The 72,089-nt window shown below is 36.7% G+C and overlaps 1 protein-coding gene and 3 pseudogenes across 4 annotated transcripts; 3 read left to right on the forward strand and 1 right to left on the reverse strand.

Annotated features, from left to right (window-relative positions):
• Positions 1-5,662: 5,662 nt before the first annotated feature.
• Positions 5,663-57,589, reverse strand: THEMIS (thymocyte selection associated; the record flags this gene model as incomplete). The annotated part of the gene is made up of 2 exons (XM_080929428.1): positions 5,663-6,121; positions 57,442-57,589. Coding segments are annotated over 2 exons (607 nt in total), but the record flags the coding sequence as incomplete, so codon positions are not given.
• On the forward strand, positions 41,773-42,730 carry LOC308430105 (aldo-keto reductase family 1 member B1-like; annotated as a pseudogene). The gene has a single exon. The product of its transcript is annotated as an aldo-keto reductase family 1 member B1-like (transcript).
• LOC308430106 (ribulose-phosphate 3-epimerase-like) lies at positions 47,737-48,425 on the forward strand (annotated as a pseudogene). The gene is made up of 2 exons: positions 47,737-48,108; positions 48,214-48,425. The product of its transcript is annotated as a ribulose-phosphate 3-epimerase-like (transcript).
• Positions 57,590-58,585: 996 nt separating the features above from the next.
• LOC308430139 (high mobility group protein B1-like) lies at positions 58,586-59,216 on the forward strand (annotated as a pseudogene). The gene has a single exon. The product of its transcript is annotated as a high mobility group protein B1-like (transcript).
• The last annotated feature ends 12,873 nt before the right edge of the window (positions 59,217-72,089 follow it).

The raw sequence follows: 72,089 nt of genomic DNA on the forward strand, positions 1-72,089 counted from the left end.
GCCAGAGTAATTGAACAGAAAAAGGAAATCAAAGGGATACGTACTGGAAAGGAAGAAGGAAAAACATTACTGTTTGCAGATGAGATGATATTGTATGTAAGTGACCCCAAAAATTTCTCCAGAGAACTTCTACAGCTTATAAACAAGTTCAGAAAAATGGCTGGATATAAAATATCTCAAACAAATCAGTAGCCTTCCTATATTAAAAGGACAAACATGTGGAGAAAGAAATTAGGGAAAAGATACCCTTCACAATAGTCACCAACAATCTGAAATACCTTGTTCTAACTCTAACTAAGCAAGTGAAGGAACTGTATGACAAGAACTTCAAACCTCTAATGAAGAAAATCATTGTATTCTGAGATCTTCCTTGATTCTCTTCTTTAGAGGTTTGAATTCTTGTCATACAGGTCCTGCAAGTGAAGGAACTGAATGACATGAAATTCAAGTCTCTGAAGAAGGAAATTGAAGAAGATATCAGAAGATGGAAAGATCTCTCATGCTCATAGATTGGAAGGATCAACATTGTAAAAATGGTCATATTACCAAAAGCAATCTACAGATTCAATGCAATTCTCATCAAAATTCCAACTCAATTCTTCACAGAGTTGGAAAGAGCAATTTGAAAATTCATCGGGAACAAAAAAACTAAAATATCAAAATCGATCCTCAACAACAAGAAAACATCTTCGGGAATCACTATCCCTGACCTAAACCTATATTACAAGGCAATTGTGCTAAAAACTGCATGGTACCGGTACAGAGAGAGGTACGTGGATCAATGAAATAGAATAGAAGATCCAGAAATGAGCCCTCACATTTATGGTCACTTAATTTTTGACAAAGGAGTTGTAAACATACAATGGAGAAAGGCCAGTGTATTCAACAAATGATGTTGGTCCAACTGGCTCTCAGCCTGCCAAAGAATGAAATTAGACCCTTTCTTATCTCCTTGTACAAGTTCTAGTGCAAGTGGATCAAGGATCTCCACATTAAACCAGGTACACTGAAACTATTAGATGAGAAAGTAGGGAAAACCTTAGAACACATAGGCACAGGAGAAAATTTCCTAAACAGAACACCAATAGCTCGTGCTCTAAGGTCAAAGATTGATAAATGGGACTTAATGAGATTGCAAAGTTTCTGTAAGGCTAAGGACACTGTCAGCAAAACAAAATGGCAGGCCACAAAGTGGGAAGAGATCTTTACCATCCCCACATTAGATAGAGGCCTAATATCCAAGGTATACAATGAATCAAGAAGCTAGACACCGGAGAATCAAACAACGCTTTTAAAAAATGGGGTAGAGAGCTAAACAAAATATTCTCAATTGAGGAATATCGAATGGCTGAGAAGCATCTAAGGAAGTGTTCAACATTCTTAGCCATCAGGGAAATGCAAATCAAAACAACCCTGAGATTCCACCTTACAACAGTCAGATTGGCCAAGTTCCAAAACTCAGATGACAGCAGATGCTGGTGAGGTTGCGGAGAAAGAGGAACACTTCTCCACTGTTGGTGGGGTTGTAAACTGATACAACCACTCTGGAAATCAGTCTGATGGTTCTTCAGAAAATTGGACATAGTACTACCTGAATATCCAGCTATTCTACTTCTAGGACTATACCCCAGAGAAGCTCCAACTTACAACAAAGGAACATGCACCACAATGTTCATAGCAGCCCTATTTATAATAGCCAGAAGCTGGAAAGAACCCAGATGTCCTTCTGTAGTTTAATGGACACAAAAATTATGGTATGTTTACACAATGGAATACTACTCAGCTATCAGAAATAATGACATTATGAAATTCTTAATAAAATGGGTGCATCTAGAGAGTATTAACCTGAGTGAGGTAATTCAGTCACAAAAGAACAGACATAATATGCAGTCACTGGTAACTGGATACTAACCCTCGAAAGCTTTAAACACCCCAGAAACAACTCACAGACTATATGAAGTTCAAGAAAAACAAAGACCCCCAAAAAAGAAAAATCATTATGCTTAATCTTTATACACTAAGAAAACTTTGACCATTTCCAGGTTACATCTTGTTTTACATGTACTTTATGCTCATTGTAACTAGTATGATTTTAATGCATATTATTAAACCTTTTTAAAAAATCAAGTACTGACAAAAATGCATTTATATACTTTTATGCAAAAAATGCTTAAAATCTGTACATTTATATTTGTTTTTTAACATGGAGTTGTTCAATTAAAAAATTAATGACAGAAACAAGAGGAGACAGTGTGGTGAAGCCTAAGGCATTAAGAAACTACAAAAAAGTATCTTTCTTCTATTCATTTATTATCTAATATATGATATCCAAAACTGTTTTTCCCGGTCTCCTTTTTGCTCTGTGGTTGGAGCTTATGACATGAATTCATATTTTTATATAACTTCATGAAGCCTGGACCACCATGCTTTGGGCAGCATTAAGCATACTTCCAAAAGACAAAAGAACCTATCTGATGGTGAATTTTTTTTAGTTAAGAAGGATCTAATTATTAATCTATGTATCAAGACATAAGATTTACAAAATCAATATGCAAGACCTCTATTTTTTATAAAGGAAACTTAAAGGACTCAAGTTTTCATTTACAAATACTGAAACTCACATATGCCTTATCACATGAATTTTGTATTTTTTAATAAGCAAAAAACCATTTTCAAATTACTTGTATGTGACCAGTAATTACAAATTTTAGATAGTCACCTCTCCTGTAAATGAGGTAACTCTTTGACCAATGTTTTAGTGTGTCTGATAGGAAGACATTAAGCCAATAAAAGAGTTTTGACTGGAATCCAGAAATATGTGTTTCCCTTTAATATGGTGTTAATCAACATTCCTAGTGCTGTGACCCTTTAATCCAGCTCCTCATATTATGGTAACACCCAACTATAAAATTATCTTTATTACAACTTCATAAATGTAATTTTGCTACTGTTATGACTTGCAATGTAAACACTTGTGTTTTCTGATGGTTTAGGTGACCCCTGTAAAAGGGTTGTTTGACATCCAAAGGGGTCATGACATATATGCAAAGTGCTGTAATTTATTTCTGCTGCTTTTCCTTTTTCTGGGTTACAAATTGTCATATTAATAACAAATTAAAAACCAGTTGTAAAAATAAAATGTTTGTATTTCCTCTTCTTCATTACTTACCATAATTTACCTTTCAGAAATCAATATTTCTTAGCTATTTATATAATTTTCCATTTTCCATTAAGGTTACTGTAAAACACCCTGCCTTTCCTAGGCCCATTCTGTTTCCTGTCACTTTGTGGGGAAAAAGAATCAAGCTTAAGGGTTTTACGCTCTACCTGATACCCAGGCACAGACAAAGCAACTGTGCTAGGTCTCTTAAATTTAATGAGCATATGATCTCAATCTAAAGAAATAATGCAGAAGAAGACCACAATTGAGTCAAAACACCATTACCTTGTCATACATAGGTATGACATAGAAAAAAATCTGTAATTTAAAATTTTTTAAAATGTGTCACTTTTAAAGGATGTGTTTTTGTCTTTGTTTTCATAAAATATTTTGCAGTTTGTATATATGCAAGCTCATCTCAGACAGCTATCAATAGAGATAATAAGTAATATTCAAAATGTCCTAAAGAAACCTTACCAAAAATAATGAACATGAAAATTTTATTTTAATACATAGTAGAAACCTTGTTAGCATTTTATGAAGGGTGTTTAACCCAAGGTTGTTTTTGGTTAAATAGCAGGAAGATCTGTTTAAGTCTACCTGAACAATTCTAATAAATGCTGTTCCTCTTCTGTTTATATCTAATAAATGCATATTCATTCAACCAGTAGACAAAATAAAAGGCTGAAATTAAGGTTGACCAGTTGAGTAAGTTGGCTTCCAAAATACTTTTAGATCTTGCAAATAGTACATCTTGGATATACTAAGTACACCTATGTTTTCTGTCTTTCCTATTGCTATGTCCACTGAAGAGGACTCTAGGTAAATTTTTTGCTATAGTTACTATGCTCACATACTCTACATCTTCCAGCTTAACAGTCTTTTTTGATTAAGACAAATTTCAAGTTTATCTCTTTGGATAGTGTTTATGACCTTCTGTGAATGGTCACCTCCCCTCTCCAACAAACATATATGCCCTGTGTATTTTCATGTTTATCTCTGTCTGCTCTTTTTCATACAGTTGTAATTTCCACTCACTTGCTCACCCATTTTGCAACAGTTGCCTTTGAGGTCAGTCTTTAATGTCCTTTAATTTTACAAGGTTTGACTATATCTAATTCATGTATCAACACTTGATTCATAATCCAAATTCATTAAAAGTTCTAATGTCTCTCTCCATATGTTTAACCTCTGGGTTTGTTCTCATTTGTAAGTATATGACAGGTAAAAGATAATAATTATAGAAAATCAGATGATTAGAAAACAATAAAATACTATTATTTATGAACAGTAAGAAAAATTATCCATCTTGGTTGCATGCTTTGTGGCAGCTAATCAAACACTGCTATAAGTCCTAAAGTTTGCTGCAGTGTCAATATTTTATAAAATTAAACCATGAAAACACTTTCTATACCTTTAGTTCAAAGTGAATTGATCAAATTTTAATTAAACTTTTTAGCATGGTAGAATTTAACACAAAATTCGAAAACCTACCAAAAGATTCATATGCTTTCTTTATAAGTATGTAAGGGTAATGAGAGCAGAGAAAATTTTTGACATATTTAAGGAGGTAGGTTTTGACAATATATTATGGTTCTGCTTGATGATCTTTAGTTATTTAGTACTATCTTAATTCACATTCAAAACAACCTCAAGAAGGGAAAACACAGCTCATCTAAAGCTTTCATTTAGAACATTATTGAACCTTGAACCTCACCTGTGTTAAGCAACTGTCCTACTCCTTAGCTGTATTCTCTGCTCCTTTTTATTTTTTATTTTGAGACAGAGTCTTGCTAAGTTGACCAGACTAACCTTGTTACTCTCTGTATCACCCAGGCAGACCTGAAATTGCCATCCTCCTGCCTCAACCTCCATAGGAGCTCGGGTACTTGACATGCTATCATGCTTGGCTGGAACTAGGTTCAGAATTCTATACGCAACTGATTTCCCATTAATTCTGTAAGTTTAAAATATTTGAAGTAATTTTATAAGTTTAAAGCAGGTATTTTAAAATATAAGAAAATATCAACAAAGACTGAAATACACTAATGTGAAAATTACATTAACATATCATTTTTGTTAAGTCAGAGAATATATGTTAACAGAAATTGTGGCCATTCATAATTGGATAAGATTTTGAAAAAAAAAAGTTGTCATGAGTAAGAATAAGAGACCCTGTAAAGAAAACTTTTTCTGATCCTTGTTCTAAAAATTAACTCTTAATAACCAGTAATACAAACAATGAGCATTTTAGTCTACCTGTATCTGATAGTTTAGTATCTTATACTTGGATAGAGTGCTAAATTGTTGATAACATATCTACATACTCATTTCACAGTTTTCTCTTTAAGGCAGTGATTAAATATACAGATGGAGAGCCTAAGTCTAAGAGATCTAATGAATGATAGGGACAGAGTTTCATTCTTCAGGTTCTAAAAGCTTCTCTAGCCCAAATTCCACAATGCATACTCACACAGGATATCATACTTGGTGGATACTTACATTTCAGCACACCTTGGATTTCATAAACAGGCTTGAGAATCAATGTACCACAAAAGTCTTCCGGGAATAGACTAGTTGAATCCCACTTATTTGAGAAATCTGTAAGTTTCACTGTTCGTGTTCTGTTTTTGGGAATCTTCCATTCAACAATTTCTTTTAGGGTATAGATATGTTCATCCTCACATTCATAAAATTCTCCTTCTTGTGACAATGGCAAAGTAAAAGAGTGACTCTGATGATTCCTTGCCACACCACAATTCACCAACATTTCTCCATTAATCTCTTCAACTGAGTTGAACCGGATTGGCTCACCCTGCTTAATAGTGAGATTCTCTAGCTTTATATCTTTCAGGTGATAAAAGCAAGGATGACCTAGTCTACTGGGTCCGATATTAATCGTTCTTGTGATTTCTTCCATTGTCAGGTATGGAGTTTTATCAGCCATGACCTTAAAAAGACCTAAGAACAGAATTGTGTACATTAGCATAATTACAGTGAAAATTCTCATAAGGCAATCAAAATTAAAAATCCATATCATAAGTATAACATAAATTTTTAAATATTAAGTATTCATTTTATGTACATGTATATAAATATGAGTGTGCAAACATGAGTGTGCATAAACATGTGTATGGAAGCCAGAGGACTGTCTCTGTTATCTTCAGCAACCCTGCCCTTTGTCCTCCATAGCAATGTCTCTTTGTGGCCTAGTGCTTACAACTTAGGTGAGATTGGCTCTCCAGTGAGTAAGAAAGATTTCCCTGTCTCTGCTCTCACAGGAGCTGGAATTGAATGTGTACACCATCATGCCCAACTCTCTTACCTAGATTATTGGGGTAAACTCATGGTTGCTATGCAACCATTTTACTGCCTGTGCTATATCCTCATTCTAAGCTGCATATTTGAACCTGAAACTCTTCCATGAACAATGTCAGAATATACTTATAAATTACTAAATTATCTGGACAAGAAAAAAATGGAAACAAGAGGAAACTTCTTGAAAAAACAAATATCCTGTCCTTATAAATAGGAAATCTAGTGACAATGTGTGCCATCCGGACTATCAATGTGATTTTTGAGAAAGGAATTTATACTCAACATTTTTCCAATTTTTATAAAAAGAAAACTTGCTTAACTTTTCCACGAATGTATTTTATTCTCCTGGAACACACTGAATTAAAGAATGAAATACATTTCCCAGAAGTAAATGGATTTGGTCAGATTTTGATAGAAAAAGTTGTTCAGCTGCAACTAGAGGATGAATGTATTAAATGTAGCTGAACCATATGCTTTAAGATATATTTCATGTTGTGGATACTTTACAATAATGAACAATAATTGTAATGTTCTAATTAGTGTCAGAGTTCTTAACTATATTTGAAGCCCTATGACTTTCCAAATGGGAGTTTGACATGTATAATTTCCCATTTTCCTTTTCTTGTAGATTCCTTGGAGGAAAACACATATGAATAAATCCTAACATAATGTTTCCTAGTAGATCAGTGCTCCTTACAAAGCTTTATGGAACTGTAGCTGCTTAAATTATTGATTGGACTGATTTTTGTGCAGGTATAAGCATATGAGTTGTGTGTGTGTGTGTGTGTGTGTGCATATGTGTAATTATAAATATAATCTTCTCAATAAGTTTAGCATTGATAAATTGGAACATAATATCATCACTGACCAGTCGACAATGGATAACCAATTAAAGGGCATATCCCTGAGGATGACTATTTATCCTTCTCTCTATATCCCTTGGTTGCCTATAGACATCTATCTAGGGTTTGAGCCTCTTGATATTTCCCCCTTCCACCTTAGCAATGTCTATTGATATTAATGCTTCTCCATGTCTCTTTAGAAATATATTGATAAGGAATTACTGGTGAGGCTGCTCTGTCATTTCTAGAAGACACAGGTAACAACAGATGCTGGTGAGGAGGTGGAGAAAATGGAACACTCCTCCATTGTTAGTGGAATTACAAGCTTGTACAGCCACTGTGGAAATAAGACTGGCAGTTTCTCAGAAAACTGGACATAATACTACTTGAGGACCCAGCTATACCACTCCTGAGCATATACCTAAAAGATGCCCCAACATATAACAAGAACACATGTTCCACTATGTGCATAGCAGTCTTATTTATAATAGCCAGAAGCTGGAAAGAGCCCAGATGTCCTTCAACAGAGGAATGGATACAGAAAATGTGGTTCATTTCCACAATGGAGTACTACTCAGCTATTAAAAACAATGGCTTCATGAAATTCTTAGGCAAATGAATGAAATTAGAAAATATCATTCTGTGTTTGGTAACACAGTCACAAAAGAATACACATGGTATGCACTAACTGATAACTGGATAGTTCCCCAAAAGCTCAAAATACCTGATACAATACACACAGACCATATTAAGCTCAAGAAAAAGAAAGACCAAAGTGTGGATGCTTCAGTCCTTCTTAGAAGGGGGAACAAAATACTCATGGGAGAAAATATGAAGACAAAGTGCAGCAGTGACTGAAGGAAAGACCATCCAGAGACTCCCCTATCTGGAGATCCATCCTATATACACAGCAAACCCAGACACTATTGCAGATGCTAAGAAGTGCTTGCTGACCAGAGCCTTGATATAGCTATTTCCTAAGAGGCTCTGCCAGAGCCTGATAAATACAGAGGCAGATGCTTGCAACTAACCATAGGATAAGAACAGTGTCCCCAATGGAGGAGTTAGAGTAAGGCCTAAAGGAGGAGCTTAAGGGGTTTGCAACACCATAGAAAGAACAACAATATCAACCAACCAGACCCCCCAGAGTTCCCAGAGACTAAACCACCAACAAAAGACTACATATGGAGGAACCTATGGCTCTAGCTGCATATGTCGTAGAGGATGGCCTTATTGGGCACCAGTGGGAGGAGAGGCCCTTGGTCCTGTGAAGGCTAGATGTCCCAGTGTAGGTGAGGTGGGATTGGTTTGGTGGGGGAGCACCCTCATAGAAGCAAAGAAAGGGAGAATGGGATAGAGGTTTTCCACAGGGGAAGCCAGGAATGGGGATAACATTTGAAATATAACATATCCATAAAATAGCAAAAGAAACCATATAAAGGCAGACCTACTAAAATTACATCAAATTTCTCAACAAACTTTAAAAGACAGAAACACCTGGGCAGATGTCTCAGAGTCTCTTAAGAGATCACAGATGCCAGCACAGAATATTATATCCAGCAAAACTCTCAATCATAATAGATGAGGAAACCAAGATATTCCATAACAAAACCAAAGTTAAACAATACCATTCCACTAATCTAGACCTAGAGAGGATACTAGGAGGAAAACTCCAAGGAAGGTAACTACACCCAATAAATTCAAGAAATACTTACACACCAGCATAAAAAGAAACAGATACACACATACACACACACACACACACACACACACACACACACAGGTATACACACTACCACCTCAAGAAAAGAAAGGAAAAAAAAGAAAAACAAAAATGAGCATTTTTAGTTGGAGAAATTTGTTCTGTCTTGTTTTGATTTTAGGGAATTATGTCAAACAAATTTTAATACATTATATTCCTTAATTTATTATACTATTTGAATCTGTGTGAGGGCATGTATGTACCTACATGTATTTAATCACATTTTTTAGTATAGTAATAATTTAGTAATTTCATTTTTAGTATAAGAAGTTACTACTAAGAGTCTACAATCATTATCAATAAATAAAAAGTTTCAGTAGTTTTATGGAACATGATTTTTTAATAAAAATCTTGAAGTTCATTAAAATAGTCTTATTTCTGTTTTATCAATCAGATGACATGAGCCACTGAAGAATTATTTAGATTCATCATTTTTGAAGAGTAGAGTTTGCCTTAGGAACTAGCAAACAGAATATATTAAGAATTAGAAACAACCTGACCCCAATGGACTACTGTTATTTTAGGTAAATCACAGTACTCATGCCAAGTTATTGCATATCCTATTGCAAGACTAAGCTGTATCTATCAATTTATGTGTTATTTCTTAGAACATGACATAGCACACAGGTTAACATACTAAGTGTCTGGATACAGGGAAACAATTTGATTGATATATCTCTTCAACTACTATTGCAACCAATCTAAAAGGGCGCTCCTACTAAGTAGTCATTGGTGCCATGTAGATGAGACAGGTATGATGTCAGGTTAGAAATTTAACTTACAGAGAAAGAAGCTAAACAGAAATTATCTAGAGAAGTGTGGTCACCTTTAAACTTCATTTCTGTGGTAAAGTAGAGAAAATTGAACATTTCTCTCTAGTGGTCTCTTTGATACCCTATCACAATATTTAGGGATATGATTGTGATATATCCACAATAGAGGCTTTTTATAGACATGCTTTTTTTTCTAATAACATGTTTCATTTATTCTTCAAATTTATTTATTTACTGTATGTTCATACTTGTGTGGCACACATGTCATGAGAAATATGAAAGTTAGCAGATAACCACAGCAGATAGATTTCAAACTTTTTACCAAGTAGACCCCAGACACTCAGGTTATCATGTTTGATGACAAGTGAAATTTCCTGCTAAGCCATCTTCTTGGTTGTTATTATAGTCATAAATTAAGATTTATTTATTTTTGATCTGGCACCAGGAACAGCAGAAATCCAGGGACACAGGCCTGGTGAGACTGCGCTGCGAGTAGCCAGGGCACAGAGAGTTCCCTGCCGAGTGCGGGGAAAGAGTGCCCCCATTGGTTCAGGGAAGCAGGAACTCTATCTTAGGGACTCAGTTTCCACCCAGAGGGCCCTTGTGTGCAGAACAAATGCTCAGGCCATCTGCCACCGAAAATAGCAGAGATCCAGAGACACAAGCCTGGTGAAACTGCACTGAAAGTACCTGGGGAACAGAGAGGTCTGGACCCAGCACATGGAAAGCGTGCCCCTCACAATTGTCCAATTGGTTCAGGGGAGCAAGAACTCTGCCATAGGGACTCTGTTGCCACCCGGAAAGCCAGTGCATGCAGAATTAACGCTCAGGCCATCTGCCACCAGCAACAGCAGAGATCCAGAAACACAGGCCTGGTGAGATTGCTCTGCAAGTACCTCTAGAACAGAGAGGTCTGGGCTGAGCGCCACCCCCACCTGCCCCCCGATTGGTACAGGGTAGCAAGAACTCTGCCATAGGGACACGGATGTTACCCAGAGGGCCTATGCTTGCAGAACAAACACTCAGGCCATCAACTACCAGGAACATCATAGATCCAGGGACACAGGCAAGGAACACGCAAGAGACTGGAACCAATCACTGACAACAAGACCATGTATAATCACAGACAACAGGATGGCAAGAAAAAAGTGAAAGAACTTACTTAAGGAAAACCAAGACAACTGGGCAACACCAGAACCCAGCTCTCCTATGAGAGCAAACAGTATAATGCCAAACAGTCCAGAAAATAAAAAGACTCAGACTTGAAATCATACCTCAAGATGATGAGAGATCTTTAAACAAGAATAGGAGGAAAAGCATACAGAAATAGAAGCTTGTAAACAGGAAACAAGGAAAACACAAAAGAAATCAAAGAACTAGAGAAAAACAGAACCAAAACATGAAAAATTGAAGAAGGAATTTAAAATGAAAATAGAAACAAGAAAGAAAACACTAAAAGAGAAAAGCGTGGAGGTAGAAAACCTAAAAAATAAATATGTAGTCACAGATGCAAGCATCCCCAACAGACTACAAGAGATGGAAGAGAGAATCTCAGGGGCCAAAGACAACATGGAAAACATAAACGAAACAGTCAGAAAAGATACAAAAGCCAAAAAGCTCCTATCCCAAAATGTCCAGGAGATCCAGGACACAATGACAAGACCAAACCTCAGGATAATAGGAATAGAAGAGGGCAAAGAATATCAACTAAGAGGCACAGTAAATATCTTCAACAAAATTGTAGAAGAAAATTTCCCTATCCTTAAAAATGACATGACCATGAGCATAAAAGAAGCCTACAGAACTCCAAATGGATTGGACCAGAAAAGTAATTCCTCGGGACATATAGTAGTCAAAACGCCAAATGCCCAAAGCAAAGAAAGAATACTAAAAGCAGTAAGGGAAAAAGGTCATGTAACATATAAAGGCAGACCAATCAGAATCACACCCAACTTCTCAACAGAGAAAATGAAAGCTAGAAGATCCTAGACAGACATCATTCAGACCTTAAGAGAATACAAGTGTCAGTCTAAGCTGCTATACTCAGCAAAATTCTCAATCACCACAGATGGAGAGACCAAGATATTCCAGGACAAAATTTAATTTACACAATATCTGACCACAAACCCAGCACTACAATGAAATATAGGTGGAAAACCCAATACAAGGAGGGAAAATACACCATAGTAAAAACAAGAAAATACCTAAATAGAAAATCAAAAGAAGAAAGACAAACAGGCACAATTCTTTCACTAAAAGCAAAAGTATCAGGAAACAGCAACGACTATTCCTTAATATCTGTTAACATAAATGGACTCAATTCCTCAATAAAACGATATAGGCTATCAGGCTAGATTCATAAACAGAATCCAGCATTTTGCTGCATACAGGAAACTCATCTCAGAGACAAATACAGACACTATCTCAGAGTAAAAGTTTGGGAACATGTAGAGAGCTGCAAGGTGCCGCACCCTGAAGATGGCCCTGGTTTACACCATCCTCCTCCTTGATGGGGAGTGCTCTCAGTAGTAAACAAGATCTTATTTGGTTGTGCCTGTTCAGCTTGCCCCCTTCCCTATTGAAGCAGCCTATCTGCTGGGCCCATGTAGCTTACAGAGATTGGCAGGCGCAAGGGGATATAAGTCTATGTGGTCTTTCGCCCGGGGGCAGAGACAGAGGCAGAAGCAGAAGTAGAAGCTTGTTCAAGGATCCTGAATAATCTGCTTAAAGAAGAACTTCCCCAAGTTGTGTCTTCCTTGCAGTTCGAAGTTGGCACAACAGAAACAAACCTTCCAGGCAAATGGCCTCAAGAAGCAAGCTGGAGTGGCCATTCTAATATCAAACAAAGTAGATTTTTCAAACAAAAGTTATCAAAAAGATAAGAAAGAACACTTTTTACTCATTACAGGGAAAATTTGTCAGAAGGAACTCTCAATCCTTAACATAAATGCTCCAAATACAAGAGCACCCATATTCATAAAAGAAACCCTACTAAAGCTCAAAAAATACATTGCACCACACACAATATTATTGGGAGAGATCAACACCCCACTCAAGTCAATGTACAGATCATGGAAACAGAAACTAAACAAGGACAAAATGAAACTAGCAGAGGTGATAAACCATTTGGAATTAATAGACATCTACAGAACATATCATCATAAAACAAAACAATACACATTCTTCTCAGCACCTCACCACACTTTCTCCAAAACTTAACATATATTCGGTCACAAAACAAGCCTCAATAGATATAAGAAGAATGAAATCCTCCCATGCATCCTACCAGATAACCATTGTCTAAGACTGGTCTTTAATAAAACAAAGACAGCAAAAACCCCATATACACATGGAAACTAAAAAATGCTGTATTAAACTATAGCATAGTCAAAGAAGAAAGAAAGAAATTAAGGCTTTTCTGGAATTTAATGAAAATGGAAACCCAACATACCCAAACCTATGGGATGCAAAGCAGTACAGAGAAAAAAACTCATAGCTCTGAGTGCTTCCAAAAAAAAAAAAAACCGGAAAGAGCATACAATAGCAACTTGACAGCATAGTTGAAAGCTCTAGACCAAAAGAAAGGAGATACACTCAAGAGAAGTAGATGGCAAGAAATAATCAAACTTAGGGCAGAATTAGACCAAATAGAAACAAAAGGAACCATTGAAAGAATCAATAAAACCAAGAGCTGGTTCTTTGAGAAAATTAACACGATGGGTAAATACTTAACTGAAATAACTAGAGGGTAAAGAAAGAGTATACAAATTAAGAAAACCAGAAATGAAAGTGGAGAAATAACATCTGAAACTGAGGAAATTCAAGATATCATCAGATCCTACTGCAAAAGCCTATACTCAACAAAGCTGGAAAATCTGGAGGAAATGGGTGAATTTCTACACAGATACCTGATAGTAAAGTTAAACAAGGACCAGGTAAACCATCTAAATAATCCCATAACCCCTAAAGAAATTAAAGCAGTCATCAAATACCTTCCAACTAAAAAGAGCCCAGGTCAAGACGGGTTCAGTACAGAATTCTATAAGATATTTATTGATGACCTAATACCAATACTCCCAAACTGTCCCAAAAAATAGAGTCAGATGGAAAACTAACTAACTCATTTTTTGTGGCCACAATAACCCTCATTCCTAAACCACAAAAAGACCCAATAAGGAAAGAGAACTTCAGACCAATCACCCTTATGAACATTGATGCAAAAGTACTCAACAAAATACTTGCAAACTGAATCCAAGAACACATCAAAATGATCATTCACCATGAACAAGTAGGCTTCATCCCTGGGAGGCAGAAATGGTCTAATATACAAAACTCCATCAGCATAATACAACATATAAACAAACTCAAAGAAAAAAGCCACATATCATCTCACAAGATGCTGAGAAAGCATTTGACAAAATTCAACACCACTAGAGGTTAAAAGTCTTGGAAAAAAACAGGAATCCAACCTCCATTACTAAACATAATAAAAGCAATATACAGCAAACCAGTAGCCAACATCAAACTTAAAGGTGAGAACCTTGAAGCAATCCCACTAAAATCAGGGACTCGACAAGGCTGCCTACTTACCCCTACCTATTCAACATAGTACTGGAAGTCCTTACCGGAGCTATAAGACAGCAAAAGGAAATCAAATAGACACAAGTTGAAAAGGAAGAAGTAAAAACATCTCTATTTGCAGATGACATGATAGTTTATGTAAGTGACCCCAAAATTTCCACCAGAGAACTTCGGCAGCTGATAAACAAGTTCAGCAAAGTGGCTGGATATAAAATTAACTCAAACAAATCAGTAGCCTTCTTCCACTCTAAAAACAAACATGATGAGATAGAAATTAGGGAAAAGATACCCTTCACAATAGTCACAAACAATATAAAATACCTTGGTATGACTCTAACTAAGCAAGTGAACGACCTGTATGACAAGAATTTCAAATCTCTAAAGAAGGTAATCTAGGAAGACCACAGAAAATGGAAAGATCTCCCCTACTCATGGATCAGAAGGATCAATACTGTAAAAATGGCCATTTTACCAAAAGCAATTTACAGAATCAATGCAATCCATATCAAAACTCCAACCCAAATCTTCACAGAGCTGGAAAGAGCAATGTGCAATTTCATTTGGAATAACAAAAGACCTAGAATAGCGAAATCGATCCTCAACAAGAAGAACACATCTCTGGGAATCACTATCCTTGACCTCAAGCTATATTACAAGGCAATTGTACAAAAAACTGCATGGTACTGGTACAGGGATAGGCAAGTGGATCAAAAGAATAGAATAGAAGATCCAGAAATGAGCCCTCATATATATAGTCACTTGATATTTGAAAAAGGAGCTGTAAAAATTCAATGGAAAAAGGACAGCCTTTTCAACAAATGGTGTTGGTCCAACTGGCACTCAGCATGCAGAAGAATGAAAAGAGACCCTTTCTTATCTCCTTGTACAAAGCTCAAGTGCAAGTGGATCAAAGATCTCCACATTAAACCAGGTACACGGAAACTATTAATAGAGAAAATAGGGAAAACCTTAGAATACATAGGCAAAGGAGAAAATTTCCTGAACAGAACATCAATGGCTCTTGCTCTAAGGTCAAGTATCCACATATTGGACTTAATGTGATTGCAAATTTTTGTAAGGCTAACAACACTGTCAATAAACTAAAATGGCAGCCAACAGATTGGAAAATGTTCTTTACCAACCCCACTTCTGATAGAGGCCAAATATCCAAGGTATACAAAGAACTCAAGAACTTAGTAGCCAGAGAATCAAACAACCTTATTAAAAAATGGGGTAGAGAGCTATACAAAAAGTTCTTAATTGAGGAACATCTAAAGAAGTGCTCAACATCCCTAGGCATCAGGGAAATGTAAATCAAAACAACCCTGAGATTCTACCTCATACAAACCAGAATGGTTAAGATGAAAAAATTCAGATGACAGCAGATGCTGGTGAGGGTGCAGAGAAAGAGGAACACTTCTCCACTGTTGGTGGGGTTCTAAATTGGTACAAGCATTCTGGATATTAGCCTGGCAATTCCTTAGAAAATTGGACATACTACTAGCTGAAGACACAGTTATTCCACTTCTGGGCATATACCCCAGAGAAGTTCCAACATACAGCAAAGACACATGCACCACAATGTTCCTAGCAGCCCTATTTATTTTTTATAAGGTTGTAATTAAGTATTTGTGGGTACATATACATACACATAGGTATATATGTAACAATAATATAGGAAAAGAGGTTATTAATTTGAGGAGATAGAGGAGAAAGTGGGAGGGGCTGTAGGAAGAAAGGGGGATGTAATACAGTTCTTTTTTCATTAGAATATATTCTTTTCTTTTCTTTTTTTTTTTTTTTTTTTTTTCTTGATCTTCACACAATCTGTGGGTTGTTTCTGGGGTGTTCGGAGCTTTCTGGGATTAGTATCCCATTATCAGTGACTGCATGTTATGTCTGTTCTTTTGTGACTGGGTTATCTCACTCAGGATGATATTCTCTAGATGCATCCATTTTCTTAAAAATTTCCTAAGCCATTGTTTCTGATAGCTGAGTAGTACTCCATTGTGTAAATAAAGCACAATTTTTGTATCCATTCATCTACTGAAGAACATCTCGGTTCTTTCCAGCTTCTGGCTATTATAAATAGAGCTGCTATGAACATTGTGGTACATGCATCTTTGTTGTATGTTGGAGCATCTCTGGAGTACATGCCCAGAAGTGGAATAACTGGGTCTACAGGTAGTACTATGTCCATTTTTTGAGGAACCACCAGACTGATTTCCAGAGTGGTTGTAACAGTTTACAACCCCACCAGCAATGGAGAAGTGTTCCTCTTTCTCCACATCCTTGCCAGCATCTATTGTCATCTGAGTTTTGGATCTGGGCCAATCTGACTGGTGTGACATGGAATCTCAGGGTTGTTTTGATTTGCATTTCCCTGATGGCTAAGGGTGTTAAGCATTTCCTTAGATGTTTCTTGGCCATTCGATATTTCTCAATTGAGAAATTTTTCTTTAAGTCTATACCCCATTTTTAAATAGGGTTGTTTGATTCTCTGGTATCTTGCTTTTTGAGTTCTTAGTATACCTTGGATATTAGGCCTCTATCTGATGTGGGGTTGGTAAATATCTTTTCCCACTCTGTTGGCTGCCATTTTGCTTTCCTGATAGTGTCTTTAACTTACAGACACTTTACAATCTCATTAAGTCCCATTTCTCGAACTTTGACTTTAGAGCTCGAGCTATGGGTGTTCTGTTTAAGAAATGTTCTCTTGTGCCTATGAGTTCTAAGGTTATCCCTACTTGCTCATCTAATAGTTTCGGTGTACCTGGTTTAATGTGGAGATCTTTGATCCACTTGCACTTGAACTTTGTACAAGGAGATAAGAAAGGGTCTCTTTTCATTCTTCTGCATGCTGAGTGTCAGTTGGACTAATACCATTTGTTGAATAGGCTGTCCTTTTTCCATTGAATGTTTACAGCTTCTTTGTCAAAAATCAGGTGACCATATACACAAGGGCTCATTTCTGGATCTTCTATTCTATTCCATTGATCCATGTGCCTGTTTCTGTACCTGTACCATGTAGGTTTCAGCACAACTGTCTTATAATATAGCTTGAGGTCAGGGAGAGTGATTCCCGCAGATGTTTTCTTCTTGTTGAGGATGGATTTTGCTTTTCTAGGTCTATTGTTATTCCCGATGAAATTGCACATGGCTCTTTCCAATTCAGTGAAGAACTGGTTTGGAATTTTGATGGGGATTGCAATGAGTCTGTAGATTGCTTTTGGTAGGATTGCCATTTTTAAAATGTTGATTCTTCCAATCCTTAAGCATGGGAGATCTTTCCATTTTCTGAGATCTTCCTTGATTTCCTTCTTTAGAGGTTTGAAGATCTTGTCATACAGGTCCTTCACTTGCTTAGTTAGAGTCACACCAACATACTTCATAGTTTTTGTGACTACTGCAAAGGGTATCTTTTCCCTAATTTCTTTCTCCACATGTTTGTCCTTTGAATATAGGAAGGCTATGAACTTGTCTGAGTTAATTGTATATCCAGCCACTTTGCTGAACTTGTTTATCACCTGTAGGAGTTCTCTGGTGGGATATGGGGGGGTAGCTAAAGTACACTATCATGTCACCTGCAAATAGTGATGTTCTTTTTCTTCCTTTCCAATTTGTATCCCTTTGATTTCTTTTGCTGTCAAATTGCTCCAGCCAGGACTTCCAGTACTATGTTGAATAGGTAGGGGGAGAGTGGGCAGCCTTGTCAAGTCCCTGATCATGAGATTGCTTCAAATTTCCCCCCATTAAATTTGATGTTGGCTGTTGGTTGGCTGTATATTGCTTTTATTATGTTTAGGTATGGGTCTTGGATTTGTGTTCTTTCCAAGACTATTAACCTGAAGGGGTGTTGAATTTTGTCAAATGCTTTCTCAGGATCTACTGAGATGACCATGTGGTATTTTTCTTTCAGTTTTTTTATATAATGGATTACATTGATGGAATTCTGTATGTTAAACCATCTCTGCATGCCAGGGATGAAGCCTACTTGATCATGGTGAAGCATCGTTTTGATGTGTTCTTGGATTCGGTTTGCAAGGATTTTGTTGAGTATTTTTGCATCAATGTTCTTAAGTGTGATTGGTCTGAGATTCCCTTTCCTTGTAGGGTCTCTGCGCAGTTTAGCAATGGGGGTTATTATAGCATCAAAAAATAAGCTAGGTAGTTTTCCATCTGATTCTATTTTGTGGAATAGTTTGGAGAGTATTGGTATTACGTTGTCAATAAATATCTGATAAAATTCTGCACTAAACTGATCTGGACATAGGCTTTATTTTGGTTTGGAGTCTTTTCATGACTGCCTCTATTTCTTTATGTGTTATGGGATTATTTAAATGGTTTACCTTGTCCTGATTTAACTTTAATACCTTGTATCTGTCTAGGAATTCATATATTTCCTCTAGATTTTCCAGCTTTATTGAATATAGGTTTTGGTAGTATGATCTGATGATATCTTGAATTTCCTCAGTTTCTGTTGTTATTTCCATACTTTCCTTTCTGATTTTGTAAATTTGGATACTCTCTCTTTGCCCTCTCATTAGTCTGGCTAAGGGTTTATCAATCTTGTTGATTTTTTCAAAGAACCAGCTCTTGGTTTTGTTGATTTTTTGAATGGTTCTTTTTGTTTCTATTTGGTCTATTTCAGCCCTAAGTTTGATTATTTCTTGCCATCTACTCCTCTTGGGTGTAATTGCTTCCTTTTGTTCTAGAGCTTTCACCTGTGCTGTCAAGTTGCTGATGTGTGCTCTCTCCTGTTTCCTTTTGGAAGCACTCAGAGCTTTAAATTTTCCTCTCAGTACTGGTTTCATTGCATCCCATAGGTTTGGGTATGTTTTGTTTTCATTTTTATTAATTCTAGAAAATCCTTGATTTCTTTTTTATTTATTCTTTGACCCTGCTATCATTTAATAGAGTATTGTTTAGTTTCCATGTGTATGTGGTCTTTTTGTTGTCTTTGTTGTTGTTTAAAGACCAACCTTAGACCATGGTGATCTGAGAGGATGCATGGGAGTATTTCAATCTTCTTTTATCAATTGAGGCTTGTTTTGTGACCAATTATGTGGTCAATTTTTGAGAAGGTTCCATGAGGTGCTGAGAAGAAGGTGTATTCTTTTTTTTTTTTTTTTTTTTTAGGATTTGTTCTGTAGATATCTATTAATTCCAATTGTTTTATAAACTCTGCTACTTTTACAGTATCCTTGTTCAGTATTTGTTTCCCTGATCTGTCCATTGGTGAGAGTGGGGTATTGAGGTTTCTCACTATTATTGTGTGTGGCGCAATGAATGTTTTGATTTTTAATAGGGTTTCTTTTATGTTTATCGGTGCTTTTGTATTTGGAGCATATATGTTAAGGATTGAGAGTTCCTCCTGACAAATTTCCTCTGTAATGAGTAAGAAGTGTCCTTCCTATCTCTTTTGATAACTTTTGGTTGAAAGTCTACTTTACTGGATATTCAAATGGCCACTCCACCTTGCTTATTGGCGACATTTGCTTGGAAGTTTTTTTCCCACCCTTTTACTCTGATATAGTGTCTTTCTTTGTCTCTGAGATGAGTTTCTTGTATGTAACAAATTGCTGGGTTTTGTTTACGTATCCAGTCTGATAGCCTATGTCTTTTTATTGGGGAATTGCATCCTTTTATGTTAACAGATATCAAGGAATAGTGGTTGCAGTTTCCTGCTTTTTTTGATTTTGGAGGTAGAATTGTGCCTGTATGTCTTTCTTCTTTTGGTTATCTTGCTTAGGAGTTTTTTTGTTTTTATTAGGATATAGTTCCCCTCATTTTAATCGGGTTTTCACCTATAATTCGTTGTAGTGTTGGGCTTGTTGTCAGATATTGTGTAAATTTAGTTTTGTCTTGGAATATCTTAGTCTCTCCATCTATGGTGATTGAGAGTTTTGCTGGGTATAGCAGCTTTGGCTGGCACCTGTGCTCTCTTAGGGTCTGCATGATGTCTTTCCAGGCTCTTCTAGCTTTCATAGACTATGTTGAGAAATCAGGTGTGATTCTTATTGGTCTGCCTTTATATGCTATATGGCCTTTTTCCCTTACTGCTTTTAATATATTTTCTTTACTTTGGGCACTTGGTGTGTTGCCGATTATGTGTCAGGAGGAGTTTCTTTTCTGATCCTATTTGGAGTTCGGTATGCTTGTTTTATGCTCATGGTCATCTCATTCTTAAGTGTAGCGAAGTTTTCTTCTATGATTTTGTTGAAGATACTTACTGTGCCTCTTAGTTGATATTCTTCGCCCTCTTCTATTCCTATTATCCTCAGGTTTGGTCTTCTCACTGTGGCCTGGATCTCCTGGACATTTTGGATTAGGAGCTTTTTGGTTTTTGCATCTTCTGTGACTGTTTTGTCTATGTTTTCAATGTTGACTTCTACCCCCGAGATTCTCTCTTCCATCTCTTGTAGTCTATTGGAAATGCTTGCATCTTTGACTCATGATTTCTTTTTCTTTTGATGTGTCCCTGAATCATCGCTGGCTCACTGCTGACTCACTGTTTTTCCTGGTGGCAGGTGGTCTGAGTGCTAGTTCCTCACACCATGTTGTCTGGCTGGGAATAGCCTGATGAAGGGTTACTGGTTTCCTGGAGCAAGCTGGGGCAGGGAGTTGAAGCAGGGGACCGCACCCTCACTCACCGCTGGCTCACTAGCATCCCTATTTATAATAGCCAGAAGCTGGAAAGAACCCTGATGTCCTTCAGTAGATCAGTGGATACAAAATTTGTGGTATATTTACACTATGGAGTACTGCTCATCTATTAGAAATGACTTTATAATGTGCAGTCACTGATATTTGGATACTAACTCCAGAAATCTCTCAACACCCCAGAAACAACTCACAGACTATATAAAGTTCATTGAAAACAAAGGCCAAAAAATGAAGAAAATGAAAAACCATTCTTCCTAATCTTTACACACCAAGAAAACTTTGGCTATCCAGGTTACATCTTGCTTTACATTTTATGCTCATTGTAACTAGTAAGATTTTAATGCATACTATCAAACCTTTAAAAAAATCAAGTACTGACAAAAATGTATTCATATACTTCTATGCAAAAATGCTTAAAATTTGTACACTTATCTTTTTTTAAATAAAGTTGTTCAACTTTTATAAAAAATTTTTAAGAAGCAGACATGCAATTTGAGAAAAATAATATAAAAAAATAAAATAAAATGTTGAAGTTAGTTGATGGTGAATTTATTCTTTCAATTTGTTTAGTTTACATTTGATAGAATTATAACTTATAATCTTTTATTACATTTTTGTGTACATATGTGAGTGAATGGACCAAGGCCATGACTTGTAACTGAGGGCACTTGATAGAGTTAGTTTTTTTTTTTCTGTGATGTGTGTGCTATAGATAGATCAAAGCCAGGCTATTTGCAGCACTCACCTGTATACACTGAGCTACTGTCAGTCCTTAACCAGCTTTTAGTGATTTTCAAAACACTAGCAAGTAAAACTTTAAAAAAAGAGAAATACAAATCTGCGCATTTTTTCCATATGTATCATTTTTCTTCACAATTATCATGTGGGTGCTGTAAAGCAAACATTGTAAGTGGGAAACATAAAAAGGAGCACAATTTTTTACATCCTAATCATGGCTCCAAAATCTCTAATCAGAATTGTGACATTGCACTCTGCATCTAGCCACTAAGCAAATCTGTTACACATGTGACTTATAGAGAGATTGTTCTTAAGAGCAGTGCTTATTCTGAGTTACAAGCATTGTGCAGCTCTACCAAGTGGCCTTCCCTTTGCACAGACCAGCCTCCCCCAACCCACATAGAGAACACTGTTCTCTGTCCAGAGTTTATTCTCATCAGATAGTTTGCTACCCTTTTCTGTTCTCTGTAATCAATTGTCAACAATATAAATTAAACTTAACAGTTTTACTTCCTCAAAGTATATCAGAGCATGACATTGAATATACCACATGAAAACATTCAGATTATTGATTCTTTTAATTTTAGTCTAACCATCAAGTTTCTTTCCTAGCTCCAAACAAACATATTTCTTCCAACTGTAAAATAAATAATTTTTAATAAAATTTTGCTACTTTTCTTTGTCATCTACTTATATCAGCATTCTTAGAGGTTTTAACCAACTAGCACCTCATCATGATCAGCAATTTGCATGCATTATACAATTTCATTTTCAAAATAGCAAAGTAAAATAGTTCACAGTAATAAAACATGAATATTTCACATATAAAGTTTTGAACTTTTGAATAAATTTTCTCTTATCATCAACTCATAGAAACACAGTAGGCTTTTGGCTTTCAAAAGTACAATAGCTTAGTCACAGATATGCACCTCAACTTTTCATTATTATTATGAATTATAAGCTGCTGAACTTTGGTATCCAACTTCTCTTTGAGGTATAGAAAGATGTAGAACTGTGAAACCTAATTTTCAAATTAGGAGAAGAAAATTATTTTTAAAGGATTCTCAGGCACTAATACCTGGTACCAGGTGGTATTCTGCCTCAACTGTAGTAATGTGTAAAGCAAAGTGAAACCCCAGTACTGATGAATCAGGCTCATGTACATTCAGTGTGCTGTAGGTCACCAGCCGTATTTAAGCAGATTTTAAAAAAATATATGATTATAGGTTCCAAATACTGTAATCCTCATTAAATAGATCAATAGTTTTAAGAACCATATACTAAAAATAATACCAACACAAACACATGGGAACAAGGCCAAACAGGGAAGCAGAGTTGACATTTCACACCTAAGTTTTCCCTCAGCTACATAATTAGGGATAATAATGAAGTAAGAGGGTGAAATTTTCTTAATACTCCAAAATAACAAATATGAATTTTATATACTATGAAGAAACATTTACCTCTGAGATACAGGTAAATGTAATATATAAAAGCAGATAAAAATTTTAAAAGAATTCTTTTAGAATGTATTTCCATATATGTATATATAATATGAAAGTTATATTATCTGAGTTGATATTATGAATTGAATTGAATAGTTGGCTGAGTGTCTGAAATCTGTTGTAGTATGTCCTTTCAAAGAGTTTAATGCCTCTGAGAAAGAGATGCTATTGGTGATGGCCTTTTACCACGTTTGTGTGTGTGTGTGTGTGTGTGTGTGTGTGTGTGTGTGTGTGTGTGGTGTATATACATACATATATATTAGAGTTGTATGTTAATTTTTTAAAGGAATGATTCATGTGAAGGAGCTGGCTTGGAGATAAACTGTCCAATTTTAGATTTTTGTGTATCATTTTTTTTACCATCAATAAAGCATAGGCTCCCTTGGATAATATGTAAAGATGGTTTGATTTGCAATCAAATTTCTAAACATCCTTCAGGATTAGTCAATCCAATTGCTTACTACACATGGTTATCATTGCTTTTCTATCAACTTGTTGCATCTCCAATACAAGTAGATCTGTGTATCCCTATGAAAGTTCTTATACAGACTCTTCAAACATGGTGTCATAGAACTACTTGCATATGGATCTGTGGTCAAGCTCAGGTTATAACTGTTTACATGAAATGTCTTATAAAATAGAAAGTTTAAAATCCTTGAGTAAATGTGGGAGCATACAGTGATAGTAAGACATGAATCTTCCCCAGATTTTCTTGTCAAAGAAAGGACAATAATAGAACACCATGAACCTATGATGGAGTCTTACAATTTTTATAAAACATTCTCCATGATTGTTTCCAATCCTCTTGACTAAGACCAGCTTCAGAAAGTCTCAAAAAGAACCCAATAAGGAAAAAAGAGTAAGTCCAAATTTGTGCCCTGGAAATGCTACATGGAAGTTCAGTTGAGTAGGTCAGTAAAATTAAGCCAGAAATCCTATGTCCATGCACCATTACATAACGAAAGATGATCTGCAATGACTATATAAAGTTTTTAATATTTTTTTTTTACCCAGAAGTAAAGAATAGATAAGAAAACCTTCCAATTCATTTTCATTACTTTGGTTCAACTGTTGCATGAGGTAAATGAATACCTTCAATAAAACCTCATTCTCAGGGGCATTTAAACTCTTTGGAAGAACAATGCACAATAGGTATGAGATATCTAGCCAACAATTCCATTCATAATATCAGTTCAGATAATATAACTTGACACCTATAACTAAGAATCTTTTGTAATAAATGTGCCATAGAGACTTGTCTATGTCAACATTCTCTTCCCTAGTGGTAAGATAAGTAACAAACCTGAATTTAAAAACTCTTAGTGAGAACACAATTCCTGGAGTCTTCTCAACCCACATGGGCCTGTCCCTTGTGTCATGGAAAGATACACAGACACTTCAGAGATGGACAGAATTTGCACAGAACATCCATGCTTCAGAATACCACACAAAGTTTTGTTGGAGAGTCCATAGAATGATGATGGATGACAAGAGCTAGATGGTTTCAAGTAGGGATTTCTAGTTCTGAAAACTGGGGTTCAGCTCTAGCTCAGCCCTTTCTTCACTATGGGTGAGAACATAAACCCTTGGAGGATACATCAACCTCTTCTAAAAAGTAGGGGAGATAATATCACCTACTTTATAAGGTTATTATGGTATTTAAACTAAACCAGGTAACATGTTTACACAATATATAAAGAAACAGTGGTTACTATTTCTCATATTATTGTTTTGTTTTGTTTTGTTTTGTTTTTCCACTCTGGGGTTCAAACTCATTGAAAGCTGATTGTAAGGTCAGATTTTATAATATCACAAGTTCAGGGCCAACTAAAGGACATTAAATATTCCAGGCTGGCTCCAGTAGATGAAAACAGAAGCTGCCACTCAGCCCCTAGCATAGACTGAGCAAATTTTCCCACCAATGATACTTTCCACAGATTTTATCACAGTGTTTGAAAATGGAAGTAAGCCTCGGGTGACATGATTAGGTGGCCCACCTTTGTAGAAGTATTTCCAAGTTGCTTTCAGAAATCTGAATCTGTGCTTTGATAAAAAGCTGAAAATGTACTTACCACAATTTTCTGTTAAAAAATAGGAGTGGTATGGAATGTAAAGATTTAAGCACATTTAAATGCATATGCACTACTTGCAGCTATTCAAAAGGTATACATTATACACAGCCATCCAAGTTGCCCTGAACAAAAGATGCCACAAAATGCTAAGGTGTTTTTGAAAACACATTTTATTCAGGATACTGAAAGGTAGTGGAAATCTTTAGGGGGTGGGGGTAAGAGCAATCCTCCCTCTGTTTTAATGATCTTAATTTGCTAATGGAGTGTTCATGGCAAGATTTTTGGGAGCCATGTGAGGCTGGTTGCGTTGTTTAGTATTGATGTTGCCTACAAATTAAATGTACCTAAGAGGCCACCTGTTTGTGCTTATGATTATGTAAAGCCCCATATGTTTCCCTCTCTACACATGAAAAGTAAATATTGAAAAAATTATTCTGGTGTGAAGGGTGAAAACAGCAGCCATTTTTTTGTAACTGTCAACATATGCTATGATGTTTCTGGGGAATGTGCTGTTTTGTTTGATATATTTGCTGATTCTTGCCAAGTAGTCAGAGGCTTTTCTTTTTTGTTTTTTAAATCTGTTACCCATAGTTATGCAAAAACAATTAAAATCAGTTTATATCAAATTCAAATGTAGAGAGAGATAATTTTCTGAGGTAAACATAAATTTGAAATAGACTTTGCAGATTATGATTTAAATCATTTATTTTATTTTCAACATAAAGAAAACTTGATGCCTTCATCCCACCTAAACTCACCATCCTAAAAAAGGAAACCTGCTCCAAGGATAGCCCTTCAAGTTCATACAACATGGATTTGAAATTCCCACCAGAACATGATATTTTTAAGCTTCTGCAACCTGTGCTGCCCATGGGACTTATCTGGAAACCCATTTGCTGGCCACTGAAAATTCTCTTCCAGCCACCTAAGAAACAATTGCACCTAGATCATAGCTAGTCTTCCTGTGGACACATGGCTTCCCAATTAACTAGCTCCTCATCATCTTGCCTCTGGCTAAACCTTCAACCTATCCCTGCCTGTTCTCTACTTTTTCCCCAGGAGTGCTAGTTGCTAAAGGTCTTCGGGGCCTGTGGGTATCTGCCTTGCTCATTGGAAGATGCTTGCCCTGTTTTCTTGCCTCCCAGCCTTCACCCTGTGTAGTGATTTTTGTTCACTTTAGATGAAGTGAGTTTACTGTATACAAATGACCATTGCAGCATATATATTTTAAATACTGACATCATATAGATGCAAGTTTCTACTTGTATTGCTACTATTTCTACATTGGAATATAATTGAGGAAAAGTGACATTCTACAGTCAACTGTCAGGGTCTTAATGTAAACATTTGTGTTTATGTACAGTTTTTTTATAGTACTATGGCAACTAGTTTCATACATTACAAATATGTGTATGTGTGTGTGCGTGTGTGTGTGTTCATTTGCCATACACTGAAGGTACATTTTTGGTGTTTCCCAGAAACTAATTTAGAAATGATAGAAATAATAAATAAATTTATAAATAAATAAATCAAAAGGAAAAGACTTTAAACAAGGAAGGTAGACAACCTAGGCTTTTTCTATGCTTCCTGCCTATGATTCATAACATCCAATAAAAGTTTGGCTTTCAGCCTGGCAGTGGTGGTGCATGCCATTAATCTCAGCACTACAGAGGCAGAGGCAGGTGTGTTCCCTTCCAGGACAGCCAGGTCTACATCAAGAAAATTTATCTTGAAAAAAAAATTACTTACAAACAAAGATAATAAAAATATCAAAGCTACATCATCAAACTAAGAATAAAAGACCAGTTACTTCAAAAAGCCAAAAATAAGGAAGACAGTTGAAACTAAGTATTATAAAGGTTTTTGGGGGCTGAGCTGAATTAATAAAAGGTGTCTATGTAATTTTAATAGGTAGTCATGGTAAGAGCAGGCAACTGCGGCATATATGCTGTGACATGTGTCAAGGTAGACAGTGAATTTTTATGAAATGTTCCCTAACTGATGAAACTGGTGAGTTCAAAAACTTAGCCACAGGGGAACATGGTGGGGATATGGCATGTGGAACAGTAGGAAAGTGGACGGACAGGGAAATATAAAAACTTTATTGTAAGAGTAAAATAAAATAAAAAATAAATTGGGTTTTAAAAGAAAGAACTTAGCCACAATTTTACTCAGACCTTTTTTTTAAAAAATCTTGTAGAAAGGCAACAAATGTCTTTACTATTCACTATGCATGTATATTAGCTATATGCACCTGGACAAGCAGTTCCAAAGGTAAAGGCCTGGTGAGAAGGAGATCCGAGTAGCAATGGGGCAGAGAGATGTCTGCCAAGTACGCACAGAAAGCACACCCCTGCCCTGCCTGATCCAGGGATCAGGAACCCAGCATTGGGACCTCTGTTCCCACTCGGCTGTTTGGGGGAGCAGAACAGGGCTTGGCCCATCTGCCACCTGGGTTAGCAGTTCCCAGAGATAAAAGCCTGCTGAGAAGGAGATCCGAGTAGCCAGAGGGCAGAGAGATCTCTGCTGAGTGAGCACAGAAAGCACACCCCTGCCATGCCTGATCCAGGGACCATAAACACAGCATTGGGAACTGTTCCCACCCGGCGATTTTGGGGTGCAGAAAAAGGCTCAGCCCATCTGCCACCTGGGCCAGCAGTTCCCAGAGATAAAGGCCTGGTGAGAAGGGGATCCGAGTAGCCAGAGGGCAGAGAGATCTCTGCTGAGTGAGCACAGAAAGCACACCCCTGCCATGCTTGATCCAGGGACCAGAAACCCAGCATTGGGACCTCTGTTCCCACCCGGCAGCTTTGGGGCGCAGACAGGGCTCAGACAATCTGCCACCTGGACCAGCAGAGTTCGAGGTACACAGAGCAGATACAAGGGAAAGGCAAGAACATATCACTGACAACAAGATGGTAAGAGGAAAGTGAAAGAGCATATCCCAAGGAAACCAAAAAAACCTGGCAACACCAGTACCCAGATCTCCCATCACAGCAAGCAGTGGAATGACAAACACACTAGAAAAAGAAAACACAGACCTAAAATCATACCTCAAGACGATGATAGAGATCCTTAAACAAGAATGGGAAGAAAAGCAAAATGAATCAAAATCATTTAAAGAGGAAACAAGAAAAACACTCAAAGAACTAAAAGAACTAGAGGAAAACAAAACCAAACAGATGAAGGAATGGAAGAAGGAATTTAAAATGGAAATTGACACAATAAAGAAAACACTAAAATAGATAACCCTAGAGGTAGGACACCTAAAAAGAAATCAGGAGTCACAAATGTAAGCATTTCCAATAGACTACAAGAGATAGAAGGGAGAATCTCAGGGGCCAAAGACAACATTGAAAACATAGACAAAACAGTCAGAGAAGATGCAAAAAACAAAAAGCTCCTAACCCAAGATGTCCAAGAGATCCAGGAAATGATGAGAAGACCAAACCTAAGGATAATAAAAATAGAAGAGGGAGAAGAATGTCAACTAAGAGGCACAGTAAATATATTCAACAAAATTGTAGAAGAAAACTTCCCTAACCTTAAGAATGAGATGACCACAAGCATAAAAGAAGCTTCAGAACTCCAAATAGATTGGACCAGAAAAGGAATTCCTACCGACACATAATAGTGAAAACACCAAGTACCCAAAGCAAAGAAAGAATACTAAAAGAAGTAAGGGAAAAAGGTCATGTAACATATAAAGGCAGACCATTCAGAATCACACCCGGTTTCTCAACAGAGACTATGAAAGCTAGAAGAGCCTGGACAGACATCATGCAGACCCTAAGAGAGCACAAGTGCCAGCGCAAGCTGCTATACCCAGCAAAACTATCAATCACCATAGATGGAGAGATGAAGATATTTCAAGACAAATCTAAAATGACACAATATCTGAAAACAAACCCAGCACTACAACGAATTATAGGTGGAAAACCCAATACAATGAGGGCAAATACATCCTAGTTAAAAAAAAAAAAAAAAAAAAAAAAAAAACTCCCAAGCAAGAAAACCAAAAGAAGAAAGTCACACAGACACAACTCAACTTATAAAAGCAATAATAGCATGAAACAGAAACCACTAGTCCTTGATATCTATTAACATAAAAGGACTCAACTCCCCAATAAAGAGACATAGGCTATCAGACTGAATACATAAACAAAATCCAGCATTTTGCTGCATACAGGAAACTCATCTCAGAGACAAAGACAAACACTATCACAGAGTAAAAGATTGGGGAAAAAAACTTCCAAGCAAACAGCCCCAAGAAGCAAGCTGGAGTGGCTATTGTAATATCAAATAAAGTAAATTTCCAACCAAAAGTTATCAAAAAAGATAAGGAAGGACACTTTTTACACATTACAGGGGAAATATGTCAAAAGGAACTCTCAATTCTTAACATATATGGTCCAAATACAAAAGCATCCACATTCATAAAAAGAATCCCTAATAAAGCTCAAAAACTATATTTCACCCCACACAATAATAGTGGGAGACTTTAATACTCCACGCTCACCAAAGGGCAGATCATGGAAACAGAAACTGAACAAGGACACTGTAAAACTAGCAAAGACTATGAACCAACTGGAATTAATAGATATCTACAGAACATATCATCCTAAAGTAAAAGAATACACTTTCTTCTCAGCACCCTATGGCACCTTCTCAAAAATTGACCACATAATTGGACACAGAACAAGCCTCAATCAATATAAGAAGATTGAAATACTCCCATGCATCCTCTCAGATCACCATGGTCTAAGGCTTGTCTTTAACAACAACAAAGACAACAAAAAGCCCACATACACATGGAAATTAAACATCACTCTGTTAAATGATAGCAGGGTCAAAGAAGAAATAAAGAAAGAAATTAAGGACTTGCTAGAATCCAATGAAAATGAAAACACAACATAGCCAAATGAAAAGCAATGAAAGCAGTACTGAGAAGAAAACTCAGCTCTGAGTGCTTCCAAAAAAAAAAAAAAAAAAAAAAAAAAAAAAAAAAAAAAAAAAAAAACTGGAGAGAAAATGGATCAGCACCTTGAGAGCACAACTAAAAGTTGTATAACAAAAGGAAGCAGATACACCCAAGAGGAGTGGACCACAAGAAATAATCAACTCAGAGCAGAAATTAACCAAATAGAAACCAAAGGAACCATTCAAAGAATCAACAAAACCAAGAGTTGGTTCTTTGAGAAAATTAACAAGATTGATAAACCTTTAGCCAGACTAAGTAGAGGGCAAAGAGAGAGTATACAAATTAAAATAATCAGAAATGAAAGTGGAGACATAACAACTGAAACTGAGGAAATTCAAGAAATCATCAGATACTACTTCAAAAGCCTATATTCAACAAAACTGGGAAATCTGGAGGAAATGGATGAATTCCTAGACAGATACCAGATACCAAAGATAAACCAGGACCAGAAAATACATCTAAATAATCCCATAACATCTAAAGAAATAGAAGAAGTCATCAAAAGCCTCCCAACCAAAAAAAGCTCAGGTCCAGATGGGTTCAGTGCAGAATTCTATCAGACATTTATTAATGAACTAATACCAATACTCCCCAAACTATTCCAGAAGATAGAATCAGATGGAGTATTAACTAACTCCTTTTTGAGGATACAATAACCCTCATTTCTAAACCACACAAAGACCCTACAAGGAAAGAGAATGTCAGACCAATCTCACTTATGATTATTGATGCAAAAATAATCAACAAAATCCTTGCAAACAGAATCCAAGAACACATCAAACGATCATTCACCATGACCAAGTAGGCTTCATAACTAGGATGCAGGGATGGTTTAATATAAGGAAATCAATCAATGTAATCCACCATATAAACAAACTCAAAGAACAAAATCACATGGTCATCTCACTAGATGCTGAGAAAGCATTTGACAAAATTAAACACCCGTACATGGTAAAAGGCCTAGAAAGAACAGGAATCCAAGGTCCATACCTAAACATAATAAAAGCAGTATACAGCAAACCAACAGCCAACATCAAACTTAACGGTGGGAAATTTGAAGCAATCTCACTAAAATCAGGGACTAGAAAAGGCTGACCACTCTCCCCCTACCTATTCAACATAGTACTGGAAGTCCTTGATAAAGCAATTAGACAGCAAAAATAATCAAAGTGATACAAATCAGAAAGGAAGAATTATAAATATCACTGTTTGCAGATGACATGATAGTATACTCAAGTGACCCCAAAAATTCAACCAGCAAATGTTATAGCTGATAAACAACTTCAGCAAAGTGGCAGGATATAAAATTAACTCAAATCAGTAGCCTTCCTCTACTCAATGGACAATCATGCTGAAAAAGATATTAGAAAAAATATACCCTTCACAGTAGTCACAAACAATATGATATGACTCTAAGCAAGTCAAAGACCTGTATGAAAAGAACTTCATATCTGAAGAAGGAAATATACAGATTCAATGCAATCCCCATCTAAATTCCAACTCAATTATTCATAGAGTTAGAAAGATCAATTTGCAAATTCATCTGGAATACCAAAAAAAAAAAAAAAACCTAAAAAATTTAAATCTATCCTCAACAACAAGAAAACATCTGTGGGAATCACCATCACTGACCTCATGCTATATTACAAGGCAATTGTGTTAAAAACTGCATGGCACTGGTATAGAGATAGGGTGGTGATCAATGGATTGGAATAGAAGATCCAGAAATGAACCCTCACACATATGGTCACTTGATTTTTGACAAAAAAAAAAAAAAAAAAAAAAAAAAAAACTGATAACATTCAATGGAAAAAGGACAGCCTCTTTAACAAATGGTGTAGGCTCAACTGGCACTCATCATGCAGAAGAATGAAAATAGATCCTTTCTTATCTCCTTGTAAAAAGCTCAAGTGCAAGTGGATCAAAGATCTCCACATTAATCTAGGTACACTGAAAGTATTAGAAGAGAAAGTAGGGAAAACCTTTGAGCACGTAGGCACAGGGGAAATTTTCCTGAACAGATACCAATGGCTTGTGCTCTGAGATTTAGGATGGAGAAATGGGACTTAAAGAAATAGAAAAGTTTCTGTGAGTCTAAAGACACTGTCAAGAAAACAAAATGGCAGCCAACAGAGAAGAAAAAGATCTTTACCAACCCCACATCTGACAGAGGTCTAATATCCAATATATACAAAGAACTCAAGAAGTTAGATGCCAGAGAATCAAACAATCCTATTGAAAATGGGGTACAGAGCTAAACAAAAAATTCTCAATTGAGGAATATCAAATAGCTGAGAAGCATCTATGGAAGTGATCGACATTCCTAATCATCAGGAAAATGCAAATTAAAACAACCCTGAGATTCCACCTCACACCAGTCAGAATGGCCATGATCAAAACCTCAGATGACAGCAGATGCTGGCAAGGATGTGGAGAAAGAATAACACTCCTCCACTGTTGGTGGGGTTGTAAGCTAGTACAACAACTCTGAAAATTATTCTGGCAGTTCTTCAGAAAATTGGACATAGGCCTACCTGAAGACCCAGTTACTCCACTTCTGGGCATATACCCCAGAGATGCTCCAACATACAATAAGGACACATGCACCACAGTGTTCATAACAGCCCTATTTATAATAGCCAGAAGCTGGAAAGAACCCAGATGTCCTTCAGTAGATTAATGGATACAAAAATTGTGGTATATTTATGGAGTACTTCTCAGCTATTAGAAACAATGACTTTATGTAATTCCTAGGAAAATGGGTGCATCTAGAGAATATCATCCTGAGTGAGGCAACCCAGTCACAAAAGAACAGATATAATATGCAGTCACTAATAATTGCCTACTAGCTCCAGAAAGCTCTGAATATCCCAGAAACAACTCACCGACCATATGAAGCTCAAGAAAAACAAATGCCAAAATTTAAAGCCTCAGTCCTTCTTAGTTTAAAAAAAATGAGTGTATAGCACCCTCACAGATTATGGTACACCTAGACCTTAAATCATTAATAATGCAAGAGCTAGGATTATAGCCTTGTGGCAATTCCTGGTATTCAAAGATCCTTATGTCTAATCTATACACACCAAGAAAACTTTGACTGAATCCTTGTTACGTTCTGTTCTACATGTACTTTATGCTTTTGGTAACTAGTAGGATTTCAATGCATGCTATCAAACCTCTAAAAGAATTAAGTACTGACTAAAATATATTCATATAGCATTATGCCAAAATGCTTTTAAAAATCTGTACATGTATCTCTCTTTTTAAAATAAACTTGTAAGAAAAAATACTATAATATAGTATAGTATGGTGTATACTATATATACTATAATATATTATACTATTAATCAGTCAAAGAGTGAAAGGCCTGAAGACCAGTATCCACAGTTTTCAAGGACAACCTTGATGCTCTCGTGATGGTCTTTCCATGATAGTGCTGGAAATACAACATTATTGGGAGAATTACATGTACAGGAAAAGATAAACATGGAGCAAAAAAAGGCATGACATAGAATATCAGTAGCTGTAGAGTTCCTCATTTTCAAATTATTGTTTTTTGATAAAACACTGGTTTAATGTTGAAAAAATAATGACCACATAGGGGAAAGTAAAATGTTATTTTGTCTTAAAATCTATTTGTGTTTCAGGTGATATATGGATTACTAGAGACTTAGAAAAATAATCTATGTTTTAAATGCACAAAATTAAAAGGCTGCTTTTCTTTGCATGTTAATTTGTATTGTCTTCCATGGTTGTTCAAGGATCCTTTTTTGGCCAGGAAAATATTTTGTCTAACAGTCACAGCTGAGTTTAATTTGCTTAAGTGAGCACAGTGGGAATGACATGGCTTATGAGAAACTGACCCAGAAAATGTGAGAAACTAGTCACTGCTTCTTTGGAAACAAGTTCTGTGAGACAGAGTTCTGTACAGAGCCTACTTAGACTCCCTTTCATCCTTACAGCCAGGCAGACAGAGCAAAGCCTTTCTTATTTCTTGCTTCTTTTAACAAGCTTTTATCAGTAACAGAAGATCAAAATACTACTTATTCGAAAAGTAAGTGTTAAATATGTGTATAATGTTTTATCAGATTGTTTTAGGAAATCATACTTTAAACAAAGAAGTGCCCATGATTATTAGCTGTGGAAGAGAAAGACATGCTTCAGTGGGAGGATGAACCATAAGGGATCTCTGCTTGACATAGGCTACCTGCTACTGTAACAAGCACCATAACCAAGAGCAACTTAGGAAGGGTACGGTTGGTTTCAGCTTCCAACTCTCAGGTCACACACTCCATCAAAGTCTACATAATTCTGGGAAATTTTCAGAACATACTAACTTGTGTTTTGGTTTCTTTAGTTCTCCTCCTGGCTAATTGTTCTCGCTACCTAAAGTATATCAACCAAGAGCATGTCTTTTGGGCCTAAAAGCTCATCCCAAGAAAGGCCCAAGCTACACTAGAATCTCTAGTATGATATGTAGTTACCATCTGGCTAATAAAGCCTTTCTATTGGCTTAAACCCATGTTGGAGCAGTCTTCTCTGGTGAATACCCCACAACATAGCCCCAATGAATGTAAGATTATAGTTATTCTGTGAATTGCATATATTACTCTCCCAATAAAACAATGGGAAAGTTCACTTAGACAAATGTTAATGAATTAGGCATTTGAAAACCCAAGCAAAAATCACATATTTATTTGAATATTTTTTATCATTTTCCCAAAACCAATTTTACTTAGGAGCACTTTTATTAGGCCAGTTTTAGTCAATAGTTAGCTAATTAAAACAAAACAAAACAAAAACTTTTTCATATGTTTAAGAAAGCATGTGAGATGATTTTTTTGTCTGAAGCTTTTGAAATTGTGGGTGATTTTTTGTAGCACTACATAATACTTTAATGCAACTATTAGAAATATTTAAATGATTATGTAATTCTTCTATTGGACAGAGCTAGTGAAGATTTAAATAAAAACCATTTAATAACAACGTGACTTTGGGCATGCTACTCTGCCTCTCATTAACAAATGTCCAATGTATATGTACACAAATGTATTCAAAATGGTGCCTGATGTTGCATTGTATTAGCTTCATGCAGTGTAATAGGAGAGGAGAGCTTGGAATGTGGAGTATCAGAGGATAAACCACCCATGAGCTTTGCTTTCACATTTTCTACAGACTCCCTATCTCCTGAAATAGGATTCCTGCACAGTAATACAATTCATAGACTGGGATATAAAATTCAAGAAGAAAAATTTCTTCAATCTCATCTTGTAATTTTAGCAGCCATTTTATGGACAGATCCACAGCTCTCTTGAATCATGTGGTTTAGAGAAACAATGTAAAAGATAAAAGATTTATAAGATTTCAAGGGAAAACAGAGTATTGGAGATATATTATACAATTGCTGTTTGGTAAAAAAAAAAAATCATTGGTCATCAAAAAGATGTCGGGAAACATTTTTCTTCCAGGGTATTTTTCATGACTAACCAGGAACAGCAGTGAGCAAGCTGTGACCTAGCGGTGATCCAAAGACACAAGTCTGGAATGGCAGTGAAACAGCAGTGATCCAGTGGTGATTCAGCAGTGATCCAGGGACACAAAACTGACAACAACATGGTGAGAAAAAAGGGAAATAACATACCCCAGGGAAAGCAAGACAACCTGGCAACATGAGTACCCAGCTCTCCCATCACAGCAAACAGCGGAATGCCAAACACACCAGAAAAAGAAGACTCAGACCAAAAATAATACCTCAAAACAATGACAGAGATCCTTAAACAAGAACAGGAGAAAAAGCATAAAGAATTAGATGCTTTTAAAGAGGAAACAAGAAAAACACTCAAAGAACTCAAAGAACTAGAGGAAAACAGAACCAAAGAGATGAAGGGTTGGAAGTAGGAATTTAAAACTAATATTGACACAATAAAGAAAGCACTAAAAGAGCTAACCCTAGAGGTAAAACACCTAAAAAAGAAATCAGGAGTCACAGGTGCAAGCATTTCCAATAGACTACAAGAGATGGAAGGGAGAATCTCGGGTGCCAAAGACAACATTGAAAATATAGACAATACAGTCAGAGAAGATGCTAAAACCAAAAAGCTCCTAACCCAAAATGTCCAGGAGATCCAGGACACAATGAGAAGACCAAACCTAAAGATAATAGGAATAGAAGAGGCCGAAGAATATAAACTAAGAGGCACAATAAAAATCTTCAACAAAATCATAGAAGAAAACTTCCCTATCCTTAAGTCTAAGATGACCATGAACATGAAACAAGCCTACCGAACTCCAAATAGATTGGATCAGAAAAGAAACTTCTCCCAAAACATAATCGGCAACACACCAAGTGTCCAAAGTAAAGAAAAAATATTAAAAGCAGTAAGGAAAAAAGACCATATAGCATATAAAGGCAGACCAATCAAAATCACACCCAATTTCTCAACAGAGACTATGAAAGCCAGAAGAGCCTGGACAGACATCATGCAGACCCTAAGAGAGCACAGGTGCCAGCCCAAGCTGCTATACCCAGCAAAACTCTCAATCACCATAGATGGAGAGATGAACATATGCCAAGACATAAATTTACACAATATCTGACAACAAACTCAACACTACAACGAATTACAGGTAAAAAACTGATTATAACGAGCGGAACTACATCCTAATAAAAACAAGAAAAATACTAAGCAAGAAAACCAAAAGAAGAAAGACACAGGCACAATTCAAGCTCCAAAAGCAAAAATAGCAGGAAACAGCAACCACTATACCTTGATATCTGTTAACATAAATGGACTCAATTCCCTAATAAAAAGACATAGGCTATCAGACAGGATACATAAACAAAACCCAGCAATTTGTTGCATACAAGAAACTCATCTCAGAGACAAAGAAACACACTATATCAGAGTAAAAGGGTGGGAAAAAACTTCCAAGCAAATGGCCCCAAGAAGCAAGCTGGAGTAGCCATTCTAATAAAGAGTAAAGTAGATTTTCAACCAAAAATTATTAAAAATATAAGGAAGGACACTTCTTACACATTACAGGGGAAATTTGTCAGGAGGAACTCTCAATCCTTAACATATATGCTCCAAATACAAAAGCACCCATATTCATAAAAGAAACCCTACTAAACATCAAAAAATACATTGCGCCCCACACAATAATAGTGGGAGACCTCAATAGCCCACTCCCACCAATGGACAGATCAAGGAAACAAAAACTGAACAAGGATACTGTATAACTAGCAGAGGTTATAAACCAACTGGAATTAATAGATATCTACAGAAAATATCATCCTAAAAAAAAAAAAAAAAAAAAAAAGAAAGAAAAAAAGAAAACACCTTCTTCTCAGCACCTCATGGAACCTTCTCAAAAAATTGACCACACAATTGGTCACATATTGAGCCTCAATAGATATAAGAAGATTGAAATACTGCCATGAATCCTCTCAGATCACCATGGTCTAAGGTTGGTCTTTAAAAACAAGAAGACAAAAAAAGCCCACATACACATGGAAACTAAACAACGGTCTGTTAAATGATAGCAGGGTCAAAGAAGAAATAAAGAAAGAAATCAAGGATTTTCTAGAATTCAATAAAAACAAAAACAAAATATACCCAAACCTATGGGATGCAAAGAAAGCAGTACTGAGAGGAAAACTCATAGCTCTGAGTGCTTCCAAAAAAAAAGAGGAGAGAGCACACATCAGCAACTTGACAGCACAGCTGAAAGCTCTAGAACAAAAGGAAGCAGATACACCCAAGAGGAGTAGATGGCAAGAAATAATTAAACTGAGGGCAGAAAGAGACCAAATAGAAACAAAAAGAACCATTCAAAGAATCAAAAAAACCAAGAGCTGGTTCTTCGAGAAAATCAACAAGATTGAAAAACCCTTGGCCAGACTAACTAGAGGGCAAAGAGAGAGCATATAAATTTACAAAATCAGAAAGGAAAGTGGAGAAATAACAACTGAAACTGAGGAAATTCAAGAAATCTTCAGATCATACTAAAAAAGCCTATACTCAACTAAGCTGGAAAATCTGGAGGAAATGGATAAATTCCTAGACAGATACAAGGTACTAAAGTTAAAACAGGATCAGGTAAACCACATAAATAATCCCAAAACACCTAAAGAAATAGAGGCAATCATCAAAAGCCTCCCAACAAAAAGAAGCTCAGGTCCAGATGGGTTTAGTGCAGAATTTTATCAGACATTTTTTGACGACATAATACCAATACTCTCCAAACTATTCCACAAAATAGAATCGATTGGAAAACTAACAAACTCATTTTGTGAGGCTACAATAACCCTCATTCCTAAACCACACAAAGACCCTACAAGGAAAGAGAACTTCAGTCCAATTTCACTTATGAACCTTGATGCAAGAATACTCAACAAAATCCTTGAAAACCAAATCCAAGAACACATCAAAACAATCATTCACCATGATCAAGTAGGTTTCATCCCTGGCATGCAGGGATGGTTTAATATTTGGAAATCCATCAATGTAATCCACCATATAAACAAACTCAAAGAAAAAAGCCACATGGTCATCTCACTAGATGCTGAGAATGCATTTGACAAAATTCAACACCCCTTCATGTTAAAAGTCTTGGAAAGAGCAGGAATACAAGGCCCATACCTAAACATAATAAAAGCAATATACAGCAAACCAACAACCAAAATCAAACTTAATGATGGGAAATTTGAAGCAATCCCACTAAAATCAGGGACTCGACAAGGCTGCCCACTCTCCCCCTATCTATTCAACATAGTACTGGAAATCCTTGCTGGAACAATTTGACAGCAAAAGGAGTTCAAGGGGATACAAATCAGAAAGAAAGAGGTAAAAACATCACTCTTTGCAGATGATCTGATAGTATACTTAAGTGACCACACAAATTCCACCAGAGAACTTCTACAGCTGATAAACAAGTTCAGCAAAGTGGTTGGATAAAAAATTAACTCAAAAAAATCAGTAGCCTTCCTATGTTCAAAGGACAAATGTGGAGAAAGAAATTAGGGAAAAGATACCCTTCACAATAGTCAGAAAATCTATGAAATACCTTGGTGTGACTCTAACTAAGCAAGTGAAGAACCTGTATAAGAACTTCCAACCTCTAAAGAATGAAATCAAGGAAGATCTCAGAAAATGGAAAGATCTCCCATGCTCATGGATTGGAAGGATCAACATTTTTAAAATGGCCATCTTACCGAAAGCAATCTACAGATTCAATGCAATCCCCATCAAAATTCCAACCAAGTTCTTCACTGAGTTGGAGAGAGCAATGTGGAATTTCATTTGGAATAACAAAAGACCTAGAATAGCAAAATCCATCCTCAACAACAAAAAAACATCTGCGGGAATCACTATCCCTGACCTCAAACTATATTACAAGGCAATTGTGCTGAAAACTGCATGATACTGGTACAGAAATAGGCACATGATCAATGGAATAGAATAGAAGATAAAGAAATGAGCCCTCAGGGATATGGTCACCTGATTTTTGACAAAGGGGTTGTAAACATTCAATGGAAAAAGGAAAACCTATTCAACAAATGGTGTTGGTCCAACTGGCACTCAGCCTGCAGAAGAATGAAAATAGACCCTTTCTTATCTCCTTGTACAAAGCTCAAGTGCAAGTGGATCAAAGTTCTCCACATTAAACCAGGTACACTGAAACTATTAGATGAGAAAGTAGGGAAAACCTTAGAACTCATAGGCACAGGAGAAAATTTTCCAAACAAAACACCAATAGCTCAAGCTCTAAGGTCAATGATTGACAAATGGGACTTAATGAGATTGCAAATTTTCTGTAAGGCTAAAGACACTATCATGAAAACAAAATGGCAGCCTACAGAGTGGGAAAAGATAGTTACTAACCCCACATCAGATAGAGTCCTAATATCCAAGGTATACAAAGTACTCAAAAAGCGAGATACCAGAGAATCAAACAACCCTATTAAAAAATAAGATATAGACTTAAAGAAAAATTTCTCAATTGAGGAATATTGATTGTCATCCAAAACTCAGATGACAATAGATGCTGGTGAGTATGTCGAGAAAGAGGAACACTTCTCCACTGCTGGTGGGGTTGTAAACTGATACAACCACTCTGGAAATCAGTCTGGCGGTTCCTCAGAAAAATGGACATAGTACTACCTGAAGACCCAGTTATTCTACTTCTGGGCATTTATCCCAGAGATGCTCCAACATACAACAAAGATACATGACCACAATGTTCATTGCAGCTCTATTTATAATAGCCAGAGGCTGGAAAGAACCCAGATGTCCTTCAGTAGATGAATGGATATAAAATTGTGGTACATTTACACAATGGAGTACTACTCATCTACCAGAAATAATGGCCTAACAAAATTCTCAAGAAAATGGATGCATCTAGAGAACATCATCCTAAGTGAGATAACCCAGTCACTAAAGAACAGACATAATATGCAGTCACTGATAATGGAATACTAACCCCAGAAAGCTCTGAACACCACAGAAACAACCCACAGTGTGTGTGAAAATCAAGAAAATAGAAAAAAAATATATTTTAATTAAATAAGAACTGTATCACATCCCCCTTTTCTTCCTACAGTCCTTCCCAGTTTCTCTCCTATATCCTCAAATTAATAACCTCTTTTCCTATATTATTGTTACATATATACATATGTGTATGTATATGTATCCACAAATACTTAATTACAACCTTATAAAAATGTATTTGTATACTTTTACGCAAAAATGCTGAAAATTTGTACATTTATCTTCGTTTTTTAAAATAAAGTTAAAAAAGAAAAAAGAAAACCAGCAGCCTAAAAAAAATCATAGTTTGGAAAAAGATAGCTGAAGGCTCTTAATCTCAATTCCAGAAAACTGCAATTATTTAATATGTCTAGTACCATCCTGCAAGACCACATAGAAGAGTCATCTTTATTTTACTAAGTTTTTGTTCATTCCATGGAAAAAAATGATAATAAGTAAATAAATTTTAAAAAACTTTTCTCTTGAAAGCATTTGTCAAACACACAGTACATAGTACTTGCCATTCTCAGCTATCTGTAATAGCACGCATGAGAAGTTTAAAATAAGCTGGGTCTATGAGATTTCCTAAGGACACTGGGATGCCTCAACAAAACTGTAGAGGGTATAGAAGGCCACATTCTCCTCATGGACAATTTTGCCCATGTGTAAGATTCCATGCTAAAGTAACTAACAATAAAGTTCAATGTCTAGGCTTCTTTGGGCAGTTTCTAATACATTTAATGGATTCAATAACATAACCTAAATAAAGACAGAAATCACTCAACAAAAGCTTAAGACTTACAGATTTCACATTTGCCGGTCTGCCTCTGTAAAGTCTAGCAATCATGGCTAGCCATCTGGAACTCAACAATGGCACCAGAATGCCCATTCTGGGCCTGGGCACCTTGAAGTTTCCTCCTGGCTAGGTGACTGAGGCTATGAAGGTTGCTATTGACATTTGTTATCGGTACATTAACTATGCCCAGGTGTACCAGAAAGAGAAGGAGGGGGCGTGGCCCTCCAGGAGAAGCTCAAGGAGCAGGTGGTGAAGCACCACGATCTCTTCGATCTCTTCGTAGTCAGTAAACTGTGGTGCACATTCCACATTAAGAGCATAGTGAAAGGAGCCTGCCAGAAGATACTGAGTGACCTGCAGCTGGACTACCTAGATCTCTACCTTATTCACTGGCCAACAGGCTTTAACCTGGGCCAGACTATCTCCCACTGAATGCATCAGGAAATGTGATTCCTAGTGACATCGATTTTGTGGACACTTGGACGGCTATGGAACAACTAGTGGATGAAGGTTTGCTAAAAGCCATTAGTGTCTCCAACTTCAACCCTCTTCAGATTGAGATGATCTTGAACAAACCTAGCTTAAAATGTAAGCCTGCTGTTAACCAGATTGAGTGCCACCCATACCTAACTCAGGAGAAACTGATTGAGTAAAACCATTGCAAAGGCATAGTGGTGACTACATACAGTCCCCTTGGTTCTCCTGACAGGTCTTGGGCCAAGCCTGAAGGCCCTTCTCTCCTGGAGGATCCCAGGATCAAGGCAGTTGCAGTCAAGTACAATAAAACTACAGCCCAGGTACTGATCTGGTTCCCCATTCAGAGGAACTTGGTAGTGATCCCTAAGCCTGTGACACCAGCATGCATTGCTGAGAACTTTAAGGTCTTTGACTTTGAGGTGAGCAGCAAGGACATGACCACTATACTCAGCTACAACAGGAACTGGAGGGTATGTGCCTTGATGAGTTGTACTAAACACAAAAATTACCTCTTTCAAGCCAAAGTCTGAAGCTGTAGATTCCTGCTCTGCCCCAAGAGACTTACATCTGTTTTTTCTGCCTCATCTGCCCTTGAAAGTGTCCTGTGGCCTGTGTCTCTCTGCACTGGGTGGCACCTTGCAGACGAGACAGTGAGAGTTTGTTAGTTTGATGTAGAATCTGGAGGGCAGTACCAGTAGTGGAGGTGTTTGTTCCAGCCTTTCTTGGTCTTTCTTCCCACCTGAAGGACTTTAACACACGCACCCTTTCCAACCAAAGAGAAACAAGATTTATAGCCCAGGTTGTGCCACTAACACTTACATTTGAGTGCTTAGAACTGCAATCCTATGGGTCAGACTTCTTCTTGCATCAAATAAAAACTGCTTTTGTAGAAAAAAATAAGACTTATAGATTTCAGTTTGAAGAAAAAAGGAGTAATAGTTGTCTGCAAAACAAATAATTTAGTAGCTACCCATGACAAAGAAAGTGAACTTTAGTAAGGAAAAAAAAATGGTGAACAGCTAGCAATAGGAAGCATCAAGGAGAGGAAGGGCAGGGTTTTTAGTGTGTCTACATTCAGATCTTTGAAACATTCATATTTCAGGGGCAGATGAGGGATAAAGGTACCATTTGCTGATCCTGGTAACATAAGATAGATTCCTGGATCCACACAGTAAAGGAAGAGAACCAATTCCCAAAAGTTACCCTCTAAATCATATGATCACTGTGGCATGTATTTGACCCCACACATGTTCACACACAAGAAATAAACAAAAATATGTAAAATATATTTGGATTTTTTAAAAAAGTATCAATCAGACAAAAATGAAAGAGGACAAGGTACATTCATAGGGATAGGGGAGGGAAATGAGGGGAGATGGAGGGTAAAGGGGAGGAAGATTTCTAGGATAGGGAGTGGTTAAGGAAGGGCAGAGGGGAAGGAAGGGGAGTAGGAGAGAGGAGGGAGATGGAAATCCATTGAATCCATTAGAAACCATGCCTGAGAAAGCCTAGACATCAAACTCCATAAAGAAACAATCTGTGCAACTTACTTAGATTCACGGAAATTGGGTTTATAGAAATAAAGGCTTGAGAATGCTATCTTACAAAAGAAGATAACTAGTCACATTTGAAGATAACTCTGACTGCAGAGAGTATGAAGAAGACAGAAAGTGAACATAACCCCAAAATCTATCAGATACAAATATACACAGGAAGATGGAAGTTGTGGGAGTATAAATAGAGTCATAGAAACACAGATCAAGAAAAACTCATAAAACAAAGTTTGACTTTATTTTAGTGAATATCTGAAAGACACTCAAATTAATTAGTCCAAATTATATTATTACAAATAAAACTGTTCCTTGTAATCTTCAGGACAAACACACACACACACACACACACACACAAACTATAAAAGTCTATTTTATTTCTAAGTTTAGATTTCTTAAATGTCTGTGACATGGGTGAGCTGAGAAATATAGTCTGACATTAAGTACACATCTGTGATTCAGGAAAGAAGCCTGGGCAGAGGTGATGGCTGTGTATTTGCAGATATAAATGCCAATGAAATTCTGTATGAGCAATGAAGTTGGAGAATCCCAGGAGACAAGAAGATGAAATTCCTCTCTAAGGAAATCCAAAATGCCCACAAGAAAAACTAATTTACCAACACATAAACGATTGGAATTTTATCAAAGCTACCTAGCCCAAGGCAAGGATGATAACGCCACTCTTCTAGTCTTCTACTTTAAAGAAAGAAGATAACCATCTGCACAAAAGCAATTCACTGTAGCCATTCTGTCCTACCTAAGGTCAGGGAAGGCTCTCATAAAAGTCATAGTTCAAAGGTTCAGGCTGGACCTGAGAATAAGACCTACAGAAGATATTTCCTGATTCTACAGCTGATCATCTCACCATTATAAGCATATATACTGCCTGTCACAGTATGTGTGCCTCAGCAGCTGTAACTCATAGCTGCTTAGCAAGAAGAAAATTATAATGCATATATATTCAAAGAAAAATACACACTTTGATGAAACAAAATAAGTGCTGGGATCAGGTTCACATATCTGTATCACTCTGAAAACAAGAGTGCCTTGGGCTGGCTAATAGATTTGGTAAGAACTAGGGGGAAAAAATCTCATAAATCTTCTACAAAGACAAGCAGGAAATACAGCAATGCATCTTAAAAATCCCAGAATACCCAAGGACCATGAAAAACAAAATATACAAACAATTTATGGAAGGAATGTCAAGAAAAAAGATTACAAAGAAACATGAAAAACTAACAAGGAGAATTTTTCCAAATTGATGATAGATATAACAGCAGATTCAGTAAAGAGATTCAGGGACACTAAGCAAGGCAAAGGGTAAAAACTGTACCTCAGCATACTACAAACATTTTATCAAAGAATTCTTTTATCAAAGAAGAAAACATCCATGATAGGACAAAATAGGCACTGAATCTACTAAAACCATGAACCAAAATAGTGCAGTGAAATTCCTAAAGAATTTAAAGAGAACAACCCATTGACCTCAGTCAACAATAGTGAGATTATGCTTCAAACATAAAAGAAATGAAAATACTCTCCCTGATAAAAATCAAGGAACTCTGTTGTCAGTAGAAAACTGCCTCACAAAGAAAATGCTAATATTTATTCCATATATGTGTGTGTGTGTGAATGTGCATGTGTGTGCATGTGTGAATGTATGTATGTGTGTGCATGAGCATGTCTGTGCATACATTTGCATATGTTTGTATGTATACATGCATGTGTAAGTGTATGTGCATATGAGTACATGAGTGGACATGTATATGCATGTGTATATGCATGGGCACATCTGTGCATGTCTTTACTCATGTGTATGTGTGCATGTATCAATGTGTAACACAAAATAGCCCCTCTTTAGCACCTTTAAAAGATTAAGAAAATAGAATACTATTTGGCTGGAGTAATAAAAACAAAGAGATAAAGTAGACAGAAATACCTCAAATCAAAATGGACTCAGATCTCTGCAGATCCTGTGTCACTGTATTAGTATTAGTGAATGCTCCCTATGAACAAACAAATTATTACTCTCTTGTTAACCTGCTTGAAATAGTCACCTCATCAAGACACAATGTGTTGAAACTTACTGAAGAAGGAACAGGATCTCTCAATAGACTACATTTATCAAAGGTATTGAATTAAAATTAATGACCTCCAGATGAGAAAATTCCAGGCCCAGATGGGGTTTACCACTAAGTTCTAAACATTCAAAAAACAAATTTTGAAATATATTATAATATTCCCTAAAGATGAAAATGGGGTGATACTTTCTGATTTAATCTAGAGTAATCCCACCATCATCTTAATTCCAATAGAATAAAAGAAGAATATTATATAGCAATATAGTTTTCAGTACATTTTCATTACTGTAAGTGTAAGAATTCCTGAAAATATCATCAAATTAAATCTTATGCTGGTAGAAAGAAATACTGTATGATCATTGTGATTTTTTCCTATTTACTAAAATGGATTTGACATTTAAAATTAATCTATCATATAAAAGCTAAAGAAAGAAAATCATATGATCACACTAATAGATTCAGGAAAAGCATTGACATTATATCCATAGAGTACAAAAAACAAAAACAAAAACAAAAAAAGAAAAACCTACAATAGCACTAACCTCAGCAAGTAGAGTATAAGGAAACTTGCCAACACAATGAAGAGCTTGCTATTAAGATGGGAATAAAGGTCAGCATAACCTCTTTCACCTTATTTTCAAAATTGCACTGGTCACCAATGGTAGGATGCTCAAAGTGTCTTTTTTCACAAATGACATATTTGTTCCTGTAGAACGCCTTAAGGAATCAACTACAACAACAACAAATCCTAGTTAGTATTGAATAAAACCATCCCTGAAAACAAGGGGACAAGTAGAGGAGGTACAATAGGTTATTTTTTAAGTATATCCTTTCCATAAGCAATAGTCAAACAGTAATTGAAAGTTCTAAAATGTCATTAATATTTTCAAAATGATGGGCTGGCAAAATAGTTTAGGAAATAAAGGTACCCATAACCAAACCAGATGGTCTCTGTTTGATTCTTGGGATCTACATGGTATAAAAAAAAATAACAAAACAGACAAACTGACTCTCTCAAGTTGTCCTCTGAACCCTACATGCACAACTTAGCACATGTGCACCATCCCCAATAAATAAATTAAAATATAGTAAAAAAAATTATGTATCTCTAAATGCAATAGTTATAACTATATCAAAATATGCATTACTTCTCTATGAAGAAGAATATAAAATTCTGAAAAAAGAAAAACTGTCTAAACTAATAGGGTGATATTCTACATTTGTGGGTAGAAAATTTCATTATTGTAATTAAAACTCAATTCCTCCCACCTAGATTTGTAAATTAATTATAATTGCAGTCAAAATACTGGAAGGTTATGATGGCTATTAATGAAAACTTATGATTAATATGAAGAGGCAAAGAAGCACAGGATAGGTAACTTTTGAAACTAGAATGACAACTTTAGAAGAGCTATCTGACATCAAGACTTATTACAAGTTAACTACAGTGTAGCAAAGGTGATGCTAATGAGAAGATAAAAAGACTGAACAATGTGATACAATGTATAGGGCAGGAATGATTCCATAGAAATATAACCCATTTAAAAAAACAAAAAAAAAACCATAACTCAATAAAGGAACACTTTGCAACAAAAGATGCTAGACCATTGTATGCAAGAAGTGAATACAGAAACAGAACTTACACCCTTTTAAATATTAATTCAAAATACAAAACAGGAAACCCCCAAATACAAGGTAACTACTTAAGGTGCTGAATTTGAAAATGAACATTAGGTACAGTTGTAAAACTCAATCTAGAAAGGATACAAACTGTAAGCTAGACTTTTTAAAAACTTCTCCAAAAACAACACTATCAGGAAAATAAGACAAATCACAGATTTAAGAAAAAATATTTGCAGCTGACCCGGGCTCTCCTGGGCTCACTCGTTCTAGGGAACCCACACCATGGTGTCGGGCTGCAAGATTGGCCCGTCCATCCTTAACAGCGACCTGGCCAACCTGGGGGCAAGTGCCTGTGCATGCTGGACTCGGGAGCCGACTACCTGCACCTGGATCTAATGGACGGGCATTTTGTTCCCATCATCACGTTTGGTCACCCTGTGGTTGAAAGCCTCCGAAAGCAGCTAGGCCAAGGACCCTTTCTTTGATATGCACATGATGGTGTCTAGGCCAGAACAGTGGGTAAAACCAATGGCTGTGGCAGGTGCCAATCAATATACATTTCATCTTGAAGCAACTGAGAAGCCAGAGGCTTTGATTAAAGACATCCAGGAGAATGTAATGAAGGTTGGCCTTGCTTTCAAACCAGGAACTACAGTTGAATATTTGGCCCCATGGGCTAATAAAACAGATATGGCCTTGGTAATGACCATAGAACCTGGGTTTGGAGGATAGAAATTCATGGAAGATATGATGCTCAAGGTTCACTGGTTGAGAGAACCCAGTTCCCAACTTTGGATATAGAGGTCGATGGTGGAGTAGGTCCTGACACTGTTCAGAAGTGTGCAGAGGCAAGAGCTAACATGATTGTGTCTGGCAGTGCCATTATGAGGAGTGATGACCCCAAAGCTGTTATCAACTTACTAAGAAATGTTTGCTCAGAAGTGGTTCAGAAACGCTCTCTGGATCGATGAAGCCACAAGGAGCCAAGTTTCTGCTCATGAACCCTTTTTTTTTTTTTTGCTGGGAAAGAGAAATATTGACTACCGATCACATTGCAATCAAAGCGGTGTTGCATTTAAGTGATTAAAATCAATTGTTCAGGATGCTCAAGAGGTTAGAAATAACTACCTTTTTAGAGATGCCATTTAGAAATTTGCATGATGAAAAATATTCAGGTTTATACAGGGAGGATGATTTTTGTAAAGAGTAAAAATAAGACTTGTTAAGATAACAGAAATGTGTCTTAATGCCTAAAGAGAAAATTAGCTACTATGAGAAATATTTTCTGTATTTTTACAAAGAATGATCTGTTGATTCTTTGGTTTATCCCTAAAGCAAATGACATCCATATTTTCTTTCATGTCATTTGTGATTTGTTTATATGCCTGAGAATATGAACGGAAAGAGACTAAAATTAGAAGCTTTGGTGGGGTGGCATGTCATGGTCTGACATTTGAATTACTTTTACTTTTTATCTTACACTTGGTTTATTAAAAACTATAAAAATAATGTATGAAGCCTAGGGTTTCTAAGTGCAAGTGCAGACTTACCAAGGTACTTCCTTTGTCACAGCAGGCTACTCTGTAATTCCTTCCTGCCCTTGGTTCTCACTCAACCACCATTCTTAGGGGCATGAAGTAGAACTGTGTGCTAGCTGGGAGCAGAAAGGAACTATACAGTTTCTCTTGGAAGCACCACTGAAATGAATACCAATAGAACAGAATACCTACTCTGGCTCATTAATAAAATCACCAGCTTGTTTTCACTATAAACTCATATGTTGAATGGAACCATAACTATTGTGCATTTGAGAATTAAAGGCATAGCATGGTTTCGGAAGGCCTATACCTAGACTGTAGAGCATGCTCAGCACAGAATGGCATGCATCATGTCTGCTTTGTGAGTTATTAAGCACTTTGGTATAATCATATTAAATGCAAAATTGTACTGTAATTTTTAGAACTACTGTAGCTTGGTGCATAGAAAGCAGTTTTCTGGTGTGTACTACTGCTCTGACTACAAATAGAGCTCCTGAGGTGGATTAGAAAAAAGAAAAGGTTTTACTTATCTTATTTTCAGTGTAACTGTATCCTCTAGCAGAGTCAGAGAAAGGCAAGAATACTCTGGAAGTATAAGTTCTGACCCCAAGGCTGGATGGATGGATGGACAGATAGCTATAGAGATGATATAATACAGATTGAATATCATCCATAAATAAGCAGTAATAAAACGAGAACACTGACAAATAGGGATGGAATAGAGAGCTTGCTTGGGCTTTTTCCTGCCCTGTAAGATAAAAGTTTATTGATACTTGTTATTATCTTAGCTTTTGAAAGGTTTGTGCATATAATCAAACCACACAACAAGGCATATAGAAATAACTTTAATAAAAAAACTATGTAGGAGTAGGAGATCGAGGCAGCCAGGGAGCAGAGAGATCTCTGTGGAGTGCACACAGAAAGCGCACCCCCCCCACGCCCTCCCCGATCCAGGGACCAGGACCACACAACTTTGGAACTTCCCTTTCCACCCAACTGCGACTTCAGGGCGCAGAACAGAGACCTGCCCATCTGCCACCCGAACCAGCAAGCACTAAAGGTTTAAAAACTGGAGAGTAGGAGATCGAGGCAGCCAGGGAGCAGAGAGATCTCTGCGGAGTGCACACAGAAAGTGCACCCCCCCTGCCCTGCCCAATCCAGGGACCAGGAACACAACATTGGAATTTCTGTTCCCACCCACTGACACTGAGGCGAAGAACAGGGCTCAGCCCATCTGCCATCTGGACTAGTGGAGATCCAGAGACACAGACCAGACAGATACAAGGGAAAGGCAAGAACATATCACTGACAACAAAATGGCAAGAGGAAAGCGAAAGAGTATATCCCAAGGAAACCATGAAAACCTGGCAACACCAGAACCCAGCTCTCCCATAACAGCAAACACTGGAATATCAAACACTCCAGAAAAAGAAGACGCAGACCTGAAATCATACCTCAAGATGCTGACAGAGATACTTGAACAAGAACGGGAGGAAAAGCAAAAAGATTCAGAAGCTTTTAAAGAGGAAACAAGAAAAACACTCAAAGAACTCAAATAACTAGAGGAAAACAGAACCAAAAAGGTGAAGGAATGGAAGAGGGAATTTAAAACGGAAATTGACACAATAAAGAAAACACTAAAAGAGATAACCCTAGAGGAAGAACACCAAAAAAAGAAATCAGGAGTCACAGAAGCAAGCATTTCCAATAGATTACAAGAGAGGGAAGAGAGAAACTCGGGGGCAGAAGACAACATTGTAAACATAGAAAAAACAGCCAGAGAAGATGCAAAAAACAAAAAGCTCCTAACCCAAAATGTCCAGGAGATCCAGGACACAATGAGAAGACCGAACCTAAGGATAATAGGAATAGAAGAGGGAGAAGAGTATCAACTAAGAGGCACAGTAAATATCTTCAACAAAATTGTAGAAGAAAACTTCCCTACCCTCAAGAATGAGATGACCACGAGCATAAAAGAAGCCTTCAGAACTCCAAATAGGTTGGACCAGAAAAGAAATACCTCCCGACACATAATAGTCAAAACACCAAGTGTCCAAAGCAAAGAAAGAATACTAAAAGCAGTAAGGGAAAAAGGTCAGGTAACATACAAAGGCAGACCAATCAGAATCACACCCGATTTCTCAACAGAGACTATGAAAGCTAGAAGAGCCTGGACAGACATCATGCACACCCTAAGAGAGCACAAGTGCCTGCCAGGGCTGCTAAACCCAGCAAAACTATGAATCACCATAGATGGAGAGATGAAGATATTTCAAGACAAATCAAAATTTACACAATATCTGACCACAAACCCAGCACTACAACAAATTATAGGTGGAAAACCCAATACGATGAGGGAAAATACAAACTAGTGAAAACAAGAAAACTAAACAAGAAAAACAAAAGAAAAAAAGACACTGACACAACTAAACCCACAAAAGCAATAACCTTGGATTCCTGTTGTTTCCAGGACTTTTAACATGAAGGGGTGTTGAATTTTGTCAAATGCTTTCTCAGCATCTAGTGAGATGACCATGTGATTTTGTTCTTTGAGTTTGTTTATATGGTGGATTACGTTGATGGATTTCCTTATATTAAACCATCCCTGCATCCCAGGAATGAAGCCTACTTGGTCATGATGAATGATCGTTTTGATGTGTTCTTGGATTTGGTTTGCAAGGATTTTGTTGAGTATATTTGCATCAACATTCATAAGTGAGATTAGTCTGAATTTTTCTTTCCTTGTAAGGTCTTTGTGTAGTTTAGGTACAAGGGTTTTTGTAGCCTCAAAAAATGAGTTTGGTAGTATTCCATCTGATTCTATCTTTTGGAATAGTTTAGAGAGTATTGGTGTTATATCCACAATAAATGTCTGATAAAATTCTGCACTGAACCCGACTGGACCTGGGCTTTTTTTGGTTGGGAGGCTTTTGATGACTTTTTCTATTTCTTTAGGTGTTACAGGGTTATTTAAATGGTTTACTTGGTCCTGGTGTAAATTTGGGATCTTGTATCTGTCTAGGAATTTGTCCATTTCCTCCAGATTTTCCAATTTTGTGGAGTATAAGTTTTTGTAGTAGGATCTGATGATTTCTTGAATTTCCTCAGTTTCAGTTGTTGTTTCCACTTTGCTTTCTGATTTTGTTAATTTGTATACTCTCTCTTTGCCCTCTAGTTAGTCTGGCTAGGGGTTTTACAATCTTGTTCTTTTCTAAAAGAAACAACTCTTGGTTTTGTTGATTTTTCAATGGTTTTTTTTTTTTTTTTTTTTTGTTTGTTTCTATTTGGTCTATTTCTGCCCTAATTTTGACTATTTCTTGATATCTACTCTTCTTGGGTATATCTGCTTACTTTTGTTCTAGGGCTTTTAGCTGTGCTGTTAGGTTGCTGATGTAAGCTCTCTCCTGTTTCTTTTTTGAAGCACTTAGGGCTATGAGTTTTCCTCTCAGTACTGCTTTCATTGCATCCCATAGGTTTGGGTATGTTGTGTTTTCGTTTTTGTTGAATTCTAGAAAGTCCTTAATTTCTTTCATCATTTCTTCTTTGACCCTGCTATCTTCTAACCAAGCGTTGTATAATTTCCATGTGTACTTATGCTTTTTGTTGTCTTTGTTGTTGTTAAAGACCAGCCATAGACCGAGGTGACCTGAGAGGATGCATGGGAGTATTTCAATCTTCTTATATCGATTGAGGCTCGTTCTGTGTCCAATTATGTGGTCAATTTTCGAGAAGGTGCCATGGGGTGCTGAGAAGAAGGTGTATTCTTTTACTTTAGGATGATATGTTCTGTATATATCTATTAATTTTAGTTGGTTCATAGTCTCTGCTAGTTTAGAAGTGTTCTTGTTCAGTTTCTGTTTCCATGATCTGTCCATTGGTGAGAGTGGGGTATTAAAGTCTCCCACTATTATTGTGTGGGGTGAAATGTATTTTTTGAGCTTTAGTAGGGTTTCTTTTATGAATGTGGGTGCTTTTTTATTTGGAGCATATATGTTAAGAATTGAGAGTTCCTCCTGACAGATTTCCCCTGTAATGAGTAAAAAGTGTCCTTCCTTATCTTTTTTGATAACTTTTGGTTGGAAATTTACTTTATTCGATATTTGAATAGCCACTCCAGCTTGCTTCTTGGGGCTCTTTGCTTGGATGGTTTTTTCCCACCCTTTTACTCTGAGATAGTGTCTGTCTTTGTCTCTGAGATGAGTTTGCTGTATGCAGCAAAAGGCTGGATTTTGTTTATGTATCCAGTCTGATAGCCTATGTCTCTTTATTGGGGAGTTGAGTCCATTTATGTTAATAGATATCAAGGAATAGTTGTTTCAGTTTCCTGCCATTATTGCTTTTGTGGGTTAAGTTGTGTCTGTGTCTTTTTCTTTTTTTAGTTTTCTTGTTTATGAGTTTTCTTGTTTTTACTAGGCTGTATTTTCCCTCATTGTATTGGGTTTTCCACCTATAATTCGTTGTAGTGCTGGGTTTGTGGTCAGATATTGTGTAAATTTTGATTTGTCTTGAAATATCTTCATCTCTTTGTCTATGGTGATTGATACTTTTGCTGGGTATAGCAGCTTGGGCTGGCACCTGTGCTCTCTTAGGCTGTGCATGATGTCTGTCCAGGCTCTTCTAGCTTTCATAGTCTCTGTTGAGAAATCGGGTGTGATTCTGATTGGCCTGCCTTTATATGTTACCTGACCTTTTCCCCTTACTGCTTTTAGTATTCTTTCTTTGCTTTGGGTACTTGGTGTTTTGACTATTATGTGTCGGGAAGTATTTCTTTTCTGGTCCAACCTACTTGGAGTTCTGAAGGCTTTTTTTATGCTTGTGGTCATCTCATTCTTGAGGGTATGGAAGTTTTCTTCTACAATTTTGTTGAAGATATTTACTGTACCTCTTAGTTGATACTCTTCTCCCTCTTCTATTCCTATTATCCTTAGGTTCAGTCTTCTCATTGTGTCTTAGATTTCCTGGACATTTCGGGTTAGGAGCTTTTTGTTTTTTGCATCTTCTCTGGCTGTTTTGTCTATGTTTACAATGTTGTCTTCTGCCCCCGAGATTCTCTCTTCGATCTCTTGTACGCTATTGGAAATGCTTGCTTCTGTAACTCCTTATTTCTTTTTTTGGTGTTCTGCCTCTAGGGTTATCTCTTTTAGTGTTTTCTTTATTGTGTCAATTTCCGTTTTAATTTTCTTCTTCTATTCCTTCATTTCTTTGGTTCTGTTTTCCTCTAGTTATTTGAGTTCTTTGAGTGTTTTTCTTGTTTCCTCTTTAAAAGCTTCTGAATCTTTTTGCTTTTCCTCCCATTCTTTTTTAAGTATCTCTGTCAGCATCTTGAGGTATGATTTCAGGTCTGAGTCTTCTTTTTCTGGACTGTTTGGAATTCTGATGTTTGCTGTTATGGGAGAGCTAGGTTCTGGTGTTGCCAGGTTGTCTTGGTTTCCTTGGGATATACTCTTTCACTTTCCTCTTGCCATTTTGTTGTCAGTGATATGTTCTCGCCTTTCCCTTGTATCTGGTCTGTGTCCCTGGATCTCCACTGGTCCAGGTGGCAGATGGGCCCAGCCTTGTTCTATGCCTCAGATTCACCGGGTGGAAACAGAATTTCCAAAGTTCTGTTCCTGTTCCCTGTATCAGGCAGGTCACAGGGTGTACTCCATGTGTGCACTCCGCAGAGATCTCTCTGCTCCCTGGCTGCCCAGATCTCCCAATCACCAGTTTCTCAACCCCTAGGGGCTCTAGGTCCTTATGGCAGATGGACAAAAATGTATTTATATACATTTATGCAAAAATGTTTAAATTTTTTTTCTTTTATCTTTGTTTTTTAAAATAAAGTTTAAAAAAATAAGTAATGCTTGCTATAAAGCCATGGCTCTTAACCTGAAGTTCATATTAGTATACCTTGGGAGCTTTGAGGAAACCTTATGATCAGGCTTAACCCAAATAAATCAGGATGCCTTCTGCATCACGACTTTCTAATCTCCCTAGACTAGTTCACTGTGCAGCCAACCTTGGAAATCAACGTTATGAAAGACCAGGAAGAATATAAAAGAATGGGTAAGCTTTTGATTGAAAGGAACAGAGATTTAGACTGCTTGCAAGAAGTTATATCACTCTTTTATATAGCTAATTTATTTTTACTCTCCAACATCAGGTCAGTTATAACATTCTTTAAAAGCATTTTCTGACTACCCCCATGTTATCAATAAGAATCTTAATAAATTAATATAAGTTATCACTGTTTTATAGACTTTACTATATTCCAGATGCCATAACAAGCACTTTAATTATGTTTTAATATCTTCCTCCTCAAAGACACTAGCAGACAAGTAGCAGTATTAATATTTAATTTTATATACAGTGAAAAAGAATAACTTGTCAAGGTAACACAACTAAAACATTGTAGGATTGGTTGTAGAACTACAAAATTCTTGTTCTGAAACATAACCTACTGATCCTATGTAGCTTCTCACATAGCCCACACATATGTTAATCATTCCGTGAAGCATATTATATTTAATGCTTTTCTGACTGTGAATTCACTACTTACTTATTCATCTAAATGACAGGTTTGGAATTTATTCTCAATGTATATGGTGATAGAACTTTGAAGACTAGAAATTAGTAATGTGGATCATGCATCAATAAATGACTTGACTGGCCAAATCCTGCTAGCCACTTATTTTTATAAATAAAGTTTTTTTGAGCCATTGGCCAACCATGGTCATTGGTTGATTGGTTTGTTACCTGCAGTGACCTTCATGTGACATGATTGCTGTTGAGTAGTTATGGTAACAGTCTTTTTGCAATGCCTTAAAATTTACTGTCTGGCTGTTTAGAGCAAGTTTAACAACCCATAGCTTAAAGCACAAAACAAGTAAATCTAATGATCACCCAATGATACACATACTGTGGTACTCACACTGTCAGAACATTAAATATATATATATATATATATATATATATGTGTGTGTGTGTGTGTGTGTGTGTGTGTGTGTGTGTGTGTGTGTGTGTGTGTGTGTAGGGTATAGGGAAACCAGTTCCTACAAGGCACAGTGCTGGAAAGCTTGCTATAGTTACCTAGATAAAAAGGAGCAACCACACCAGTAAGATCATGTCCTCAGCAAGAGAGGCAAGTGACTATTTAAATAACAGAATAAATATGTTTACGTGATGCTAAATAGCTTTATATACCTCATGAAAATTTGGTTTGATTTTATTTTTATTATTTTATTGGAGAGGGATATATGGGCAGGGCCCTGTTATATAGTCCAGGTTGTCCTTGAAGTCATGATCTTCCTGTCTCAAAGTACTGGAATCATATACATGCATCAACATGTTAAGTTAAAAGATTTCCTGACTCTCATTAGACCATCTAGAGATACACATGGCAAAATACACTTCTAGAGAACAGCAATTCTGGGGTGTTATTGCACAGTAAAGTAACTGCCATTAACAATTATCCACTGTACATTTTGAAAAAACTAATAGGTTCTTACAACTTTCACCATAAGGAAAATTTAAATAATTGATAAAATAAAGATATATAGATTAATTTAAATATTATTTATACATTCATTATGAAAAGTATTACATTACTTTATTAATGTGTTTATGTTGTTATGTATCAATTTAAAAGAATCAAACTTTAAAAAAATTAAATACTTATAAATAGTTATTTGTTAAGTAAATGACTATTTCTTAAATAAAGGAAAAATGAAATTGCATAACAGGTTGTCCTTTATATTGAATTGATTGACCTATAAGAATTTTATCTTCTTCAACCCACACAACACACATCTTAGTTCAGGAAGCTAGCACCATTGCAAATTTGTAATACCAGCACTCAGTAGTCCAGGCAAAACAATACTGAGTTTAAGGTCAGTCTGGATTACTTGAGGAGAACCTGCCTCAAAACAATAGCAGCAGCAACAACAAGAGAAATATTGCAGGGTATTTGATCACAATTGTGAACTAGTAAATCCTCGTGGTGTGTCTTAGCCCTAGTGTACACCTCTAGCCCAAGAGCTTTCAGTTTATTGCTAACAAGGATTTACAATGTGGTTCAGTCCTTTCACACACCTTTAATCCCAGAGCTAAATAAAGGCATCCCTAGATTAAGAGGCAGAGCCAGAAACCAGCTGACAGGGAGTGAACACAAGTAAACAGAAAGAGACTTTATGCTGGAAGGTATTTAAGACAGTGTGAAGGAGGGGAAAGAGCTTTCTCATTCCGGGATGCTGGTGGAGTAGGAAAGTCAGCTGGGTGCTTTCTCTGCCTCTCAGAGATGCTTTCACCATAGCATCTGATTCCTTAATTTTCATGTGCTAAAATCGAGTGGCTGGGATTTTTATTTTTTAAAACAGAGAAACTGCTGGAAAGCTACATATCTTTCTTTTTTTCACTATTACAATCATAAATAAGTTCTAATATTCTGTGAAGTGGTTGCAATAGACTATACCTGGAAAATTCATGGGCAGCTCAAAGGGCTTCAGAGAATCAGAGCCTCCAATATCACCCTCACAAATTTCGGCCATGATCTTTTTAATTTTGAGGCCTGTGATTTTAATCACTTCTCCTGTTGACAAACAGCATTCATTGCCACACATCTCATAAATAGAACCTGAAAAAAAGAAAAGAATTTTTTTTGTAAAGGTTCAAAAGCGAAGAATGAAACAAATGTGAAAGTTTTATATAGACTGTTCTTACTCAGCTCCTCCATTGGCTGAACAAGAATTTAACCTGACTATTCCAAAATGTACAGCATGTGCCAGAGTCACATTGGATTTTCACTTTAACAACCAGGAAAAGTATAAACAATCTTGTTTGGTTTTTTCTTAGTTGTATTTATGGTTTCCCTTTCACCTTTAGCTCATTTATCCAAAGTCAAGCTACAGTCACCCCTTCCCTGCTAGAATTTTAGGTATATTTTGCCAGGTCACAGAATTAGCCCATATAAATCAACAGCAATTTGATTATGTTGTGCAAACCAGGCTGTAATGGAATCCAAGACCCAAAGAAAGAGTGGTCTGTATACCAGGTCTTCATAGTAACAGCTTCCTAAATTTTTTTTTCAGATTTGGTTGTTGTCATGAAAGTGAATTTAAGGGATTTATTTTATTTTGTTTTGTTTTGTTTTGTTTTTTTACCCATTTTTACCTGTCTTTTTCACAAGCTGGAGAAAACACTCAATAACATTAAGGCAATAGGTGACAACCAACCAGCAAAACAGAAAAGAATCACTTCTGTTCAGGATGTTGGTCTCTTTGATAAGCCTTTCATCACACATGCTAATATTAAGGCTTTTGTTCCTTTATTTTCTTTCTGTGTCTCCCAACACAAGGAGAACAGTCAATGGAACAATCAAACTATGACCACCAAAGAGATGAGTGGCTCATGGCATCTTTCCTGAAATATGATTGTGTCACACATACACACACATACACACACACACACACACACACACACACACACACACACACACAACAGTAACTTATAACTAGAATTAGGAGCATTACACAACTGCAAAGAATCAAATAGGGGCAGTACATTGAGCTCCATAGAGACAGTGCCGGGGCAAGTGAGAGCCGGAAAATCAACTAAACATGGGCAAAGGAGATCCTAAGAAGCCGAAAGGCAAGATGTCCTCATATGCATTCTTTGTGCAAACCTGCCGGGAGGAGCACAAGAAGAAGTACCCAGATGCTTCTGTCAATTTCTCAGAGTTCTCCAAGAAGTGCTCAGAGAGGTGGAAGACCATGTCTGCTAAAGAAAAGGGGAAATTTGAAGATATGGCAAAAGCTCACAAGGCTCGTTATGAAAGAGAAATGAAAACCTACATCCCCCCCAAAAGGGGAGACCAAAAAGAAGTTGAAGGACCCCAATGCACCCAAGAGCCCTCTTTCGGCCTTCTTCTTGTTCTGTTCTGAGTACCGCCCAAAAATCAAAGGTGAGCATCCTGGCTTATCCATTGGTGATGTCGCAAAGAAACTAGGGGAGATGTGGAACAACAAGCAGCCCTATGAGAAGAAGGCCGCCAAGCTGAAGGAGAAGTAGAAAAACGATATTGCTGCGTACAGAGCTAAAGGAAAAGCTGATGCAGCGAAAAGGGGGGTGGTCAAGGTTGAAAAGAGCAAGAAAAAGAAGGAAGAAGAAGATGAGGAGGAAGATGAAGAGGATGAGGAAGAGGAGGAAGAGGAAGACAAAGATGAAGAAGAAGATGATGATGATGAATAAGTTGGTTCTAGCACAGTTTTTTTTTCTTGTCTATAAAGCATTTAACCCCCCTGTACACAACTCACTCCTTTTAAAAAAAAATTGAAATGTAAGGCTGTGTAAGATTTGTTTTTAAACTGTACAGTGTCTTTTTTTGTATAGTTAACACACTACCGAATGTGTCTTTAGATAGCCCTGTCCTGGTGGTATTTTCAATAGCCACTAACCTTGCCTGGTACAGTCCGGGGGTTGTAAATTGGCATGGAAATTTAAAGCAGGTTCTTGTTGGTGCACAGCACAAATTAGTTATATATGGGGACAGTAGTTTGTTTTTGGTTTTTTTTTTTTCCGGTTTTTTTTTCTTTTGGTTATTTTGGTTTTTTGTTTGTTTGTTTGTTTTGTTTTTTGGTTTTTTGGTTTTTTTTCATCTTCAGTTGTCTCTGATGCAGCTTATAAGAAGATAATTGTTCTGTTAGCTGAATACCACTCTGTAATTGCAAAAAAAAAAAAAAAAAAAAAAAAAATGTGGCTGTTTTGTTGACATTCTGAATGCTTCTAAGTAAATACAATTTTTTTATTAGTATTGTTGTCCTTTTCATATGTCTGAAAGTTTTCTTCTCCAGGGGAAGCTAGTCTTTTGCTTCTGCCCATTTTGGGTCACATGGATTATTACAGTGCATATCTTTTCATACAGTTAGCTAGAAAAAACCTTTTGTCCGCACACCCTGCATATTGTAGTTGGGGTAACATTTCCATCCATAGTTGAATTCTCCAAAACCATGATCAGTTGGATAAGAGATTATATAACCTACTTGGCATAGCAAGGACTGGTCAGTTCTGTCACACCATGGAATTATTAGAATCGAGCAATCTGAAAGCCTGTCCTTGAAGAATTAATAGAGAAGTATGTTCTCCTTACATGAGGACTCTCCTCTAACTGCCATTACTGTGTAATGACAGTTATATTTTGCAGTTTCCCCTACTAAAGAAGACCTGAGAATGTATCCACAAAAGTGTGAGCTTAAAATACAAGACTTCGTGCTCTTTGTTGTCCTCAGTCCCAGCGAAGGCTATCCTGAGAAGCTGGCTATAATGCTCCTGCCCTTCTATCTACATATGGTTTGCTCAGGAAACTTGACTTGTTAAAGGTATATTTAATTAGTTGGGCCAGCTTTTAAAAGTATGCCACATTTAAAATGAAGGGTATATTTTCCTATACTGTGGTTTGTCCCTTTATAAATCAGATACAAGGAAAGAGGATAAACTTTGCATATTAGTTCCAGTTGTCCAATCCATTTGCTTTTCTTTATAAAACCCAAACTCATTCATTAATCATGTTTAATCTGTTTAGTTTAGGGAACAATTTGGCAATTTTGTGGGGTATTTTGAGATTATTGTTCTCTAAAAGTACCAGTGGTTTAAGATAGCGTTCTTGTAATTTTACATGCTTTTGTGATGGAGTATTGTTATATCATTTTGACTTGGGTTCTTTACATTTGCGTTTGTTATGTAATTGGAGGAGGAATACTGACCATGAGTCCTGGATGATACTAATAAACTAATAATTGCAGAGGTTTAAAAAAAAAAGAATCAAATAGGATAGCAATTTTTCCTTCCCTCCATGATGGCTCAAATCTTCTTGACCATACTAAGCATAAGGTTATGAGGACAAAATGCTAGCTTTGTCATCTTTCTGATTTCTTTTTAAAAAATATTTTTTTATTTCCCTTTCTTTTTTAGTTTCCTCACAGTCTCTGGTTGAATATATGGCAAGATATTGTAACCCTTTCACAGCATTCATGTTTTTTGTAAAAGTTTCTAAAGCCATAATTTTAACCAGTTCAAAATGTTCTGATCATATCAGTGTCTCAACAGGTAATATGCCATGCCACAATCAAAGAATTTTGAAGGGACTTGATGTATATGGAAACAAATAACATAAAGGCACAGCCACCTCTAGGTAACCTAAAAAGACAGATGTCTATCAAGAGAGAGACAGAGACAGAAAGAGACAGAAACTATAGTGAGTAGTGACTTTCCTGGTTACAAACAAAATGGTAGTCACATGTTAAAGAGCAATTTTCTGTGTTATCATTTGCATGATGTAGGCCAGAGGATGAGGAACTGCTAACAGCCTAGGTGGAGTTGAATCTCTCAAGCAGAAGTTCAACTTGTGAACACTACCACCCTGTACAGAGAACATCCGTCCTGAAGATTAGCTTGTCCGGTCCTTGAGCTTTTATTTAATATCTGAGCCATATCCCCATTTGCTTTCTCATACCTTTCTCTTAACTACTTATGTTCCTGATCTTCATTAACCTTAGTACATGGAGTTACCAGTTTCAAGTTCTTTATGAAATAAACTGAGGTATAAAAGAAATAATTTTTAAAAACATGGAAATACTTTCTGCCAATGACCTCAGAACACTTTTTTTGCTATGATAAAGCAAGCACTAACATTTTGTACCACTATTATTATATCATTGTGTTTAAATTTTTATGAGTTTAGTTTTTATTACTCCCAATTCAAGTTTAAGGTTTATTGGGAAAAATATGTTGCATTATATTTTTGAATGATTACAACACATTTTTTCCACTCAGTCAGTAAATCGAATATGTTAGGCCTCATAATTTGTAGTATATATCAGGGATAATATATATAGTTTTTATCCCCAGAAGCCTGGTACTCCAAAAAGGGAACAGGTAGACAGACTATTTCAAAAGAACAGGAAAAAGCCATAGTATACAAAAGACAGTGTTGTGAAGTCTCAGAGGCAATTTGTTTCTGTGGAAAAAAAGATAAGGGTGAGGAATCCGGAAGGAGACTATGGCCAATATGGGCTTCAAATGATGAGTCACGTAATGCAAAGACAGGCAGAGAAATAACACTGGAGGGCACAAAGTTACAGAAATAAACTTCTGTAACTTTAAACAGTTTGTGAGGCCTAACCTGGGAAGTAAGAGAGGAGACCTGTTTTGCTTTTGTTTTAAAGAAGGGATAGATGGAGAGAGTCAAAATTATACAATTTTTTATTAACTTTATACTGAACAAAACAATAGTGTGAAGTAACTTTAACGTCAAAGAATCTACAATTCCAGTTATCATGGTCTGGGAACAAATGCCAATTTAATAAGAGGTCATTTGTACTTTAGACATTAACTACCCAAACTCTAGTCCACCATGTCACCCGGGAGCTTGTTAGAATCTTGGTCAGACTTGCTGAATCAGAGCCTGCATTTTTAACAAGATCCCCAGATGATTAATAGGCACATTAAGGTTTGTAAAGCATTAGTCTGGGCTGCAAGTACACAACTGAAAAAGCCTCTGTTTCTGTTTGGTGATTGTTGTTGCAAAACAAATCAGAGAAGACTGTGCCATCCTCCCACCCAAAAAAAAAAAAAAAATACTTGTGTCACTGGAGTGGGGAGTGGGAGTAAAAAAGAATTACAATTGTGTTAAGGAAAGATTTTTCTTTATCATGTGAAATAGGACACAATATAATTGAACAACTTTTAGCTGAAAGTGTTGAACTTAATTTCAGTACAATGTTTATTCTTCAATATCATTTATAACCAACTGACTGGCTGGGAATACCATCTTCTTTCAAAGGTTCTAAGGGATCTGAAATTCAAAAGATAAATTTGTGCAAGATTCTATATCCATTTTTAGGGGCAAGAAGGCGGTCCGACTAGCCGGGGTGTACAGAGATCGCTGCAGAGAGATCTCTGCTGAACGTGCAGAAAGTGCGCCCCCCACCACAGCTTGGTTCAGGGAGCCAGTAACCCTGCATAGGGCTATTCCTAGCCTGAGGACATTGAGTGCAAAACGGGCACTCAGACCATCAACCACCAGGAACAGAAGAGATCCAGGGACACGGGCCTGGTAAGAAAGCATTTCCAGTAGCCAGGAATCAGGAGATCCAGGGACACAGGCCAGGTACAAGGGAGGGGCAAGAACCAATCCCGGACAACAAGACCACATATAATCACAGATAACAAGATGGCAAGAGGAAAGCAAAAGAACATACCCCAGGGAAACTAAGACAATCTGGCAACACCAAAACCCAGCTCTCCCATCACAGCAAACAGCAGAATGCCAAATACTCCAGAAAAAGAAGACTTAGACCTGAAATCATACCTCAAGATGATGATAGAGATCCTTAAAAAAGAACAGAAGGAAAAGCATAAAGAATTAGAAGCTTTTAAAAGGAAACAAGAAAAACACTCAAAGAACTCAACTAGAGGAAAACAGAATCAAAGAGATAAAGAAATGGAAGAAGGAATTTAAAATGAAAATGGACACAATAAAGAAAACACTAAAAGAGACAACCCAGGAGGTAGAAAACCTAAAAAAAAAAATCAGGAGTCACAGATGAAAGCATCTACAACAGACTACAAGAGATGGAAGAGAGAATCTTGGGGTCCGAAGACAACATTGAAAACATAGACAAAACAGACAGCGAAGATGCAAAAACCAAAAAGCACCTAACCCAAAATGTCCAGGAGATCCAGGACACAATGAGAAGACCGAACCTAAGGATAATAGGAATAGAATCGGGTCAAGATATCAACTAAGAGGCACAGTAAATATCTTCAACAAAATCATAGAAGAAAACTTCCCTACCCTTAAGAATGAGATGACTGTGAGCATAAAACAAGCCTACCAAACTCCAAATAAGTTGGACAAGAAAAGAAACTCCTCCCAACACATAATAGTCAAAATGCCAAGTGCTCAAAGCAAAGAAAGAATACTAAAAGCAGTAAGGGACGGTGATGTAACATATAAAGGCAGACCAATCAGAATCATACCCGACTTCTCAACAGAGACTATGAAAGCTAGAAGAGCCTGAACAGACATCATGCAGACCCTAAGAGAGCACAGGTGCCAGCCCAAGCTTCTATAACCAGCAAAACACTCAATCACCATAGATGGAGAGACTAAAATATTCCAAGACCAAACTAAATTTACACAATATCTGACCACAAACCCAGCACTACAATGAATTATAGGTGGAAACCATAATACAACAAGGGGAACTACATCCTAATAAAAACAAGAAAACTCCTAAGCAAGAAAACTAAAGAAGAAAGACATACAGGCACAATTCAACATCCAAAAGCAAAAATAGCAGGAAAGAGCAACCACTGTTCCTTGATATCTGTTAAAATAAATGGACTCAATTCTGTAATAAAAAGATATAGGCTATCAGACTGGATACATAAACAAAACACAGCATTTTGCTGCATACAGGAACCTCATCTCAGAAACAAAGAAAAACACTATCTCAGAGTAAAAAACCTTCCAAACAAATGGCCCCAAGAAGCAAGCTAGAGTGGCCATTCTAATATCAAATAAGGTAGATTTTCAACCAAAAGTTATCAAAAAAAAAAAAAAAAAGATAAGCAAGGACACTTTTTACTCATTACAGGGGAAATTTGTCAGAAGGAACTCTCAATCCTTAATATACATGCTGCAAATACAAAAGAACCCATATTCATAAAAGAAAGCCTACAAAAGCACAAAAACTATATTGAACCCCACACAATAATAGTGGGAGACCTCAATACCCCACGCTCACCAAAGGACAAACCATGGAAACAGAAACTGAACAAGGACACTGTAAAACTAGCAGAGACTATGAACCAACTGGAATTAATAGATATCTACAGAACATATCATCCTAAAACAAAAGAACACACCTTCTCAGCACCTTATAGCACTTTCTTGAAAATTGGCCACATAATTGGTTACAAAACAAGCCTCAGTAGATATAAGAAGATTGAAATACTCCCATCCATTCTTTCAGATCACCATGGTCTAAGGCTGGTCTTTAATAACAACAAAGATGAGTGAGCCAGCGGTGAGCCAGCTTGCACTCCCGCTTCCCCCTCCCTGCCTCAGCTTGCTCCAGGGAACCAGTAAACCTGCATCAGGCTATTCCCAGCCAGACAACACAGAGTGAGGAACTGCACTCAGACCACCTGCCACCAGGAAAAGTAGTGAGTCAGTGGTGAGCCAGCTTGTAGTCCCCTGATTCCCCCTCCTTGCCCCAGCTTGCTCCAGGGAACCAGTAACCCTGCATCCCGCTATTCCCAGCCAAACAACAAAGAGTAAGGAACCACACTCAGACCACCCCCCACCAGGATCAGCAGTGAGCCAGCAGTGAGCCAACAGTGATCCAGCAGTGATCCAGCAGTGATCCAGGAACACAAGACTGACAACAATATGGTGAGAGGAAAGAAAAAGAACATACCCCAGGGAAACCAAGACAACCTGGCAACACCAGTACCCAGCTCTCCCATCATAGCAAACAGCTGAATGGCAAACACACCAGAAAAAGCAGACGTAGACCTAAAATCATACCTCAGGATGATGATAGAGATCCTTAAACAAGAACAGAAGGAAAAGCATAAAGAATTAGAAGCTTTTAAAGAGGAAGAAGAAAAAAAACTCAAAGAACTCAAAGAAGTAGAGGAAAACAGAACCAAAGAGGTGAAGGAATGGAAGAAGGAATTTAAAACAGAAGTTGACACAATAAAGAAAACACTAAAAGAGATAACCCAGGAGGTAGAAAACATAAAAAAGAAATCAGGAGTCACAGATGCAAGCATTCAAATAGACTACAAGAGATGGAAGAAAGAATCCTGGGGGCCGAAGACAACATTGAAAACATAGACAAAACAGTCAGAGAAGATGCAAAAACCAAAAAGCTCCTAACCCAAAATGTCCATGAGATCCAGGACACAATGAGAAGACCAAACCTAAGGATAATAGGAATAGAAGAGGGCGAAGAATATCAACTAAGAGGCACAGTAAATATCTTCAACAAAATCATAGAAGAAAACTTTCCTACCCTCAAGAATGAGATGACCATGAGCATAAAACAAGCCTACCGAACTCTAAATAGATTGGATCAGAAAATAAACTCCTCCCAACACATAATAGTCAAAACTACAAGTACCCAAAGTAAAGAAAAAATATTAAAAGCAGTAAGGGGAAAAGGCCATGTAACATATAAAGGCAGGCCAATCAGAATCATACCCGATTTCTCTACAGAGACTATGAAAACTAGAAGAGCCTGGCCAGACATCATGCAGACCCTAAGAGAGCACAGGTGCCAGCCAAAGTTGCTTTACCCAGCAAAACTCTCAATCATCATAGATGGAGAGACTAAGATATTCCAAGATAAAACTAAATTTACACAATATCTGACAACAAGCCCAACAGTACAATGAATTATAGGTGGAAAACCGATTACAACGAGGGGAACTACATCCTAATAAAAACAAGAAAACTCCTAAGCAAGAAAACCAAAAGAAGAAAGACATACAGGCACAATTCAACCTCGAAAAGCAAAAATAGCAGGAAACAGCAACCACTATTTCTTGATATCTGTTAACATAAATGGACTCAATTCCCCAATAAAAGAAATAGACTATCAGAATGGATACATAAAAAAAAAAAAAACCCCAGCAATTTGTTGCATACAAGAAACTCATGTAAGAGAAACAGACAGATACTATCTCAGAGTAAAAGGGTGGGAAAAAAATCAAGCAAATGACCCCAAGAAGCAAGCTGGAGTGGCCATTCTAATATGGAATAAAGTAGATATTCAACCAAAAGTTATCAAAAAAGATAAAAAAAGGACACTTTTTACTCATTAAAGGAGAAATTTGTCAGAAGAAACTCTCAATCCTTAACATAAATGCTCCAAATACAAAAGCACCCACATTCATAAAACAAACCCTATTAAAGTTCAAAAAATACATTGCTGCCCCACAATAATAGTGGGAGACCTCAATACCCCACTCTCACCAATGGACAGATCAGGGAAACAAAAACTGAACAAGGATACTGTAAAATTAGCAGAGGTTATAAACCAACTGGAATTAATGGATATCTACAGAAAATTTCTCCTAAAAAAAAAAAAGTATACACCTTCTTCTCAGCACCTCATGGCACTTTTCAAAAATTGACCACATAACTGGTCACAAAATGAGCCTCAATAGATATAAGAAGATTGAAATACACCCATGTATCCTCTCAGACACCATGGACTAAAGCTGGTCTTAAAAAACAACAAAGACAACAAAATCTTACATACACATGGAAACTAAACAATACTCTGTTAAACAATAGCAGGGTCAAAGAGGAAATAAAGAAAGAAATCAAGGATTTTCTAAAATTCAATGAAAACAAAAACACAACATACCCAAACCTATGGGATGCAATGAAAGCAGTACTGAGAGGAAAACTCATAGCTCTGAGTGCTTCCAAAAATAAACTGGAGAGAGCACACATCAGCAACTGACAACACAGCTAAGAGCTCTAGAAAAAAAGGAAGCAGATACACCCAAGAAGAGTAGAAGGCAAGAAATAATCAAAGTTAGAGCAGAAATCAAACAAATATAAACAAACAGAACCACTGAAAGAATCAACAAAACCAAGAGCTGGTTCTTTGAGAAAATCAACAAGATTGATAAACCCCTAGCCAGACTAACTAGAGGGCAAAGATCGAGTATTTAAATTAACAAAATCAGAAAGGAAAGTAAAGATATAACAACTGAAACTGAGGAAATTCAAGAAATCATCATATCATACTACAAAAGCCTATACTCAACAAAGCTGGAAAATCTGGAGGAAATGGAAAAATTCCTAGACAGATACAAGGTACTAAAGTTAAATCAAGACCAGGTAAACAATCTAAATAATCTCATAACACCTAAAGAAATAGAGGCAGTCATCAAAAGCCTCCCAACCAAAAAAAGCCCAGGTCCAGATGGGTTTAGTGCAGAATTTTACCAGACATTTATTGACGACATAATACGAATACTCTCCATACTATTCCACAAAATAGAATCAGACGGAAAAATACCCAACTCATTTTTTGAGGCTACAATAAACCTCATTCCTAAATTACACAGAGACCCTACAAGGAAAGAGAACCTCAGACCAATCTCACTTATGAACATTGATGCAAAAATACTCAACAAAATCCTTGCAAACGGAATCCAAGAACATGTCAAAATGATCCTTCACCATGATCAAGTAGGCTTCATCCCTGGCATTCAGGGATGATTTAACATATGGAAATCCATCAATGTAATCCACCATATAAACAAACACAAAGAAAAAACCCACATGGTCATCTCACTAGATTCTGAGAAAGCATTTGACAAAATTCAACACCCCTTCATGTTAAAAGCCTTGGAAAGAACAGGAATCCAAGGTCCATACCTAAACATAATAAAAGCAATATACAGCAAACCAACAGCCAACATCAAACATAATGGGGGGAAATTTGAAGCAATCCCACGAAAATCAGGGACTTGAAAAGGCTGCACATTCTCCCCCTACCTATTCAACATAGTACCGGAAGGCCTGGCTGGAGCAATTAGACAGCCAAAGAAAATCAAAGGGATACAAATTGGAAAGGAAGAACTACAAACATCACTATTGGCAGATGACATGATAGTGTACTTATTTGACTCCACAATTCCACCAGAGAAAGCTTATAGCTGATAAACAACTTCAGCAAAGTGTCTGAATATAAAATTAACTCAAACAAAACAGTAGCTTTTCTATATTCAAAGGACAAACATGTGAAGAAAGAAATTAGAGGAAAATACCCATCACAATAGTCACAAAAACTATGAAATAACTTGGTGTGACTCTAACTAAGCAAATGAAGGACCTGTATTACAAGAACTTCAAACCTCTAAGGAATGAAAACAAGGAAGATCTCAGAAAATGGAAGGATCTCCCATGCTCATGGATTGGAAGGATTATCATTTTAAAAATGGCCATCTTACCAAAAGCAATCTACAGATTCAATGCAATCCCCATCAAAATTCCAACCCAATTCTTCATTGAGTTGGAAAAAGCAATGTGCAATTTCATCTGAAATTACAAAAGACCTAGAATAGTGAAATCTATTCTCAACAACAAGAAAATATCTGTGGGAATCACTATCCCTGACCTCAAGCTATATTACAAGGCAATTGTGCTGAAAACTTCATGGCACTGGTACAGAAATTGGCATGTGGATCAATGGAATAGAATAGAAGATCCAGATGTGAGCCCTTATATATATGGCCACCTGATTTTTGACAAAGGAGCTGTAAACTTTGAATGGAAGAAGACAGCCTCTTCAACAAATGCTTTTGGTCTAACTGGCACATTCAGAAGAATGAAAATAGACCTTTTCTTATCTCCTTTTACAAAGCTCAGGAGAAAGTAGATCAAAGATCCCCACATTAATCCAGGTACACTGAAACTATTAGATGAGAAATAGGGAAAAACCTTAGAACTCATAGGCACAGGAGAAAATTTCCTGAACAGAACACCAATGGCTTTAGCTATAAGGTCAATGTTTGACAAATGGGACTTAATGAGATTTGCCAAGTTTCTATAAGGCTAAAAACACTGTCAAGAAAACAAAAGGCAGCCAACAGAGTGGGAAAGATCTTTATCAACCCCACATCTGATAGAAGCCTATTATCCAAGGTATTCAAAGAGCTCAAAAATCGAGATACCAGAGAATCAAACAACCCTATTAAAAAATGTTGTACAGACTTAAACAAGAAGTTCTCAATCGAGGAATATAAAATGGCTGAGAAACTTCTAAGGAAGTGTTCAACATCCTTAGCCATCAGGAAAATGCAAATCAAAACAACCCTGAGATTCCAGCTCACACCAGTCAGATTAGCCAAGATCCAAAACTCAGATGACAGCAGATGCTGGTGAGAATGTGGAGAAAGAGGAACACTTCTCCACTGCTTGTGGGGTTGTAAACTGACACAACCACTCTGGAACTCAGTCTGGCAGTTCCTCAGAAAAATGAACATAGTACTACCTGAAGACCCAGTTATTCCACTTCTGGGCATTTACCCCAGATGCTCCAACATACAACAAAGATACATGCACCATAATGTTCATTGCAGCTCTATTTATAATAGCCAGAAACTGGAAAGAACCCAGATGTCCTTCAGTAGATGAATGGATACAGAAATTGTGGTACATTTACACAATGGAGTACTACTCAGCTATCGGAAACAAGGACTTAACGAAATTCTTAATTGAATGGATGCATCTAGAGAATATCCTGAGTGAGATAACCCAGTCACAAAAGAACAGATATAATATGCAGTCACTGATAATGGAATACTAACCCCAGAAAGCTCTGAACACCCCAGACACAACTCATGGATTGTGTGAAGTTCAACAAAAAATAAAAGAATATATTTTAATTAAAATAGAACTGTATCACATCCCTCTTTCCTCCCTACAGCCTTCCTAGTCTCTCTCCTATCCCCTCAAATTAATAGCCTCTTTTCCTATATTATTGTTACATATTTACATATGTGTATGTATATGTACACACAAATACTTAATTACAACCTTAAAAATGTATTCATGTGCTTTTATGCAAAAATGCTGAAAATTTGTACATTTATCTTTGTTTTTTAAAATAAAGTAAAAAAAAAAATCATAACAGTCTTCTACAGCCTTGCCCACATGAATGTTTGATCTAGTTAATTCCTCGATTCAGGCTTTTCTTTCCAATGTTGCTAGGCTATCAAATCTTACCTAACCAGAAAATGTATAATTTTTGTAATGAATTTGTAATTTTTTGCAAGTGTTTTATTGAGAACATTTTTCTACATTTTTCTGGGGAATTGGTCTATATTTTTATGTTTTATCTTACATGGTTTTATATAATTTTTTCTTTTTATTATGGGTTTGGTAATATTTTGTCTTTGTATTTTATGATACAATTTTCAGTGTTAGCTCTTAAAGTTTGTTGGAATCCTGCAGTGAATGTTTTTTTTTTTTCTGTGTTTATTCATGCTTAAATCTCATTGCTTGCTGTGAATATATTTATAATTGTTAAAAATAAATTTAAAAATTGCAAAAAAAAGTATTCCCGGTGTTTGGATCTATAGTTTGGCAGCTAACAATAGTTAAGTCTTTGCTTGATAGCAATATATCTGTCTTGTTTCTGGCACATGAGGTTCAAGTGAATGATTAACTTATCAACTGGTGAAATAAACATTTTATAAGCAAAAAATAATAATTGTCTTCCTCAAATTCTCTAGCTTGCAAGTTTACTATTGCATGGACCAGTAGAGACAGTCATTTTAGTTTTATTTTAGTCTTTTCTAACCCATTATACGAACAGGGTCTCACTGTTGTCCTAGTCCAGAAGTCAATCAACCAGCCTCTGTCTCCCAAGTGATTAAAGGGTAGTGCCGATATGACAACTCAAGTTCCTTTAAAAATCCAAAGAACAGATGGGTTACTATTCAAATATGTTCCTGATTATCTATAAGGGCTATTTCTGCTTCCCTGAAAGGGATTTGAAAGTTTCTTAATTCTGGTTACTTTTTAATAGAATATTTTCAGGGGACAAATCTGCAAAATGTTTCCCACACAGGGATACCCTGCATCAGTAAGTTTGCTTGGCAGGACTGAAACCATAGTTACCAATAAGGTAGCAATCCCTCAGTAGTAGTTACTTAATAGATTTAGAAAAATACATTTTCTTAAAAAGCATTTACAGTCCATTTCCTTTCTGAAATAAAATTATTTTACTGATGGGGGGATCAGACTGGCTAGTTTTCACAGTTCCCAAAGTGCTATAAAATTCCTGGGTGAGAAAAGTTGTCATCAGTCTTACCTAGATATGAATCTTATGAGCTAATATCCACCTACCAGGTATGAAGCATTCATGGGTGCAATGGTGTTGTGACTATTATGGGGTAACCAATCACTTTCTGATTGGTTCTGATGCCCTCTTCACTGGAGAGAATTCATGACAGATCCAGTCGACTTAGTCAAAAGCCCATGACTAGGCAGTTTATAGGCCCTAGATAGAACTTAGGACTGCTGAT

The sequence above is a fragment of the Micromys minutus genome, assembly GCF_963924665.1.
Source record: "Micromys minutus genome assembly, chromosome: 15".
In the NCBI taxonomy this organism is placed as follows: domain Eukaryota; kingdom Metazoa; phylum Chordata; class Mammalia; order Rodentia; family Muridae; genus Micromys; species Micromys minutus.